A 72089-nucleotide genomic window follows, 5' to 3' on the forward strand; every position below is an offset into this window, starting at 1 on the left:
CACTCAGTTTGTGTTTGAGCTGTGACTGTCACAGCTCTGCCAGTCTCTACAGGGAAGTCTGTCTGTGCCTGGGCTGTGGCTACCACTGCCCTTCCAACCTTTTCAGGGAGGAAATCTATTTGGACAGGGGTTGTGAATGGCACAACCCCCCTACCCTTTTGTGAAAGGCCTACCATTTTAGAATGGGTGTCTTGTTCAACTCCAGCCCAAGCTGAGAGTTCTAAGTCATTCCCCAGTAAGCAGTCTACAGGCAAGGTTGGGGACACTGCTACCCTTTTAGGGCCAGTGACCCCTCCCCAGCTGAGACATACCTCTGCCATGGGATGACTGTTCTGTTTGCCATCAATGTTAGTCACCTGGTAGGAGAAACCAGGCAAAAGCTGCTCAGAGGGAACTAGCCAATGGGCCACCATTGTGATGCTAGCCCCAGTGTCTCTGTAGGCCTCAGCTTTTGTACCATTGATGTAGGGCTCCTGTCTGTACCTACCCAAAGTGTTGGGACAGGCAGTGAAGTTGGCAAACCCCATGCCACCATCACAGACAAGAGTAACCCCATGCCACCATCACAGACAAGAGTGGTTGCTGTAGGGGAATTGGCTAAGCCAGGGTCCCCCTGTGTTCCCCAAGTAAACCCACCCAGATTTCTGGGGGCACTCCCACCACCTGGGGGATTACTGCTGCCAGTAATAGGTGGTGTGACAGGAGTAATTGGAGGAACAGTTTTGTTTTTAGCCCTTGGGCAACCGCTGTCAGTTTTCCAATGCCCAGGAGTTTTACACTCATGGCAGTAGGGCTTTTTAGCTGTGGTAGAGGAGGGAGCTTGGGACCCACCACCCTGTGTGGAGTTTTGGGGCCCTGAGGAAGATTTCTCTTTTGCTTTATCCCCACCCTTCTCTTGAGGCTTGGTGGTATCTTTCTTTTGGTCACCACCCTGGTTTTTAGGCCTGATCCTGGTCCTGACCCATTTATCTGCCCTCTTTACCAATTCTTGGGGAGAGGTCAAATCTGAGTCTACCAGGTGTTGATGGAGAAGCTGGTTTTGACAATTACTTAAAATCTGCTCTCTCATCATCAAATTGTACAATCCTGTATAATCAGACACCTTACTTCCCAGCAACCAACCCTCCAAAGCCTTAGTTGCACATTCCACATATTCAGACCAGTCCTGAGTCTGTGTCTTCTGGGTGTCTCTGAACATTAACCTGTACTGTTCAGTGGTTAAGCCTAACCCATCAACTAGGACACTCTTCAGGACTCTGTAATTTCTGACATCCTCTTCTCTAACAGTGAGGAGTCTGTCTCTGCCTCTTCCTTCAAAGGAGAGCCAGAGGATTGCTGCCCACTGGTCTTCAGGAACCTGCTGCACTTTGCAGGCTCTCTCAAGAGCAGTCATCCATTTGTGGATGTCATCCCCACTTTTGTAGGGGGGCACAACCTTAGACAGGTTCCTATTATCAAAGACCCTATCTTTGTCCCTAGGGACAATGCTGCCACCAGTGGGTATAGACCCACTCTCTCTAGGTTGCCTAGCCTTGTTCAGTTTCTCTTCCATCAGGGCTACTTCTAGCTCCTGCTTCCTGATCCTCAGCTGGGCTTCCTGCATTCTGGCCTCATGCTCGATCCTCTGAGGGGTGGTCATCCTTTTCCTGGAGTGACCTTGAGAGCCTCTAGAGCCATGGGAAGCATTGGATTCACCTGAGCGATTCCTTTGCCTCCCAAGCCCTGTGTTAAGTCCACTGGGGAGATCCAATGGGGTAAACCCACTGTCAGTCCCCAATAGCCTTAGTTTAGCTGGGCCAAGTATAACACTTGGCACTGGGCTAGTTCTCCCTTCATCCTCACTACCTTCTGTGTCAGTACCCTTCTCACTTTCATCCTCTGTGGTAGGAACCTCATCTAAGGGGTTACTATTGGGAAGGGGTACCTCGGTAGCATCTTCAGAAGGGGGGCCTCCTGTTCCTGTCCCTAAGGGGGCTAACTGGGAAGCTTTCTTGAGCTCTCTTTGATTTTCATCATTTTGCAAGAGTTCTCTGAGCTCAGCAGAGGTAGGGTTCTTGGGCTGTTTAAGGCCTCTAAGAGTTGCCAAATGCCTGAGCTCATTCTGATTAAGGGTAGCAAAGATGGATGGTGCCCTCTGGGGGTCACTCTCAACAGAGATGGGTACAGTGGACCCCTCTGCCCCAGCCATTGCTCTTAAGTGAGGGTGGATGTGTTGCAATCTACCTACACTTGGGTTTACCTACTAAACCTATCTAGTAGTTGTAGTCAGGGTGTGCTACTCCCTTTGCTCTACAACAACTAAGTTCAGTAGAACTTAAGTATATCTAATCTTGTTTTATATGTACCTATAGGTACCTATGTGATCTTTCAATTGGTAACCAAGAGATTACAATGGTAAAACACAGCAAGCTCAAATCCCACCGCTGCTCACCAATGTGAGAAGTTGGCCTGGTATATGCTGTTCATTAGTTCTAGTGACCACCTTGTACCATGCCAAGCAACCCTTATGGTGTGGTTGTAAGTCAACCTTTTCGGACTAGCTGCCCTAGTGGTAGCGTAGGCTAAGCAGTCTTTGAGGCTAAACTCGTGAAACGTGTTAAGCAAGCTGTTTTACCAAATGCAACCCCCTTTTATACCAATGAAAGGACACCACACAGATATATATTCAAAATATATATGTATTTATTTCTCAAAGTAACCCCTAGTCTCTTTATGAGCACAGGAGCACAAATCGTCAAACAAGATTATCACAGAAGTTGCACTTTATATGGATAGGCCCTGGTGGCCGCTCAAACCATATACTAAAATAGTGGTATAAGTACCACGAACAGAAAAGGGAAAAGGCCTAGGGCCTCTAGAATCGCTGGGCCTACAAGGAGCTAACTTCAGTTAGTGACCAGGAGGTCCACGGGTTGCGTGTGCAGAGCAAATAGTCACACGCGTGCTCCCATAGGTTTCAATGGGTGCGTAAAAAGTACAAAGTTACTGCAAAGAGGATCTTCCGGATGGGCTAGGAACTCAAGATTTGGAACACAGGCACTAGAGATGTAATACTACACTTGGGCACAGGAGTGCCAGCTTTACCTCACCCACAGGAAGCGGGTGCATAGGCCTCGAAGTGCGTCGGGTTTCTTCTATCTGTTCCGTGGAGCCTGAAGACAAAGATGCTGCAGGCGACCGGTCCGGAGGAGATGCAGTGGATCCAAGGGTGGATCGGAGATGTTGAAGACCTGTAAGCAGAGGGGACAGTGTTCACAGTCACTAGCCAGTGACCAGCGTGGCACCAGGTGGGTACCAGGCGATGTCGGGTGCAAACAGGAAGAAAGGTGTAGCTTGTCTCTGCAGCCACGTGGTCCCTGAAGGTCGACGACGTCCAGGAGTCGAGTCACGAGCTGTCCCACGCAGGCTCTCGCTGTCGGCGGTGTCGGCGACTTGATCGAAGCAAACAAGCCTTGGCAAAAGCAATTGTAGTAGGAGTCGAAATAAGCTGATGGTTCTGACCAGCAAGGTCAGAGGGATTGCTCCTTTGGAGGGGAGCAAGGGCCAGTCTGGAGCAACCAGACCAGCGGTGTATTTTGTGAAGTTCGTCGCCAAGATGGCCACTAGCCAGCGGGCCAGCAACCGGTTAGGCGCGTCGAGTGGCAAAATGCAGAAGGGCCCCACGCAGATCGTGGAGATGCTGGAGGGCTCACCTTTGGTGCAGATGCTGCTCGGGTGTTGGGCTTCTCAGATCCCAAAGCACAACTCGGAGGGAGCCTCGGTTGTTGCGCTTGCAGCTTGTCGTGGTCGTTTCAAGATGGCTGGCTCCACGTGTCTCGGTGCCTCCACGGGTCTCCTCTTCTCAGGGACTGTGGATCGGGCGGTGAGAGGTCTGGAGGTCCAGGTCTTGTCAGTCTCTGGGCTCGGGCTCCGGCGGGAGGCGGCGGCAAAGCAGACGTTGATTCGCTGGATGGTGCTTGCGTTAGCAAGATGGTCACTCCCTGACCACAGGGGAGATTGGCTTCAGTCCTCTGTGCAGCAGAGCGTCGAAGTTCCCGTCTTCTTCTTAGTTTCAAGTTGATTCCAGGATGTCTGAAGTCTTAGGACACAGCTCCTACCTTTAAGCGGATTCTAGGGGCCGGACTACCTGCTAGGTCCCTCCCTAAGGGTGGGACCAGGAAGGGGGGTGGTTACACCCCCAATCCTTTGTCCAGCTCGCCCCAGGCCCGGGACTGGTGTGCCCCAGGACCGGTTTGAACTGGCATATGCACCGAGGCTCCTTGTGAGCCTCAGGCATGTCTGGTTTCTTTCAAGCCCTACCTGACCAATACACAAAATCCTGTCTGGGGTGGTGCACGCACCTCCCCTGGCAGGAAACCCTTTATCCACACCTCCCAAGCTGGAAGGACTCCCAGCAGCAGGAGGGCAGACTTGTGTCTGTGGTGTCAGCATCCATTTTGTGGAGCTGAGGCTATGTCTGATTTTACCCGGGTTTCAGGTACTGTACATGTCGTGTCCCTCTAGAAGGGTGGAATGCTAACCCCGTCGCCAGAATTGGCGAGGGGTTAGTATTCCAATTCGTATGACACTTTACTCGACATGTTTTGATAAAGCCAAACCAAAGTTATCATTTAACCGCGAGGTTCATAATGCACTTAAGAGTATATGGTATGACGATATCTGGAAACAGTAGAAGGAAGTTGTTCCGACCACTGCAGACAGGCTCAGCTCATGCCAGAGCACCATCTCACATGGAACCAAGCACTCTGCCTTCAGGATTGTTAAGGCCTGCCATAGGAGTGACTTATAGGTTAACATGTGTCCCATTTAAGGTTAGGTATAGGTATACTACACCTAAGTAAGAGGTGGTTACACCAACTTACCCCAGCTGAGTGATCAGCCAGTTGTGTCAGATTTGTTAGGCCAAGCCTGGGGTGGTATAATACATGCTTCAGCCCCTGGCAGGCCTTAGATACACCAATGCCCTGGGTACCTAGTGTACACTGGTACAGGGGCTCACAGGGTGATCCAACCAATTGGGTATGTACCTAGGGTACATGGAGTCCATTTTAAAGAGAGAACAGCCAGGCTGAGATCCTGAATGGCAGGATCTCAGGCCAACTAAGTCGAAAAACCAGCTAGACACTAGGCAAAAATTTGGGGGTAACCATAGTCAGATATCCACCTTCCTACAGGTGTCATCCTGGACTCCTCCCTATCGATGACCAGACAAGTCAACGCCGTATCCTCAGCCTGCTTCCACAACCTTCGCATGCTCCGTAAGATCTTCCGTTGGATCCCGACCGAGACCAGGAAGACGGTCACCCAGGCCCTCGTCACCAGCAGACTAGACTACGGAAACACCCTCTACGCCGGTACAACAGCCAAGCTTCAGAAAAGACTTCAACGTATCCAGAACGCCTCCGCCCGACTCATCCTGGATGTCCCCCGAAGCAGCCACATCTTGAGCCACCTGAGAGACCTGCACTGGCTCCCCGTCAACAAGAGGATCACGTTCAGACTCCTCACCCACGCACACAAATCCCTCCACGACCTTGGCCCAAGATACCTCAACGACCGCCTGACCTTCTACATGCCCACCCGCCAGCTACGATCTGCAAACCTCGCCCTCGCCGTCGTCCCTCGCATCCAGAGAACCACCGCCGGAGGAAGATCCTTCTCCTACCTGGCGGCTAAGACATGGAACTCCCTGCCCGTCCACCTGCGCCTGACCCGGGACCACCTCGCCTTCAGGAGACAGCTCAAGACCTGGCTGTTTGAGCAGTAGCAGACCCCCTCCCCCATGCGCCTTGAGACCCATCCGGGTGAGTAGTGCGCAATATAAATTTCATGATTGATTGATTGATTGATTGACCGCAAATTATTTACGAGGCGAACATGAAGGTCCCTTCCGGGCATGCCACGGAAAAGAGGTGTAATTAAAACCCGCGAACGCCCTTCTGCCCACGCCCGCCTATTAAACTACCCATGCCCCTGTCTTGCGCCCCCTCCGCCCGTGGCCATCCTCGCCACAGGGCCCCGTCGACTCGCAGGTTTGTTATTATGTCAGTACGTGTGTGAGTGAGTGAAAAATTGATGGATAATACTTTAGGTCAAATCAAACCTACATTAGCATTACACCTCACCACTTTTTTAACTGTGACCCTGCTGCTCCATATTAAATTCATTAGGGAGTACAGCAGGATTACTTTTAACCTTATTTCACTCACTCACACACGTCACTTACACGTACTGACATAATAACGAACCTGCTCCGCTGTAATCAGGCGTTGAAGCACACCCGGGTGGTTTTCGGCTGCCCGGGTGGACCCCGATGATGAAGCACGTCACCAACTAGGTTTGTGAGTGAGGGGTTTCATTATAAAGAAATGATTTCTCTTTTTACTTCTCTGTGAGCTCTCTAATAGATAGAAGGTTTTTACCTTCTCTCATTTAAGGATACCCCCTTCTTTTTTTATTTTGTATACCTTAGGGGACTGGGAGTACCCCTTACAACTTAGTTGTGAAATCCCTTTCTCTCTCTCTTTTGTTATATTGCAGAGATATTCTGCCCTGTCTCTGGGGAGAGAGTCACGTCTTTTCAGTTGTTGGCGGTGTTGCACAGGACACTTCAGAGGGTGGGTAGGGAGCCGGCTGACTATGGAACGCATTACTTCAGAATAGGCAGAGCTACATCTGCGGCGTGACTGGGGCGGTCATGGGATCAGATTCGCCAAATTGAACGTTGGCGCTCACGTTGTTGTGAGAGATATATGAGGAAGTAAAGGGGGGGAAGAGAGGGTAGCTATGAAGGGGGAGAAAAAAAGGGGGTGCTGAAGAAAGGTTTGGTCTCCAGAAGTTAATTCTGATTTCTTTATGTTGCAGGATGCGTGAGATGACCGGGGACCAAGACGGTCACCTGGATCATGGGACACTCATTTGTTCACTGGGCAGCCAGGTATTCGGACCAGCAGCTGTACGGACGAAATTTGGGCTTGAGGAGCAGTCATCATTAAGTTAGCTGGTGGGGTAAAGGGGGAATGCTATGGGGTGTGCTGCTGCCTTGGCTAATTAAGATGGTAACTCAGACATGCTAGTTCTTCACCTGGTGGAGAACGACTTGGTGCGAATGTCAGGCCTGGCATTGCTGGAGGACATGCAAAGGGACTTGGATGTTCTGAAGAAAAACCTGGCAGGCACATGCCTAGTGTGGACCGAACTAGTGCTAAGGAGGATTTGGAGGGGAGCTGCCAATCATGCAGCTATTGATAAGACTCGAAGGAAACTGAATAGAGCAATGAGAGTTTTCTGCCAACCAAGGAACATTAAGTTGATTGCTCATGAGGGTCTGAGACTGGAAGAGCCGGTCCTATTCAGGGATGATGGGTTGCACCTTTCGAGAATGGATAATCCGTATTATATGATGGAGGTACGGGATATGATCAGCAAGCTTTGGAATGAGACCATCTGGTGCCACAATGGTGAGTGAGGTTCGAAAGGTGCACATGGTAGAGTGAGGCAGGTAACCGTCCTACGGGGGTTCCTGTGGTAGCGGATCTTTGGAGGGATGGTGAGTCATGGACGGGCCGAGCCACCCCTCGGGGGGAAGGTTTCCAGGTGAATGAGGGCGGAGCGCAGGATGCAAGGTGCCGCAGAAGAAAGGCAAGAGAGGATGCTTAAGAGGGCTGTGGAGGTGAGAATGGATGTATGGAGAGGTTTACAGCAAGAATGGGGAGGAGTGAAAATGGTGAGACAGTTGGAGAATGGATGAGGGGTATGGGTTGTTTATTGTTGAATAATGTTATAGAGTTGAATTGCTATGTTTAATAAACGTTGGGAGTTATGATAACCCTGTCCTAATAAATGGCCTTTTACACTTCAAGCCGGCGTGGAGTGTAGTTATTGCGCGATCACTGTTTCCTCAGGCTTCTAGTCGCTTCCTTTGGCTAATGCGATGTTTGCATCTATTGATCCTAGCAAGCACTTTCTGAACACAATGCGGGCACCACTCAAATCCCTTTCACCCCTGGCACTGCCCCACTCCTAGGCAGTTACTGCCGGCACAGGTAAGAGCGGTGGGGAGGCGAGGTGGAGTGGGGGTCGAGGTTGTTGACACACGACGAAATAAGTTATATGAAATACATTTTTTTTAAAACACTTAGCTTGCGCTCACCGCATCACTGGCTCGGCGATGCGGCGAGCGCAAGGTAAGTGTTTTTTTAATTTTTATTTAATTGAACTTATCCTGTCGTATGTTGACTTCCCCGACCCCACCCTGCCCTACCCCGCCTCACCGCCCCACTGTTCTTACCTGTGCCGGCCTCCACTGGGCCAGATGTCCATGACTCGTGTCATCCAGACTGTGTGTAGAAGTGTGCAGCGGGTGCAAAACCCACTGAACTGTTCAAGAGCATAAGAACATGTATCCTGCAGGCTACAAAATGATCTGTGCACACAACACTGGAACCCGCTGTGCTGTGGAAGAGCATGAGAACATGCATCCTGCAGGTTACAAGATGATCTGCGCACACAACACTGGAGCCCGCTGTGCTGCGGAAGAGCATGAGAACATGCATCCTGCAGGTTACAAGATGATCTGCGCACACAACACTGGAGCCCGCTGTGCTGCGGAAGAGCATGAGAACATGCATCCTGCAGGTTACAAGATGATCTGCGCACACAACACTGGAGCCCGCTGTGCTGCGGAAGAGCATGAGAACATGCATCCTGCAGGTTACAAGATGATCTGCGCACACAACACTGGAGCCCGCTGTGCTGCGGAAGAGCATGAGAACATGCATCCTGCAGGTTACAAGATGATCTGCGCACACAACACTGGAGCCCGCTGTGCTGCGGAAGAGCATGAAACATGCATCCTGCAGGTTACAAGATGATCTGCGCACACAACACTGGAGCCCGCTGTGCTGTGGAAGAGCATGAAACATGCATCCTGCAGGTTACAAGATGATCTGCGCACACAACACTGGAGCCCGCTGTGCTGCGGAAGAGCATGAGAACATGCATCCTGCAGGTTACAAGATGATCTGCGCACACAACACTGGAGCCCGCTGTGCTGCGGAAGAGCATGAGAACATGCATCCTGCAGGTTACAAGATGATCTGCGCACACAACACTGGAGCCCGCTGTGCTGTGGAAGAGCATGAAACATGCATCCTGCAGGTTACAAGATGATCTGCGCACACAACACTGGAGCCCGCTGTGCTGCGGAAGAGCATGAAACATGCATCCTGCAGGTTACAAGATGATCTGCGCACACAACACTGGAGCCCGCTGTGCTGTGGAAGAGCATGAGAACATGCATCCTGCAGGTTACAAGATGATCTGCGCACACAACACTGGAACCCGCTGTGCTGTGGAAGAGCATGAGAACATGCATCCTGCAGGTTACAAGATGATCTGCGCACACAACACTGGAGCCCGCTGTGCTGCGGAAGAGCATGAGAACATGCATCCTGCAGGTTACAAGATGATCTGCGCACACAACACTGGAGCCCGCTGTGCTGCGGAAGACCATGAGAACATGCATCCTGCAGGTTACAAGATGATCTGCGCACACAACACTGGAACCCGCTGTGCTGTGGAAGAGCATGAAACATGCATCCTGCAGGTTACAAGATGATCTGCGCACACAACACTGGAGCCCGCTGTGCTGCGGAAGAGCATGAGAACATGCATCCTGCAGGTTACAAGATGATCTGCGCACACAACACTGGAGCCCGCTGTGCTGCGGAAGAGCATGAAACATGCATCCTGCAGGTTACAAGATGATCTGCGCACACAACACTGGAACCCGCTGTGCTGCGGAAGAGCATGAAACATGCATCCTGCAGGTTACAAGATGATCTGCGCACACAACACTGGAACCCGCTGTGCTGTGGAAGAGCATGAAACATGCATCCTGCAGGTTACAAGATGATCTGCGCACACAACACTGGAGCCCGCTGTGCTGCGGAAGAGCATGAGAACATGCATCCTGCAGGTTACAAGATGATCTGCGCACACAACACTGGAGCCCGCTGTGCTGCGGAAGAGCATGAAACATGCATCCTGCAGGTTACAAGATGATCTGCGCACACAACACTGGAACCCGCTGTGCTGCGGAAGAGCATGAAACATGCATCCTGCAGGTTACAAGATGATCTGCGCACACAACACTGGAACCCGCTGTGCTGCGGAAGAGCATGAGAACATGCATCCTGCAGGTTACAAGATGATCTGCGCACACAACACTGGAGCCCGCTGTGCTGCGGAAGAGCATGAGAACATGCATCCTGCAGGTTACAAGATGATCTGCGCACACAACACTGGAGCCCGCTGTGCTGTGGAAGAGCATGAGAACATGCATCCTGCAGGTTACAAGATGATCTGCGCACACAACACTGGAGCCCGCTGTGCTGCGGAAGAGCATGAGAACATGCATCCTGCAGGTTACAAGATGATCTGCGCACACAACACTGGAGCCCGCTGTGCTGCGGAAGAGCATGAAACATGCATCCTGCAGGTTACAAGATGATCTGCGCACACAACACTGGAGCCCGCTGTGCTGTGGAAGAGCATGAAACATGCATCCTGCAGGTTACAAGATGATCTGCGCACACAACACTGGAACCCGCTGTGCTGCGGAAGAGCATGAGAACATGCATCCTGCAGGTTACAAGATGATCTGCGCACACAACACTGGAGCCCGCTGTGCTGCGGAAGAGCATGAGAACATGCATCCTGCAGGTTACAAGATGATCTGCGCACACAACACTGGAGCCCGCTGTGCTGCGGAAGACCATGAGAACATGCATCCTGCAGGTTACAAGATGATCTGCGCACACAACACTGGAACCCGCTGTGCTGTGGAAGAGCATGAAACATGCATCCTGCAGGTTACAAGATGATCTGCGCACACAACACTGGAGCCCGCTGTGCTGCGGAAGAGCATGAAAACATGCATCCTGCAGGTTACAAGATGATCTGCGCACACAACACTGGAGCCCGCTTTGCTGTGGAAGAGCATGAGAACATGCATCCTGCAGGTTACAAGATGATCTGCGCACACAACACTGGAACCCGCTGTGCTGTGGAAGAGCATGAGAACATGCATCCTGCAGGTTACAAGATGATCTGCGCACACAACACTGGAGCCCGCTGTGCTGCGGAAGAGCATGAGAACATGCATCCTGCAGGTTACATGATCTTTGCAGACACCGCCAGAACCCACTGTGTTGTGTTGTTAGGATGTGCACCTGTGACCTAGAAGTAACACTTGATCCTGTGCAAAAGGCCCAGTTAACGAAGAGTATTTTGAAATGATTAAAATCTGAAACCAGCTGTTTGTCTACAAATCTCACTATCACTTCTCTCTAGAAGGATCTGTGGATTTCTAAACTGGCGGTCAAGGGCTCACATCTTGTGGCAACGCAACCTTCCGTTCTTTGAGGCTTTCGGAAGGGTCACCCCAGATTTTTATGTTTTGCCTTAACAACACGCATGCGCTGTCAGCCTGTCAGCAAACCCTATTGGTAACAAATAGCTTAAAAATGGGCTTAGAGCTTTCTCACTACTAACCAATACTCAACATTGGTTGGCTTTCACGTCACTCTCCTTTCCTTGTTTATAATTGGTCACGCCTCCCGCTTCCTCCCAGCTGCTCACCTCCTCCTGCTTTCTTCCAGGGCTACTACCCTGCAGTGGAGCATGGACTTAGCACAGCCTTCTGTTAGCAGCTGGTGTCCTTCCACTGGTTGAGAGCTCCTCCAGGTACTTTTTGTTTTACTCCTGCCATGCACTGTATCAGTGTGCATGGCACTGTATGGTCTCCGCCACCCCCATGCTGTTGTCTGTTGCTGCTCCCTCCCTCCTCCCATACACCGCCCTGGTGTTGCTTCCCCCTCACCTCCTAACCACTGTCCGTTTTTTCTATTTCCCACTCTTCCCCAACACCTCCCTTGTGTTGCTTGCCCCCTGCGCTTTTTTAGACATATTGCACAGCTGCACGGGCTCCAGTTCAACACGGCTTAAAGTAAAATAAAGCGCTATGACGCAGTCAACCCTAGGCACGTCATAGCACTTTCTGCTCTACTTTAAGCCATGTTGTACAGCAGCCCATACTGCTGTGCAACATGTCTACAAAACATTGACCAAGCCAAAGGACCTCACGTAGGTGAAACCCATTGCCTTTGCTGGTGCTTGTTGCTTTCTGCTGCTAAACCAGTTTCTTTCGGCTATAGGACTCTGTGCACTTTACCCCCGCTAAACAATGGTAAAGTGTGTGTGCTCTTCTCCTTAAACATGGTAAAATGGGCATATACATGATTGGAACATTTAATTTACTAATAAATGCCTAGTATATGGTACCACCTGTACAAAAGGCCTGTACATTAAATGCTACTAGTGGGCAGCAGCACAGTATCTCCCTAAAGCATGTCTCAGGCCTGCCAATCCATCCTGCAGGCTGTCTTAAACTGCCACGTGCTTGCCAAAATAATCCTTTTGGCAAGCATTAACATTCCTTTTAAATACTTATAAGTCATCGCTAGGCATGGTGCATGGTATTTAGAAAACAGGACATGTATCTTCAATGTTTTACTTGCTCTGGCGGTGAAAAACCTCCAAACTCATTTTTTACTGTGGCAAGAGTGACATCCTTTAGCCTAACACTGGTTTACCTAATTGCGTTTCCTAAGTGCTAAATTCAATTTGGCAACAGCTAGAGAAATATGTATTCCACTCGTTTTAATTGTAATTGAAATCCTCTTTAATGGCAACATAGAATTTTAAATTACTTTTTTGGAAATGCAACTTTTAGAACGTGGTCATTTCCCTGCCTAAACTTTCTATGGCCTTTCTGTGCGTGGCCAGTTTTCTCATTGACTGGTGATGGCTTCCCCCCCCCCCCTGGGAAATGTGTATTGGTGCCAGAGAGTGGACAAAGGGGCCTGGGTGTAGAGGGGAGTGGGTTGTCCTGACAGGACGGCTGGGGAGGAGCTGTGCCCTGACATGATTAGACTTCAGAGGGCCCTGCTGAGGCACACACAGAGGACCCTGACGCCCAGCCTGCCCCTGCCATTTGTTTCCGTAGCGAGGCTGAAGCAAACCCAGAAAAGAGGGAAGGACTGACCTGAACCTGTTTAGGGGCAGACAGAGGATCTGTCCCCCACACACAGGCTGGCACTGGGTATAAATCGGAACGTTCCTGGACCTGAGAAGATTCAGACGAGGGACTGCGCTGCTGTCTGAGGAAGGAAGACCAGACCTGCGTGCCTTGAATCCGGGACCTCCAAGGGTCAGTTGCGGGACCTCCTGTTAAAGCTACAGGGACACAACAAGCTGCGAGAGGCCTTTTCCTGCACCTGCCCAGCTGATAAGGACGGGACCCTGTGTGGGCTTTGCTGCCACCCTAGGAGTCTCTAACTGCCTCCCCCTGAGGGCCTGGGGGCCTTGGCCGTGTACTCCTGTGGTGGATTTGGACTTACAAGACTCAAGCCAGGAGATAAAATCTTTCACCAGGATAAACCTGGTTGGCGTATCTGACCTGCGCTCCCTCACGGTTGGTGGGAAATTGCGTCTTGAGCCTGTTCCACCACGCCCGTTGCCTATTATTGGCACTGTTTTTACTTACACGGGGGCATATCAACAACAACCAGCGATAATTATCGCTAAGCGCACTTAGCGCTAGGACAATTATCGCCGGCTAGCGTTGATTTTTATCGCTGAGATAGCGTGCTATTAGCAACGCTTATCTCAATAGCGAAAAAAATCCTCACGCTAAGTGGCTAACGTGAGATTATCGCTGGAAACCCAGTGATAATCTCACGTTACCTTGTTGATAGGGACAGACAAACTTAGCCATAATATCCACCTTCCATAGGATATCATGGCTAAGTCAGAAAAATACCAGACGTAAAAAAGCAGCGTTAACCGCGTTAGCGCTGCTTTTTTTTGTCTCTAACAGGGTTAGCGATATTCTTGATAATAGGAGAAATGTCGCTTAGCGACATTTCTCCTATTATTTTACTCTGGAACGCCCCCAGATGCAAGGGGCAGCGTAGAGTAAAAGGGTGCTAACATGCAAATTTGCATGTTAGCACCCTGTTGTTGATAGGGCGCTAGTTTTATCTCTGCTTTTTTGGCTTTTAAAGCCAAAAAAGCAGAGATAAAGCCCTTGTTGAGATGCCCCACTGTTTTTTTCATTCTTAACTCTGGTTGCTGTTAATGGATTTTTGTCATTTTGGTGTCTATTTTTCTAATTAATCTTGGGATTTTTATTGCTTTTCATCTCTTTTTTACTGATTAAGTGCTGCTTAGACACATTGGGGCAGACTTACAAGCCCCTCGAGCCACTTTTGCGCCACTTTTAACATGGGAAAAGTGACGCAAAAGTGGCGCAAGGGGCTTGTAAATCTGCCCCATTGTCTCTACCTTAAACCTGAGTGCGTTGCGCCAGGCTACCAGCATTTGTGGTTCACCCTGGCAAGGGTGAGATCCGTCTCTGAGGCGAGTTCTCGTCTTAGCTAATACCATCATTTCTTACAGAGAGGGCAGAGTGCTGTGCCACAGGGATGTGAGTGGAGAGAGGTCATGCTGATGTGAGTGTAGGGGGCACTACTGTGGGGGGGAATCCACATTGCTGTGAGTAAGGGGCACAGCCCACGGGATATGAGGGGGGTGAAGCCCACGTGATGTGAGGGGTGATGAAGAGGGGGTGCAGCCCAGGTGATATGAGGAGGGGTGAAGCCCACGTGATATGAGGGGGGTGGAGCCCACATGATAAGGGGGTGAAGCCCAGTGTGAAATAAACGTGGGGAGTCCACGCACATGTGAGGGGTGAGAAGAAGAGGCGGCAGCCGGCTTGATATATAATGCATAAAGATAGGGCACACCTTTCGTCAGATGACGTGGGCTCTGCCTTTCATCCCTTGAAGGTAACTCTCGTGGGACCCCATTAGAGAGCGTCGGAGGGCTTCACAGGGAGAGCGGCGGGGAGCTACCGTCCATCGCCGCGAGATGGGGGCGATCAAAAGGAACCGGGGGCATAAGTGGGTCGGGGGGGGGGGGGGTCTTTCCGAGCGGGGGACCCGTCTGTACCGTTCACTTCCCGTCCAGACCCTGACTCGGTCCCAATTACAATTCGATTTTTGGGATGCAAAATATTTACCCGCCGTTATTATTTATTGCTTAACTCTTGTACACTTTTGAATCAAAAAGAACAAGGTATTTTTGACTCAATTAAATACATGACAGAGCTCGGAGTCCAAGGCCTTAACTGGACATTTACAAAGATACCCCTCATTGCTGTCGCTGTTGGGGTTCCTTGCTTTTGTAGCGCACTGCCCTCTGTAACACGCATACCCCTGCCAGCTGCTGGCACTGCCCTCTGTGACACCCAGACCCCTACCAGCTGCTGGCACTGCCCTCTGTAACACGCAGACCCCTGCCAGCTGCTGGCACTGCCCTCTGTAACACGCAGACCCCTACCCGCTGCTGGCACTACCCTCTATAACACACAGACCCCTCCCAGGTGGGACCGCTGCCCTGTATAACACACAGACCCCTCCCAGGTGGGGGCACTGCCCTCTGTAACACGCAGACCCCTTCCAGGTGGGGGCACTGCCCTCTGTAACACGCAGACCCCTACCAGCTGCTGGCACTGCCCTCTGTAACACGCATACCCCTGCCAGCTGCTGGCACTGCCCTCTGTAACACGCAGACCCCTACCAGCTGCTGGCACTGCCCTCTGTAACACGCATACCCCTGCCAGCTGCTGGCACTGCCCTCTGTAACACGCATACCCCTGCCAGCTGCTGGCACTGCCCTCTGTAACACGCATACCCCTACCAGCTGCTGGCACTGCCCTCTGTAACACGCAGACCCCTGCCAGCTGCTGGCACTGCCCTCTGTAACACGCATACCCCTACCAGCTGCTGGCACTGCCCTCTGTAACACGCATACCCCTACCCGCTGCTGGCACTGCCCTCTGTAACACGCATACCCCTGCCAGCTGCTGGTACTGCCCTCTGTAACACGCAGACCCCTACCCGCTGCTGGCACTGCCCTCTGTGACACACATACCCCTTCCAGCTGCTGGCACTGCCCTCTGTAACACGCAGACCCCTACCCGCTGCTGGCACTGCCCTCTGTAACACGCATACCCCTTCCAGCTGCTGGCACTGCCCTCTGTAACACGCATACCCCTGCCAGCTGCTGGCACTGCCCTCTGTAACACGCAGACCCCTGCCAGCTGCTGGCACTGCCCTCTGTAACACGCATACCCCTACCAGCTGCTGGCACTGCCCTCTGTAACACGCATACCCCTACCCGCTGCTGGCACTGCCCTCTGTAACACGCATACCCCTGCCAGCTGCTGGCACTGCCCTCTGTAACACGCAGACCCCTACCCGCTGCTGGCACTGCCCTCTGTAACACACATACCCCTTCCAGCTGCTGGCACTGCCCTCTGTAACACGCAGACCCCTACCAGCTGCTGGCACTGCCCTCTGTAACACGCATACCCCTTCCAGCTGCTGGCACTGCCCTCTGTAACACGCATACCCCTGCCAGCTGCTGGCACTGCCCTCTGTAACACGCAGACCCCTACCAGCTGCTGGCACTGCCCTCTGTAACACGCATACCCCTACCCGCTGCTGGCACTGCCCTCTGTAACACGCATACCCCTACCAGCTGCTGGCACTGCCCTCTGTAACACGCAGACCCCTACCCGCTGCTGGCACTGCCCTCTGTAACACGCATACCCCTTCCAGCTGCTGGCACTGCCCTCTGTATTACGCAGACCCCTACCCGCTGCTGGCACTGCCCTCTGTAACACGCAGACCCCTACCAGCTGCTGGCACTGCCCTCTGTAACACGCAGACCCCTGCCAGCTGCTGGCACTGCCCTCTGTAACACGCAGACCCCTGCCAGCTGCTGGCACTGCCCTCTATAACACGCAGACCCCTACCAGCTGCTGGCACTGCCCTCTGTAACACGCATACCCCTACCAGCTGCTGGCACTGCCCTCTGTAACACGCAGACCCCTACCCGCTGCTGGCACTGCCCTCTGTAACACGCAGACCCCTGCCAGCTGCTGGCACTGCCCTCTGTAACACGCAGACCCCTGCCAGCTGCTGGCACTGCCCTCTGTAACACGCATACCCCTACCAGCTGCTGGCACTGCCCTCTGTAACACGCAGACCCCTACCCGCTGCTGGCACTGCCCTCTGTAACACGCATACCCCTACCCGCTGCTGGCACTGCCCTCTGTAACACGCAGACCCCTACCCGCTGCTGGCACTGCCCTCTGTAACAGGCAGACCCCTGCCAGCTGCTGGCACTGCCCTCTGTAACACGCATACCCCTACCCGCTGCTGGCACTGCCCTCTGTAACACGCATACCCCTACCCGCTGCTGGCACTGCCCTCTGTAACATGCAGACCCCTACCCGCTGCTGGCACTGCCCTCTGTAACAGGCAGACCCCTGCCAGCTGCTGGCACTGCCCTCTGTAACACGCATACCCCTACCCGCTGCTGGCACTGCCCTCTGTAACACGCATACCCCTACCCGCTGCTGGCACTGCCCTCTGTAACACGCAGACCCCTGCCAGCTGCTGGCACTGCCCTCTGTAACACGCATACCCCTACCAGCTGCTGGCACTGCCCTCTGTAACACGCATACCCCTACCCGCTGCTGGCACTGCCCTCTGTAACACGCATAGCCCTGCCAGCTGCTGGCACTGCCCTCTGTAACACGCAGACCACTGCCAGCTGCTGGCACTGCCCTCTGTAACACGCAGACCCCTACCCGCTGCTGGCACTGCCCTCTGTAACACGCATACCCCTACCCGCTGCTGGCACTGCCCTCTGTAACACGCATACCCCTACCCGCTGCTGGCACTGCCCTCTGTAACACGCATACCCCTGCCAGCTGCTGGCACTGCCCTCTGTAACACGCATTCCCCCTCCCGCTGCTGGCACTGCCCTCTGTAACAGGCAGACCCCTGCCAGCTGCTGGCACTGCCCTCTGTAACACGCATACCCCTACCCACTGCTGGCACTGCCCTCTGTAACACGCATACCCCTACCCGCTGCTGGCACTGCCCTCTGTAACACGCATACCCCTACCCGCTGCTGGCACTGCCCTCTGTAACACGCATACCCCTGCCAGCTGCTGGCACTGCCCTCTGTAACACGCATACCCCTACCCGCTGCTGGCACTGCCCTCTGTAACACGCATACCCCTGCCAGCTGCTGGCACTGCCCTCTGTAACACGCAGACCCCTACCAGGTGGGGGAACTGCCCTCTGTAACACGCACACCCCTACCAGCTGCTGGCACTGCCCTCTGTAACACGCATACCCCTGCCAGCTGCTGGCACTGCCCTCTGTAACACGCAGACCCCTGCCAGCTGCTGGCACTGCCCTCTGTAACACGCAGACCCCTACCAGCTGCTGGCACTGCCCTCTGTAACACGCAGACCCCTACCAGCTGCTGGCACTGCCCTCTGTAACACGCAGACCCCTTCCAGGTGCTGGCACTGCCCTCTGTAACACGCATACCCCTGCCAGCTGCTGGCACTGCCCTCTGTAACACGCAGACCCCTACCCGCTGCTGGCACTGCCCTCTGTAACACACAGACCCCTACCAGCTGCTGGCACTGCCCTCTGTAACACGCAGACCCCTTCCAGGTGCTGGCACTGCCCTCTGTAACACGCATACCCCTGCCAGCTGCTGGCACTGCCCTCTGTAACACGCAGACCCCTGCCAGCTGCTGGCACTGCCCTCTGTAACACGCAGACCCCTACCAGCTGCTGGCACTGCCCTCTGTAACACGCAGACCCCTTCCAGGTGGGGGCACTGCCCTCTGTAACACGCAGACCCCTTCCAGGAGGGGGCACTGCCCTCTGTAACACGCAGACCCCTACCAGCTGCTGGCACTGCCCTCTGTAACACGCATACCCCTGCCCGCTGCTGGCACTGCCCTCTGTAACACGCAGACCCCTTCCATGTGGGGCACTGCCCTCTGTAACACGCAGACCCCTTCCAGGTGGGGGCACTGCCCTCTGTAACACACAGACCCCTCCCAGGTGGGGGCACTGCCCTCTGTAACACACAGACCCCTCCCAGGTGCTGGCACTGCCCTCTGTAACACGCATACCCCTACCAGCTGCTGGCACTGCCCTCTGTAACACGCAGACCCCTTCCAGGTGGGGGCACTGCCCTCTGTAACACGCAGACCCCTTCCAGGTGGGGGCACTGCCCTCTGTAACACACAGACCCCTCCCAGGTGGGGGCACTGCCCTCTGTAACACGCAGACCCCTTCCAGGTGGGGGCACTGCCCTCTGTAACACGCAGACCCCTTCCAGGTGGGGGCACTGCCCTCTGTAACACACAGACCCCTCCCAGGTGGGGGCACTGCCCTCTGTAACACACAGACCCCTCCCAGGTGCTGGCACTGCCCTCTGTAACACGCATACCCCTACCAGCTGCTGGCACTGCCCTCTGTAACACGCAGACCCCTTCCAGGTGGGGGCACTGCCCTCTGTAACACACAGACCCCTCCCAGGTGGGGGCACTGCCCTCTGTAACACGCAGACCCCTTCCAGGTGGGGACACTGCCCTCTGTAACACGCAGACCCCTTCCAGGTGGGGGCACTGCCCTCTGTAACACACAGACCCCTCCCAGGTGGGGGCACTGCCCTCTGTAACACACAGACCCCTCCCAGGTGCTGGCACTGCCCTCTGTAACACGCATACCCCTACCAGCTGCTGGCACTGCCCTCTGTAACACGCAGACCCCTTCCAGGTGGGGGCACTGCCCTCTGTAACACGCAGACCCCTTCCAGGAGGGGGCACTGCCCTCTGTAACACGCAGACCCCTACCAGCTGCTGGCACTGCCCTCTGTAACACGCATACCCCTGCCAGCTGCTGCCACTGCCCTCTGTAACACGCATACCCCTGCCAGCTGCTGGCACGGCCCTCTGTAACACGCAGACCCCTGCCAGCTGCTGGCACGGCCCTCTGTAATACGCAGACCCCTACCAGGTGGGGGCACTGCCCTCTGTAACACGCAGACCCCTTCCAGGTGGGGCACTGCCCTCTGTAACACGCAGACCCCTTCCAGGTGGGGGCACTGCCCTCTGTAACACGCAGACCCCTACCAGCTGCTGGCACTGCCCTCTGTAACACGCAGACCCCTTCCAGGTGGGGGCACTGCCCTCTGTAACACGCAGACCCCTTCCAGGAGGGGGCACTGCCCTCTGTAACACGCAGACCCCTACCATCTGCTGCCACTGCCCTCTGTAACACGCATACCCCTGCCCGCTGCTGGCACTGCCCTCTGTAACACGCAGACCCCTTCCAGGTGGGGCACTGCCCTCTGTAACACGCAGACCCCTTCCAGGTGGGGGCACTGCCCTCTGTAACACACAGACCCCTCCCAGGTGGGGGCACTGCCCTCTGTAACACACAGACCCCTCCCAGGTGCTGGCACTGCCCTCTGTAACACGCATACCCCTGCCCGCTGCTGGCACTGCCCTCTGTAACACGCAGACCCCTTCCAGGTGGGGGCACTGCCCTCTGTAACACGCAGACCCCTTCCAGGTGGGGGCACTGCCCTCTGTAACACACAGACCCCTCCCAGGTGGGGGCACTGCCCTCTGTAACACGCAGACCCCTTCCAGGTGGGGGCACTGCCCTCTGTAACACGCAGACCCCTTCCAGGTGGGGGCACTGCCCTCTGTAACACGCAGACCTCTTCCAGGTGGGGGCACTGCCCTCTGTAACACACAGACCCCTCCCAGGTGGGGGCACTGCCCTCTGTAACACACAGACCCCTCCCAGGTGCTGGCACTGCCCTCTGTAACACGCATACCCCTACCAGCTGCTGGCACTGCCCTCTGTAACACGCAGACCCCTTCCAGGTGGGGGCACTGCCCTCTGTAACACGCAGACCCCTTCCAGGTGGGGGCACTGCCCTCTGTAACACACAGACCCCTCCCAGGTGGGGGCACTGCCCTCTGTAACACGCAGACCCCTTCCAGGTGGGGGCACTGCCCTCTGTAACACGCAGACCCCTACCAGCTGCTGGCACTGCCCTCTGTAACACGCATACCCCTGCCCGCTGCTGGCACTGCCCTCTGTAACACGCAGACCCCTTCCAGGTGGGGCACTGCCCTCTGTAACACGCAGACCCCTTCCAGGTGCTGGCACTGCCCTCTGTAACACGCATACCCCTGCCCGCTGCTGGCACTGCCCTCTGTAACACGCAGACCCCTTCCAGGTGGGGCACTGCCCTCTGTAACACGCAGACCCCTTCCAGGTGCTGGCACTGCCCTCTGTAACACGCATACCCCTGCCAGCTGCTGGCACTGCCCTCTGTAACACGCAGACCCCTGCCAGCTGCTGGCACTGCCCTCTGTAACACGCATACCCCTGCCCGCTGCTGGCACGGCCCTCTGTAACACGCAGACCCCTGCTAGCTGCTGGCACGGCCCTCTGTAACACGCAGACCCCTACCAGGTGGGGGCACTGCCCTCTGTAACACGCAGACCCCTTCCAGGTGGGGCACTGCCCTCTGTAACACGCAGACCCCTACCCGCTGCTGGCACTGCCCTCTGTAACACGCAGACCCCTTCCAGGTGGGGGCACTGCCCTCTGTAACACGCAGACCCCTTCCAGGTGGGGCACTGCCCTCTGTAACACGCATACCCCTACCAGCTGCTGGCACTGCCCTCTGTAACACGTAGACCCCTACCAGCTGCTGGCACTGCCCTCTGTAATACGCAGACCCCTACCAGGTGGGGGAACTGCCCTCTGTAACACGCAGACCCCTTCCAGGTGGGGGCACTGCCCTCTGCAACACACAGACACCTCCCAGGTGCTGGCACTGCCCTCTGTAACACGCAGCCCCCTACCAGCTGCTGGCACGGCCCTCTGTAACACGCAGACCCCTTCCAGGTGGGGCACTGCCCTCTGTAACACGCAGACCCCTTCCAGGTGCTGGCACTGCCCTCTGTAACACGCATACCCCTACCAGCTGCTGGCACTGCCCTCTGTAACACGCAGACCCCTTCCAGGTGGGGGCACTGCCCTCTGTAACACGCAGACCCCTTCCAGGAGGGGGCACTGCCCTCTGTAACACGCAGACCCCTACCAGCTGCTGGCACTGCCCTCTGTAACACGCAAACCCCTTCCAGGTGGGGGCACTGCCCTCTGTAACACACAGACCCCTGCCAGGTGCTGGCACTGCCCTGTGTAACACAAAGATCCCTCCTGGGTGGGGGCAGTGGCCTCTGTAACACAGACCCCTCCTAGGTGGGGGCACTGCCCTCTGTAACAAACAGACCCCTACCAGGTGCTGGCACTGCCATCTGTAACACACAGACCCCTACCAGGTGGGGACCCTGCCCGCTGTAACACACAGACCCCTGACCAGGAGGGGGCACTGCCCTCTGTAACGCAGAGACCCCTCCCGGGTGGGGGAACTGCCCTCGGTAACACAGAAACCCCTCTCTGGTGAGGGCACAGCCCTCTGTAACACAGACCCCTCCCAGGTAGGGGCACTGCCCAGTATAATACACACACCCCTCCCAGGTGGGGGTATTTCCCTTTGTAACACACAGACCTCTAGGTGGGGGCACTACCCTCTATAACACACAGACCCCTCCCAGGTGGGACCGCTGCCCTGTATAACACACAGACCCCTCCCAGGTGGGACCGCTGCCCTGTATAACACACAGACCCCTTCCAGGGGGGAGCACTGCCCTCTGTAACACACAGAACCCTCCCGGGTGGTGGCACTGCACACTGTAACACATAGACCCCTCCCAGGTGGGGGCGCTGCTCTGTATAACACACAGACCCCTACCAGATGAGGACACTGTCCTGTATAACTCCCAGACTCCTCCCAGGTGGGGGCACTGCCCTCTGTAACACACAAACCTCTCCCAGGTGCTGGCACTGCCCTCTGTAACTCCCAGACCCCTCCTAGGTGGGGGCACTGCCCTCTGTAACACACAAAGCCCTCCCAGGTGGGGGCACTGCCCTCTGTAACTTACAGACCCCTCCCAGGTGGTGGCACTGCCCTCTTTAACACACAAACCCCTCCCAGGTGTGGGCACTGCCCTCTGTAACTCCCAGACCCCTCCTAGGTGCTGGCACTGCCCTGTGTAACTCCCAGACCCCTGCTGGGTGCTGGCAGTGCCCTGTGTAACTCACAGACCCCTCCCAGGTGTGGGCACTGCCCTGTGTAACTCACAGACCCCTCCCAGGTGTGGGCACTGCCCTGTGTAACTCACAGACCCCTCCTAGGTGCTGGTACTGCCCTCTGTAACTGCCAGACCCCTCCTAGGTGCTGGCACTGCCCTGTGTAACTCACAGACCCCTCCTAGGTGCTGGTACTGCCCTCTGTAACTCCCAGACCCCTCCTAGGTGCTGGCACTGCCCTCTGTAACTCCCAGACACCTCCTAGGTGCTGGCAGTGCCCTGTGTAACTCACAGACCCCTCCCAGGTGTGGGCACTGCCCTCTGTAACTGCCAGACCCCTCCTAGGTGCTGGCACTGCCCTGTGTAACTCACAGACCTCTCCTAGGTGCTGGCACTGCCCTCTGTAACTCCCAGACCCCTCCTAGGTGCTGGCACTGCCCTCTGTAACTCCCAGACCCCTCCTGGGTGCTGGCACTGCCCTGTGTAACTCCCAGACCCCTCCCCGATGCTGCCAGTGCCTCACATGATCTGCGCCCATGCCCCATCTGCAGCCCCCTCTGCAGCGCACTGGCACTAAGCACCTTCCACGACTGAGCGCCTTCCTTCCAGGCCCGCACATTTATTTACTCCTTCATTGCAACGGATTTGTTCTTTTGAAAACCGCGTTGCGGCGCTTTGCAATAACTTAATATGTATACAATGATTCACGCCGAAAATAAATAAAAGTGGTAATATTAACCCATCACTCACTTGGGGCTTAGTTTACCGACCTCTGAAAGATGAAATTCTGAATTCGCCTTGCCGGATTGAAACTAAGTAGGTGCACATCACAGCAGATGTCAGAAGAGAGCATGGCACTCGCGGAGTATCTCGGTGGCACTCTCCACGGGTGCCCGTTTAAAAATACGTCATGGGTTCACCCCGTTCTTTAAACACCGCGAATGTGCTGTCACCCGATGCTGCATGTCTGTCCAGAATGCTTCAGTGCGAAGAATCCTATAAAAAAGAAACACGTTTCATCTAGAAGCATTGAATGAATTCTTCCAAGACACACAATGTGAGGCAGAAACAGGCTGGAAGGCGCATGGGAGGGGGGAGGGAGGGGGGGGGGGCGTCAGCAGATTTACCCCAGATGGGGTGAGGAGGAGCAGGTCGGGTAATCTTGGGGTGTTTGTGTGTGTTGTGTTGTCTGTGCACAGCTGTGTGTGTGCTCGTTGTGCTTGGAACAGGTCTGTTGTTCATGGAGAGTGTGTGCTGTGTTGTCTGACCACGTGTGTGGATTAAAGATGCTGAAGTGTCTGATGGTGGATTGAAGAGGTCGTTTGGGATTAGATGGCCAGAGAGTGTCTGTTTTGGATTAAAGAGGCAGGGAGTATCTAGTGGTGGATTAAAGAGTCCAGGAGTGTCTGGTTGTGGATTAGAGAGACAGGAGTGTCTGGTGGTGGATTAAAAAGGTAGGTAGTATCTGGTGGTGGATTAAAGAGTCCAAGGAGTGTCTGGTTGTGGATTAGAGCGGCAGGAGTGTCTGGTGGTGGATTAAAAAGGCAGGTAGAATCTAGTGGTGGATTAAAGAGTCCAGGAGTGTCTGGTGGTGGATTAAAGAGGCCTGGGAATGTCCAGTGGTAGAATAAAAAGGCAGGTAGGTTCTGGTGGTGGATTAAGTGAGCAGGGAGTGTCCAGTGGTAGATTAAAGGAGCCGTGGAGATTAAATAGCCAGGGAGTGTCCAGTAGGGGATTATCTAGCCAGGGAGTGTCCGGTGGGGGATTTAAGAGGCAGGGAGTGTCAGGCTGTGGATTAGAGAGGCAGGAGTGTCTGGTGGTGGATTAAAAAGGCAGGTAGTATCTAGTGGTGGATTAAAGAGTCGAGGAGTGTCTGGTTGTGGATTAGAGAGGCAGGAGTGTCTAGTGGTGGATTTAAAAGGTAGATAGTATCTGGTGGTGGATTAAAGAGTCCAGGAGTGTCTGGTGGTGGATTAAAGAGGCCTGGGAGTGTCCAGTGGTAGAATAAAAAAGCAGGTAGTTTCTGGTGGTTGATTAAGTGAGCAGGGAGTGTCCAGGGGAGATTAAAGGGGCCGTGGTGATTAAATAGCCAGGGAGTGTCCAGTAGGGGATTAACTAGCCAGGGAGTGTCCGGTGGGGGATTTAAGAGGCAGGGAGTGTCAGGCTGTGGATTAGAGAGGCAGGAGTGTCTGGTGGTGGATTAAAAAGGCAGAGAGTGTCTGGTGGTGGATTAAAGAGGCCGGGAGTGTCCAGTGGTAGATTAAAGGGGCCATGGGGATTAAATAGCCAGGGAGTGTCCGGTGGGGAATTAAAGGGGCAGGGAGTGTCTGGTGGTGGATTAGAAAGGCAGGTAGTATCTAGTGGTGGATTAAAGAGTCCAGGAGTGTCTGGTTGTGGATTATAGCGGCAGGAGTGTCTGGTGGTGGATTAAAAAGGCAGGTAGTATCTGGTGGTGGATTAAGTGAGCAGAGAGTGTCTGGTGGTGGATTAAAGAGGCCGGGAGTGTCCAGTGGTAGATTAAAGGGGCCATGGGGATTAAATAGCCAGGGAGTGTCCGGTGGGGATTAAATAGCCAGGGAGTGTCCGGTGGGGGATTCAAGGGGCAGGGAGTGTCTGGCTGTGGATTAGAGAGGCAGGGTTGTCTGGTGATGGATTAAAGAGGCAGGTAGTATCTAGTGGTGAATTAATTCAGCAGAGAGTGTCTGGGTGGTGAATTAAAGAGGCCGGGAGTGTCCAGTGGTAGATTAAAGGGGTTGAGGGGATTAAATAGCCAGGGAGTGTCCGGTGGGGGGTTAAATAGCCAGGGAGTGTCCGGTGGGGGATTAAAGGGGCAGGGAGTGTCTGGTGGTGGATTAGAAAGGCAGGTAGTATCTAGTGGTGGATTAAAGAGTCCAGGAGTGTCAGGCTGTGGATTAGAGAGGCAGGAGTGTCTGGTGGTGGATTAAAAAGGTAGGTAGTATCTGGTGGTGGATTAAATAGTCCAGGAGTGTCTGGTGGTGGATTAAAGATGCCTGGGAGTGTCCAGTGGTAGAATAAAAAGGCAGGTAGTTTCTGGTGGTGGATTAAGTGAGCAGGGAGTGTCCAGTGGTAGATTAAAGGGGCCGTGGGGATTAAATAGCCAGGGAGTGTCCAGTAGGGGATTATCTAGCCAGGGAGTGTCCGGTGGGGGATTTAAGAGGCAGGGAGTGTCAGGCTGTGGATTAGAGAGGCAGGAGTGTCTGGTGGTGGATTAAAAAGGCAGGCTGTATCTAGTGGTGGATTAAAGAGTCCAGGAGTGCCTGGTTGTGGATTAGAGAGGCAGGAGTGTCTGGTGGTGGATTAAAAAGGCAGGTAGTATCCGGTGGTGGATTAAGTGAGCAGAGAGTGTCTGATGGTGGATTAAAGAGGCCGGGAGTGTCCAGTGGTAGATTAAAGGGGCTGTGGGGATTAAATAGCCAGGGAGTGTCCGGTGGGGGATTACAGGTGCAGGGAGTGTCTGCTGGTGGATTAAAGCTGCAGGTATTGTAAGGTTCCCAGCAGGAGGGTACCGATAGGCCTGTAGCGTGACTCCTTCCCCCCTCCACCAACCCTGGTGGCTAGGGAGAGGGGTGGTCGAGGAGCTCGAGGTCAGTGTGACTGATGGGTGGGGGTTTGTGGGGGCGATGGACATGCAGACTACACCAAGGCCCACACCAGGATGCAGCGTGTGTTGTTGAAGCCCCCAACGTGGTTGAGTATGTTCGCTTGGCGGGTTGGACCTTGTCGTGCGGGTGAGTGGGGTGGAGCACGTCCAGCTTTACCCCCACTTCACAGACAGCTGGCCCTGACGGGTGCCGCTCTGGACAGTTTCCACTCATCTCACGACTCCTACAACCGATGAGGAGGGGTGGGGGTTAGGCCAGAAGCGGCGTGTGTTCGCCATCTCGTTAGCTGGTGGAAGCTCCCATGGGTCACTCGGCGAACAGGAGTCACTGAACACTCACATCTAATCAATGGGAACCGGCAGGTTGTCGATCGTGACTTTAATTCACCTTAATGTGCGAGCAGTGCTCACGCCAAGCTGTGAAACAGAGGGGATGTGACGGCCATGGTCTATCTGTGAACGGGAAGTGTGTGGGAGCGGCACGTGGTGCTGCACTCACAGGAAGAGGAGGGCCCAGCAGTGCTGAGTTTGTAAAAGAAGTGCAGGGGCCCAAAGTTTTGTTCAGGAGGCAGCAGCCGGCACTATTGAATGCTGGAATACCAAACACCAGGGGAGATTAGTCTTAATTCCACCTCATTCTTCTTTCATCCACCTCAGACAGTCTCAACCTCTTTAATCCACCACCAGGCACTCCCTGCCCCTTTAATCCACCACCAGACAATACCAGCCCCTTTAATCCACCATCAGACACTCCTGTCCCTTTAATCCAACATCAGAAACTCTTGCCCCTTTAATCCACCATTAGACACTCCCTGCCCCTTTAATCCACCACCAGACAGTACCTTCCCCTTTAATCCACCATCCGACACTCTTGCCCCTTTAATCCACCATTAGACACTCCCTGCCCCTTTAATCCACCACCAGACAGTACCTTCCCCTTTAATCCACCATCCGACACTCTTGCCCCTTTAATCCACCATTAGGCACTCCCTGCCCCTTTAATCCACCACCAGACAGTACCTTCCCCTTTAATCCACCATCCGACACTCTTGCCCCTTTAATCCACCATTAGGCACTCCCTGCCCCTTTAATCCACCACCAGACAGTACCTTCCCCTTTAATCCACCATCCGACACTCTTGCCCCTTTAATCCACCATTAGGCACTCCCTGCCCCTTTAATCCACCACCAGACAGTACCTTCCCCTTTAATCCACCATCCGACACTCTTGCCCCTTTAATCCACCATTAGGCACTCCCTGCCCCTTTCATCCACCACCAGACAGTACCTTCCCCTTTAATCCACCATCCGACACTCTTGCCCCTTTAATCCACCATTAGACACTCCCTGCCCCTTTAATCCACCACCACACACTGTCAATCAATCAATCATACAGTACTTGTAGCACGGCATATCATCCATGAGAGTATACAGGTGCTGGGCTGTGGGTTTCAGTCGAAATCCCACCAGGCCTTGACTCCCATTCCAGGACTTGGCGGCAAGGTGGGAGAAGGAGTGTCCTCCGGACAGGTGGATGTGCAGAGTCTGTGCGCTGGTGAGGTGGGAGGAGCAGAGGTTTCTGGATGGTTGGTGGAAGTTCAAGCGGTGGTTTCATCTAGGCAGGTGCTTGGTTGTGGAGGACTTTCTAGACGTGTGTCAGTAGCTTAAAATGGCATCTCTTCTGGATGGGGAGCCAGTGGTGTGGTTCCTTTTGGGCAGGTTGAAGATCAGTCAGGCTGCTGTGTTCTGTAACGTCTGGAGTCTTCTCAAGAGTTCACTGGTGGTGCCTGAATAGAGTGTGTTGCCATAGTACAGACAGCTGGTGACAAAGGTCTGCCTTACTGTTTTCCTGGTGGTGATTGGGAACCATTTGAAAATTCTGCTGAGCATGCGGAGAGTGTGGAAACAGGCTGAGGAGACAGCTTTGACCTTAATCCACCATCAGACACTGCCTCTTTAATCCACCACCACAGACAGCCTACCCATTTAATCCACCACAAGACACTCTCTACCACTAAAATCCACCATTAGACAGTGCCTGCACCTTTAATCCACCACCATACGCTGCCTGCCCCTCTAATCCTCCACCAAACACTACCTGTCCCTTTAATCCACTACCACACATTCCTTGCCCCTTTAATCCACCATCAGACTCTCCTGCCCTTTAAGTCCACCAGCAGACACTCCCTGCCCCTTCAATCTACCACAACACACTACCTACCCCTTTAATCCACCACCACACACTTCCTACCTCTTTAATTCATGGCAAGATACTGCCTGTCCCTTTAATTCACTGCCAGACATTCCCTGTCCCTTTAATCAACCACCACTCACTGGCTTCTCCTTTAATCCACCACCACAGACTGCCTACCTCTTTATTCCACCACCAGACACTCTCTGCCCCTTTGAGGCACCATTCGACACTCGTGCCCCTTTAGCCCACTTCAGACACTACCAGCCTCTTTAATCCACCAACAGACACTCCCTGCCCCTTTAATTACTCCACCACACTCTACTTGCTCCTTTAATCCACCACTAGACACTCCCTGCCCCTTTAATCCACCACTACACAATGCCTTCTCCTACAATTCATCACCAGTCACTTCCTGCCCATTTAATCTCCCACCAGACACTCCGTGCCCACTTACTCCTCCATCAGACACTGGTTTGTAAAAGGTCTTGCACTGTGTGACACTACGTGTGATGCTCTTAATACATTTTGATCCATTAGAGCACAAAATGTTTAAAAAAAAAAATCAGCAGTTGATTTGCAGTTTATGGACTATGGATTATGTGGCAAGTGCAGTAAATCCATAATTAAGAAGAAAACACAACAGCTACAAGGTCACACAATTCCAGCGGCCCTGTTCATATGTGGCCCTTTGACTGGCACTTTTATTACTAGCGGTGTGAGAAGTTGTGAAACTGAGCATCTCACAACTTCCCCAGGTTGTTTTTAAAACAATGTCAGCTTCTGCTGTGGCTCATCCACCAAGTACTTGTGCTCCTCGGCAGCCGGAAGCGGGAGAGTGCTTCTTCCACCCTGTGCCTCAAAGTGATAATGACAGGCCTAAGTCATAGGGAGTAAGGCACTCTTGGTGGCCCCCCCTGACAATGGTGGACATCCCACCTATCCTATACTCAGGACGTCTCACCTATCCCTATACTCAGGACGTCTCACCTATCCCTATACTCAGGACGTCTCACCAATCTGATATTCAGGACGTCTCACCAATCTGATACTCAGGACGTCTCACCTATCCCTATACTCAGGACGTCCCACCTATCCCGATACTCAGGACGTCTCACCTATCCCTATACTCAGGACGTCTCACCTAACCCGATACTCAGGACGTCTCACCTATCCCGATACTCAGGACGTCTCACCTATCCCTATACTCAGGACGTCCCACGTATCCCGATACTCAGGACGTCTCACCGTTCCCTTTACTCAGGACGTCTCACCTATCCCTATACTCAGGACGTCTCACCTATCCCTATACTCAGGACGTCTCACCTATCCCGATACTCAGGACGTCTCACCAATCTGATATTCAGGACGTCTCACCTATCCCTATACTCAGGACGTCCCACCTATCCCGATACTCAGGACGTCTTACCAATCTGATATTCAGGACGTCTCACCAATCTGATACTCAGGACGTCTCACCTATCCCTATACTCAGGACGTCCCACCTATCCCGATACTCAGGACGTCTCACCTATCCCTATACTCAGGACGTCTCACCTAACCCGATACTTAGGACGTCTCACCTATCCCGATACTCAGGACGTCTCACCTATCCCTATACTCAGGACGTCTCACCAATCCCTATACTCAGGACGTCTCACCAATCTGATACTCAGGACGTCTCACCTATCCCTATACTCAGGACGTCTCACCTATCCCGATACTCAGGACGTCTCACCTATCCCGATACTCCATGTTCAATTCTCTGAAGAGGATGTGATTTATCTTTAGCTCTTCATTGAGGGCTCAATTCAGCATCCGAAATTCCTGAAGCAATATTTCATTGCAATGTCAGTTGCATAGGGCCTTGTTTATGGGGAATTGGCATAGGGCAGCACCGTGAGTCGTCTTCCTGCGCTGCTCTAAAAGGCAAGAAATGCACTGTATTTATGAAATATGGTGAATTCCTGTCCTTTTCCCCTGCGCTGGTGCTCAATTATTTGTCTAGCTCCAATGCAGGCAGTCTGGCTCCATGGTGCAAGGGGGCCTCAGTTGCAGGCAGAATTGTTTTTCTGCAAGGAAGGGGCACCTTCCTGCACAAAAACAATCCTGGGAGGCATTTTCCTCTTTGTGTGCTGCAGAATGTTGCACACCTGAAAACGCATAAAAAGGAGCGATACCAAGATATCTCCGTGTTACGCCTGCTCTGGGCAGCCGTAAGGTTTTGGTGCTGTCCCCAGGTTAAAGTGATCAAGTAAATCTGGAGCAATATTTCTGGAGTTGCAATGCTGTATGCTGAAACTAGTAATGTTACATGTTAATTGGACTTGCACTGCTGTATGTTTAAACTAGTAATGTTACATGTTAACTGGACTTGCAATGCTGTATGTTTAAACTAGTAATGTTACGTGTTAACTGGACTTGCAATGCTGTATGTTTAAACTAGTAATGTTACGTGTTAACTGGACTTGCAATGCTGTATGTTTAAACTAGTAATGTTACGTGTTAACTGAACTTGCAATGCTGTATGTTTAAACTAGCAATGTTACGTGTGAACTGGACTTGCAATGCTGTATGTTTAAACTAGTAATGTTACGTGTTACCTGGACTTGCAATGCTGTATGTTTAAACTAGCAATGTTACGTGTTAACTGGACTTGCAATGCTATATGTTTAAACTAGCAATGTTACGTGTGAACTGGACTTGCAATGCTGTATGTTTAAACTAGTAATGTTACGTGTTAACTGGACTTGCAATGCTGTATGTTTAAACTAGTAATGTTACGTGTTAACTGGACTTGCAATGCTGTATGTTTAAACTAGTAATGTTACGTGTTAACTGGACTTGCAATGCTGTCTGTTTAAACTAGTAATGTTACGTGTTAACTGGACTTGCAATGCTGTATGTTTAAACTAGTAATGTTACGTGTTAACTGGACTTGCAATGCTGTATGTTTAAACTAGTAATGTTACGTGTTAACTGGACTTGCAATGCTGTATGTTTAAACTAGTAATGTTACGTGTTAACTGGACTTGCAATGCTATATGTTTCAACTAGTAATGTTACGTGTTAGTTGGACTTGCAATGCTGTATGTTTAAACTAGTAATGTTACATGTTAACTGGGCTTGCAATGCTATATGTTTCAACTAGTAATGTTACATGTTAACTGGACTTGCAATGCTGTATGTTTAAACTAGTAATGTTACATGTTAACTGGACTTGCAATGCTGTATGTTTAAACTAGTAATGTTACGTGTTAACTGGACTTGCAATGCTGTATGTTTAAACTAGTAATGTTACGTGTTAACTGGACTTGCAATGCTATATGTTTCAACTAGTAATGTTACGTGTTAGTTGGACTTGCAATGCTGTATGTTTAAACTAGTAATGTTACATATTAACTGGGCTTGCAATGCTATATGTTTCAACTAGTAATGTTACATGTTAACTGGACTTGCAATGCTGTATGTTTAAACTAGTAATGTTACGTGTTAACTGGACTTGCAATGCTATATGTTTCAACTAGTAATGTTACGTGTTAATTGGACTTGCAATGCTGTATGTTTAAACTAGTAATGTTACATGTTAACTGGGCTTGCAATGCTATATGTTTCAACTAGTAATGTTACATGTTAACTGGACTTGCAATGCTGTATGTTTAAACTAGTAATGTTACATGTTAACTGGGCTTGCAATGCTATATGTTTCAACTAGTAATGTTACATGTTAACTGGACTTGCAATGCTGTATGTTTAAACTAGCAATGTTACGTGTTAACTGGACTTGCAATGCTATATGTTTCAACTAGTAATGTTACATGTTAACTGGACTTGCAATGCTGTATGTTTAAACTAGTAATGTTACGTGTTAACTGACTTGCAATGCTGTATGTTTAAACTAGTAATGTTACATGTTAACTGGGCTTGCAATGCTATATGTTTCAATTAGTAATGTTACGTGTTAACTGGACTTGCAATGCTGTATGTTTAAACTAGTAATGTTACGTGTTAACTGGACTTGCAATGCTGTATGTTTAAACTAGTAATGTTACATGTTAACTGGGCTTGCAATGCTGTATGTTTAAACTAGTAATGTTACATGTTAACTGGGCTTGCAATGCTATATGTTTCAATTAGTAATGTTACGTGTTAACTGGACTTGCAATGCTGTATGTTTAAACTAGTAATGTTACGTGTTAACTGGACTTGCAATGCTGTATGTTTAAACTAGTAATGTTACATGTTAACTGGGCTTGCAATGCTATATGTTTCAACTAGTAATGTTACGTGTTAGTTGGACTTGAAATGCCATATTCTTAAACTAATAATATGCGTGTTTATTGGACTTGCAGTGCTATATGATAAAACTAGTAATGTTACATGTTCGTAGGACTTGAAATGCTATATGCTTAAACTAGTAATGTTGTGTGTTATTGGACTTGAAATGCTAGATGCTTAAACTAGTAATGCTACTTGTTTATTGGATTTGAAATGCTCTGGGGCCCGATTCACAGAAATAATCCGAGGCAAAATCCTAAACTTACTACTTTTGGTATTCACAGAAGGCATTTAGTAGCAGTAAAGTTAGGATTCCTAACTTTTCTACTACTAAACTGAGACAAAATCCTAACTTTATGACTTTCGGTATTCACAAAAGTCATTTAGTAGTAGTAAAGTTAGGAATCCTAACTTTACTACAACTTAATGCCTTCTGTGAATACAAAAAGTAGTACGTTTAGGATTTTGTCGAAGATTAGTTCTGTGAATCGGCCCCTACATGTTTAAACTAGTAATGTTACGTGTTGATTGGACTTGCAATGTAAAATGTTTAAACCAGTAATGTTACGTGGGAACTGGACTTGCAATGTTGTATGCTTAAACTTTGCCTTACAGATGTGTGTTGACTTACAGGCACACCTGCTTGTGCCTGTAAGTCACCATCCCCTGTCTCCCACAGATCCAGACAAAGACAGTTGTTTGTTACGTGTTAATTGGACTGGCAATGCTGTATGCTTAAACTAGTAATGTTAGGTGTTAACTGGACTTGAAATGCTGTATGCTTAATAGAGTAATGTTTCATATTTGTTGGACTAAAAGGTAAAAGTTGCACATGTGTGACATGGCTTTCAAATTGTGCTATATGAACACAGGCAACATTTGGTCAAACATAAATAGCTTCTTTGGTTGCATGTGAAGTGGTAACCCATTGAGTGTGAAAGCATTCATGACAACAAATGTTTATTTTTTAAATTTATTTATAACATTTATTGAGCGCACTGTTACCCATCGGTGTCCTAGCGCTATGTGAAATCTTACCTGAGGATCGAAACCAAGGTCATGCTAATCAGCAAACAACCAAGTTTTTAAAGCTTTTCGGAAGGCCAGAAGGCTCGACATACCTCTCAGATTCAGAGGAAGCTTATTCCAAGCTCTGGCTGCATTAACTACAAAGCTTTTCCACCCCATGTGGCCTTCTTTACAAACGGCACATAAACCAGTTTGGCGTCAGATGATCGTAATGGTCTATTTGGAGTATACCAGTACAGCTGCTCTTTTATATAGGCCGGTCCTGCTCCATAAAGTGCCTTATGAACAAGACACAGTGCTTTGAACCGGGTACGCTTCCTGACTGGCAACCAGTGCAGTTTCCGTATCTCTTTCGCTATTGGAGCGTATTTCGGAATGCCCGACACCAGTCTAGCAGCAGCATTCTGCAGGAGCTGCAGCCTCTGTATTAAGCCCTCCTGAATGTTAAAATACAGACTATTGCAGTAGTCCAGCCTCGACATGGTGAGGGCAGTGATAACTGTTTTACGGCATTCTGTGGGTAGCTGAAAAGCGACCAGCTGAGCTTTCGAGGCATCTGGCACCCTGCATCCAACGGAGCTTGTTGCGAAAAGCCTCATTTACGGGGCGCAAGCGGCACTTTTGCGTCTCTGGAGTGTCACTTTTTTGATGCTCCGGTGGCGCAATGTGCTGCAGCGTACTTACAAGGCATAGCAAAGGCACTGCGTGGATTTTCATGGTCTTGTAAATATGTGACCCTCTTATGCAGAACACGGCATGAAAGGAGCGGTACATGGGTGTTCCCACGCCACACCCATGGAATCTGAAGCATTCCCAGACTTACGAGAAACATAAACCTGGGAATGCAAAGGTGGCATTGGGGAGGCGCAGCGAGGAGAAATATCTGTATTTCTCCTTGTTTTTTTCCTTTTTCCACGTGTGCTGCACTCTGCAGTACACACAGAAGGAGAAAATCGCCTCCATTGATTGATTTTGTGCAGAAAGGTGTCCCTTCCTGCTCAAAATCAATAAATCCCCACAACGCAGGCACCCTTGTAACATAGCTCAAGGGTGCCTGTGTTGGTGCTAGGCTGCTTTTTCAGACCTGTGCAGGGGTCAGTACAGGAACGCACTGTATTCTTGTAAATATAGCGCAGTCCTGCACTCTTAGAATGATGCAGCGCGGTGCTGCAAATTTGCTTGTGGCGCCGCACTGCGCCGTTCTATCGTAAACGAGGCCATACATGTTTGCTGTTGAAATCTGAGTGGTATGCAGCAGTGTCTGCATTGTGTGCCCAGTGCAGCTCTGGGACTGCTTTGCATATCCGGCTCCTGAAACATCAGAGACTGCCTTTGCCTTCCCTTTTATTCAAGGATAAATGTCTCCAGCAAAGGGCTGTTGCTGAATCCTTGCTCTGGGACAGCGATCCATGCGGCCCCTTGGTGAACAGCAGCACTAGTCTGCTGTGTACCTTGACTCAGCAGTAAAATCCAGAATGAGAGTCCGGCACCACTTAACTTTACAAACACCTTCATCTTTTAAAGACATCTTACAACATGTGTAAAAATATGTTAAAGTCTCTTCAACATTCAAACGCGTGTATTCCATTAACATGCAGAAGCTTTTCACATTAGTACATACGATGATATCACTGCATTGAGAGGTGTTTTTTTTTTATTATACTTTTCAAACGTGAATTTTAGAAACATTCAAGCTTCCTCCGACCCTTACAACAATGCTGTGAGACCGGCCTCGTGGCGTGGCCCTCCCGACCAGTAAGCAACCCTGCAACCCCACCTGATCCCCGGCATCACAGACTTCTGGCCACCATGGCCCAACACACTCGATGGCCGGCCCGGGCCCCAGCCAAACCCAAGACACTACCAAGCATGCCCGGCCAAGGGAGAGAGAAACCCCCAAGCCAGACCGGGGGACGCCGCCTCAGTCACACCCCTGATCTCCTCCCCAAGGAGGGTTTCTATCGGCCACCAGGCCCCCGGGGCGCGGGCGCCTCGCAGGCTGGGCGTCTGGAATCCCTCCCAGACCCACCTGAACAGATCAAAGGGCCGAGCGACAGGAAATCCCGACACACCGCCCCCAGGCACGAGGACACTTCTCTGCGAGGACTCCGGACTTCAAAGAGGAGGGGGAGTATAACAAGGGGTGCTGAAGGGACAGACGGCAGAGAAGACCTGGACTGCGAGAGCCCTGCTGACCTGGTCGCGGCTCGATCGAACTCTGAACCCAAAAACGCTACCTGACCCACGGAACCATCTGAGCCCTGCTGACGCTGTCGCGGCTCCCCGAACTCTGAACCATCTGAGCCCTGCTGACGCTGTCGCGGCTCCCCAAACTCTGAACCATCTGAGCCCTGCTGACGCTGTCGCGGCTCCCCGAACTCTGAACCATCTGAGCCCTGCTGACGCTGTCGCGGCTCCCCGAACTCTGAACCATCTGAGCCCTGCTGACGCTGTCGCGGCTCCCTGAACTCTGGACCATCGGAGCCCTGCTGACGCTGTCGCGGCTCCCCGACTCTGAAACCACCTGTGCCTGCTGAGTGACTCGCGGCGCTCCACTCCCGGAGAATCGGCAGAGATTGCCGAGAGAAACCACATCCCCCAGCTCCAGGATTGGGAGCTGTGCGAAGGATACTCCGCAGAGACACTGAATTCAAAGACTGTCCCGCTACCCCAATACCCCCATCACGAACCCGCTGCCGCTTGTGGCATTGATTTAACACTGCATCTCGGATCATAAAGATCCCCTGAAACTATCGATAAAGTATACTGTCTTACGAAGAACTACTGTGTGGTGTCCCTCTGTCAGATAGTGTAAGCTCAGCGTGTACGAACCTAGGTGCGAGACCCTTCCAGGAAGGGCCTCCCCGCCTTGCTCGGCCTAACTCTGGGAGAGGTGGGTCAAAGGTTGGTCAGGAACGTATTCCGAAGCCCCCCGGAGAACGCCCCTTCCAACATTTGGTGGCAGACGACGGGATCCGAGGCGACACCTAGAGATCGCACAGTAAACGGCTGATGCAATACCGAAAAGAGATGGAAGGAGAAACCTCCCTAGGTGCCGCAGGAACCAACACAAGCCCGACATTCCGAGAGGACCAGTTGGAATATTATACGCATCGAGAACTAAAACAGTTCTGCAAAGACCTTGGAATCGCTACCACCGGATTAAGCACTAAAGAAGATTTCCAGGGAGCATTGAAGACCTGGGTCAAGCAGGAGCTTCCCTGGCCCAAACCGAAGGAGAGCCGCCAACCGAACCACGAAGCATCCCGGTAAGGAGCAGCGCCCCAGAGGGGGGCCTATCCCCGGAAGAGCTAGCGGACCGAGAGAGGGGCCGCAACCACGAACTAGAACTAGCCAAACTAAAAATAGAGGGAGAGCTAAAACTGGCCGAGAAAAAGTTAGCCGTAGAACAATTACGCCTACAAGGAGAACTCGAGGAAAAGAAACACCAGAGAGAACACGAAGAAAGAAAACTTCAACTAGAACACGAACGCAGCCTAAAAGAGATCGAACTCAAGGCCAAAAGTGAGGAGTCCAGAACCTCGGGAAATCAACCACCCTCCTCCTCCGTGGAACCAAAGGTCCACATCCCCAAGGATGTGGTGAAGGAGTACTACAAGAACGACGACATCCAGCAGTGGTTCAAGGCCTACGAAGTCGCCATGACCTCCCACCGAGTTCCACAGAAGGATTGGGGGGCTGGTTTGTGGGGCCGGTTCCTGAGCGAGGGGAGAGATACCCTGCTGGACCTGCCCTCCACGGTGCTGAACTCCTACAGCCACATGAAAGAGGCCCTATTAGCCAGATATGGACTCACCCCCAAAATGTACCGGCAACGGTTTCGAGACTGCAAAAAGATACCCGGTACTACATGGGTAGAATACGTGAACTTTTACAGCCGGGCCTTGGACGGGTGGATCAAAGGCAGCAAGGTCTCCACCTTTGAGGAACTGTTTGACCTAATAGCATGGGAACACTTGTCCGCAAATTGCTTTGTGGAGTTACGCCAGCACCTCCTGGACAGCAAGCTCACTGACCCTCGAAAACTGGCAGTCGAAGCTGACCGATGGGTGAACACCCGGGCCTCCCGGGGTCCCGTGGGAGACTACGGTCGCCACAGTCAGAGACCCCCCCGCCAGAAGGGCGGAGGGAACCAAGGCCGACCGAGAGAATCCCAGGTGGGCTCCCAGCACAGTCCCCCCCAGAGGCCAACCTCCGCACTTTCCAGCACCACCTCCAGCCAGCACCGGGCCCCCGGGGAGGTCGGGACCCCGAGTCAAGATCACCTGTTTCCGCTGCCAACAGACCGGACACTATGCCAGTGACCCTCAGTGTCCCATGTACCAACGACCCGCAACGACAGCCCCTCCAACCCGACAAATGGCCTCCGTAGCCCTAGGAGAAGAGATGGAAGACTCCGAAGAGTGAGAACCCGCAGCCATGGCCCTGGTCTCCCTAGGAGACCGAGAGATGGTTCCCGGAACACCCCTACCCGCCAACACGAAAAAGTACCGACAGCAAGTGACGGTCAACGGTCACCGAGTCGAGGGCCTCCGCGACACCGGGGCGAGTGTCACAGCGGTCCACTGCCACCTGGTCTCCGAAGACCAGATCCTGCCCGACGCCTTCTGTCCGGTCATATCCTCGGACAATTCTGAGAGCCTCTGCCGGATGGCCCTGGTACCCTTCGAATGGGGGGAAGTCACCGGTAAATTGCGAGTGGCAGTCCGAACCTCCCAACCAGTAGACTGCCTCCTGGGCAACGACCTCGAGAGCTCCCTGTGGGGACAAGTGGAACGACGGGCCCATCTGAGGATGATGGGCCTACCCGAATGGGTATGTGCCACCTCGCGCTCCATGTCTACCCGGTCGCCTTCCTCCGAGGGAGTTGGGGCCTTACCCCTGAACCCAGTCGCCGTCCCCGAGGACCGGGACGCGCTACCCGAGCCCGACGACCCCCTTCCGGAAGAAGAAACCGTTCCCGATGACGGGTCAGTGCATCCAGACCCCAAGCAACTGGCCGAGCTCGATCGAACTCTGAACCCAAGAATGCTACCTGACCCACGGAACCATCTGAGCCCTGCTGACGCTGTCGCGGCTCTCCGAACTCTGAACCATCTGAGCCCTGCTGACGCTGTCGCGGCTCCCCGAACTCTGAACCATCTGAGCCCTGCTGACGCTGTCGCGGCTCCCCAAACTCTGAACCATCTGAGCCCTGCTGACGCTGTTGCGGCTCCCCGAACTCTGAACCATCTGAGCCCTGCTGACGCTGTCGCGGCTCCCCGAACTCTGAACCATCTGAGCCCTGCTGACGCTGTCGCGGCTCCCTGAACTCTGGACCATCGGAGCCCTGCTGACGCTGTCGCGGCTCCCCGACTCTGAAACCACCTGTGCCTGCTGAGTGACTCGCGGCGCTCCCCTCCCGGAGAATCAGCAGAGATTGCCGAGAGAAACCACATCCCCCAGCTCGAGGATTGGGAGCTGTGCGAAGGATACTCCGCAGAGACACTGAATTCAAAGACGGTCCCGCTACCCCAATACCCCCATCACGAACCCGCCGCCGCTTGTGGCATTGATTTAACACTGCATCTCGGATCATAAAGATCCCCTGAAACTATCGATAAAGTATACTGTCTTACGAACAGCTACTGTGTGGTGTCCCTCTGTCAGATAGTGTAACCTCAGCGTGTGCGAACCTAGGTGCGAGACCCTTCCAGGAAGGGCCTCCCCGCCTTGCTCGGCCTAACTCTGGGAGAGGTGGGTCAAAGGTTGGTCAGGAACGTATTCCGAAGCCCCCCGGAGAACGCCCCTTCCAACATTTGGTGGCAGACGACGGGATCCGAGCCGACACCTAGAGATCGCACAGTAAACGGCTGATGCAATACCGAAAAGAGATGGAAGGAGAAACCGCCCTACGTGCCGCAGGAACCAACACAAGCCCGACATTCCGAGAGGACCAGTTGGAATATTATACGCATCGAGAACTAAAACAGTTCTGCAAAGACCTTGGAATCGCTACCACCGGATTAAGCACTAAAGAAGATTTCCAGGGAGCATTGAAGACCTGGGTCAAGCAGGAGCTTCCCTGGCCCAAACCGAAGGAGAGCCGCCAACCGAACCACGAAGCATCCCGGTAAGGAGCAGCGCCCCAGAGGCGGGCCTATCCCCGGAAGAGCTAGCGGACCGAGAGAGGGGCCGCAACCACGAACTAGAACTAGCCAAACTAAAAATAGAGGGAGAGCTAAAACCGGCCGAGAAAAAGTTAGCCGTAGAACAATTACGCCTACAAGGAGAACTCGAGGAAAAGAAACGCCAGAGAGAACACGAAGAAAGAAAACTTCAACTAGAACACGAACGCAGCCTAAAAGAGATCGAACTCAAGGCCAAAAGTGAGGAGTCCAGAACCTCGGGAAATCAACCACCCTCCTCCGCCATGGAACCAAAGGTCCACATCCCCAAGGATGTGGTGAAGGAGTACTACAAGAACGACGACATCCAGCAGTGGTTCAAGGCCTACGAAGTCGCCATGACCTCCCACCGAGTTCCACAGAAGGATTGGGGGGCTGGTTTGTGGGGCCGGTTCCTGAGCGAGGGGAGAGATACCCTGCTGGACCTGCCCTCCACGGTGCTGAACTCCTACAGCCACATGAAAGAGGCCCTATTAGCCAGATATGGACTCACCCCCAAAATGTACCGGCAACGGTTTCGAGACTGCAAAAAGATACCCGGTACTACATGGGTAGAATACGTGAACTTTTACAGCCGGGCCTTGGACGGGTGGATCAAAGGCAGCAAGGTCTCCACCTTTGAGGAACTGTTTGACCTGATAGCATGGGAACACTTGTCCGCAAATTGCTTTGTGGAGTTACGCCAGCACCTCCTGGACAGCAAGCTCACTGACCCTCGAAAACTGGCAGTCGAAGCTGACCGATGGGTGAACACCCGGGCCTCCCGGGGTCCCGTGGGAGACTACGGTCGCCACAGTCAGAGACCCCCCCGCCAGAAGGGCGGAGGGAACCAAGGCCGACCGAGAGAATCCCAGGTGGGCTCCCAGCACAGTCCCCCCAGAGGCCAACCTCCGCACTTTCCAGCACCACCTCCAGCCAGCACCGGGCCCCCGGGGAGGTCGGGACCCCGAGTCAAGATCACCTGTTTCCGCTGCCAACAGACCGGACACTATGCCAGTGACCCTCAGTGTCCCATGCACCAACGACCCGCAACGACAGCCCCTCCAACCCGACAAATGGCCTCCGTAGCCCTAGGAGAAGAGATGGAAGACTCCGAAGAGTGAGAACCCGCAGCCATGGCCCTGGTCTCCCTAGGAGACCGAGAGATGGTTCCCGGAACACCCCTACCCGCCAACACGAAAAAGTACCGACAGCAAGTGACGGTCAACGGTCACCGAGTAGAGGGCCTCCGCGACACCGGGGCGAGTGTCACAGCGGTCCACTGCCACCTGGTCTCCGAAGACCAGATCCTGCCCGACGCCTTCTGTCCGGTCATATCCTCGGACAATTCTGAGAGCCTCTGCCCGATGGCCCTGGTACCCTTCGAATGGGGGGGAGTCACCGGTAAATTGCGAGTGGCAGTCCGAACCTCCCAACCAGTAGACTGCCTCCTGGGCAACGACCTCGAGAGCTCCCTGTGGGGACAAGTGGAACGAAGAGCCCATCTGGAGATGATGGGCCTACCCGAATGGGTATGTGCCACCACGCGCTCCATGTCTACCCGGTCGCCTTCCTCCGAGGGAGTTGGGGCCTTACCCCTGAACCCAGTCGCCGTCCCCGAGGACCGGGACGTGCTACCCGAGCCCAACGACCCCCTTCCGGAAGAAGAAACCGTTCCAGATGACGGATCAGTGCATCCAGACCCCGAGCAACTGGCCGAGCTCGGGGACCTGCCCTAGATGGCCCATTGGCACTGCGAGGGAGGTCCCTCCCGAGAAGAATTCTGCAGGGAACAAGCCACCTGCCCTTCCCTCATTGGACCCCGACAGCAGGCCGAAGCCCAGGCCGCAGGCGACCAGTCCGGAACCCACTGGGTATATTGGGAAAACGGCCTCCTGTACAGCGAACAGAAGTCGGCCGAGCTGGGATCGGCCCGGGTACTGGTGGTACCCCTGCGCTTCCGAAGTTTCCTCCTGGGCCTGGCCCATGATGTACCCCTGGCAGGACACTTAGGCCAAGACAAAACCTATCATCGACTAGTTACGCACTTCTATTGGCCCAAAATGCGAGCGAATGTAGAGGCCCACTGTAAGTCATGTCTCACGTGCCAGGCCAGCGGAAAAAGTGGTGGGAAGCGCAAGGCTCCGCTACAACCCTTCCCCGTTGTCAGTACCCCTTTTGAGCAGGTGGGAATCGACATCGTGGGACCCCTGGACCCCAGGACCGCCCAGGGCCACCGATTCATCCTCGTCCTGGTGAACCATGCCACCCGCTACCCAGAGGCCATTCCCCTCCGCACCGTGACGGCCCCCGTGGTAGGCCGGGCCTTGATGGGGATCTTCTCCCGCGTGGGGTTCCCCCGCGAAGTCGTGAGTGATGGTGGCACGAACTTTATCTCCAAGTACATGAGGTCCCTATGGCAACAATGCGGGGTATCGTACAAATTCACCACCCCATACCACCCCCAAGGCAATGGCCTAGTCGAGCGATTTAACCGGACCCTGAAAGGGATGAACCCCTACACCGGAAATGGGACGTCCTCCTCCCTTGCCTCCTGTTCGCCTACCGGGAGGTTCCCCAAAAATCTCTGGGGTTCAGCCCGTTCGAATTACTCTATGGACACCCCGTCCGGGGACCCCTGAGCCTGGTCAAAGAGGGCTGGGAAACGGCTCTCCGAGGAACCCCTCCTGATGTATTCCGCTATATCCTGGCGCTCCGCAACCTGACCCGGAAGTTCCGGGAGCTCGCCGAGGCAAACCTCGAGGCTAGCCAAGAAGAGATGAAGCGCTGGTATGACCAGAATGCCACGCTGGTCGAGTTTCAGCCGGGCCAACAGGTCTGGGTAATGGCCCCGGTGAAACCCTGCGCCCTCCAAGACAAATGGACTGGTCCCTTCAAAGTGGTCGAGCGGAAGAGTCAAGTCACGTATCTAGTTGATGTTCAGTCTCCTCGGAACCCCCTCCGGGTCTTCCACGTGAACCGCCTCAAACCCTACTTTGTGAGGACGGAGTTGAGTTTGCTCCTGGCCACCGATGATGGGACTGAAGAAGACACAGAGCCCCTTCCGGACCCCCTGTGTGCTAAAGAAAAAGATGGCTCCGTAGAGGGGGTGAGACTGTCGTCCACCCTCACCCCCCAGCAGTCCGACGACTGCCGCCAGCTATTGAGACAATTCACAGACCTTTTCTCCCTCACCCCTATGGTCACCGACTGGTGTGTCCACGACGTAGACACCGGAGACAGCCCACCGATAAGACACCGAGCCTACCGAGTCCCTGACCGGGTCCGGACCTGCATCCAGACCGAAGTCGCCAAGATGTTAGCCCTCGGGGTGATCGAACCCTCCGACAGTCCATGGGCCAGCCCGGTAGTATTGGTCCCGAAGGCAGCAGCCCCTGGTGTCGCCCCCGAGCTGAGATTCTGTGTGGACTACCGGGGACTCAATGCGGTCACCCGAGCGGACGCTCACCCTATTCCCCGCGCAGACGAGCTCATCGATCGCCTCGGGGCCGCTCGCTACCTCAGCACCTTCGACCTAACCTGCGGATACTGGTAAATTGCGCTCACTGAGGGAGCAAAGCAGCGGTCCGCCTTCTCCACCCCGGATGGGCACTACCGCTTCAGAGTCATGCCTTTTGGGATGAAAAATGCCCTGGCCACCTTCCAGCGACTGGTGAACAGGGTCCTGGCCGGGCTAGAGGGGTTCAGCGCAGCGTACCTAGACGACATAGCGGTATTCAGCTCCCAATGGACAGAACACCTCCAGCACCTCCGCCAAGTACTGATGGCCCTGCGCCAGGCAGGCCTAACCATCAAAGCCAGCAAATGTCAAATTTGACAAGGCTCAGTGATCTATCTGGGACACCAGGTGGGGAGTGGGCAAGTCGCCCCCCTCCAGCCGAAGATCGATGCCATCTTGTCCTGGGAACCCCCCACGACCCAAACGGAAGTCCGGGCCTTCCTGGGCCTCACCGGTTACTACCGGAGGTTTATTAAAAACTATGGCAGCATCGCAGGCCCCCTCACAGAGTTAACCTCCAAAAAGCACCCGAAGAATGTACAGTGGACTCCCCCGTGCCAAAAAGCGTTCGACGCCTTGAAAGCCGCTATATGTACTGCTCCGGTACTCAAAGCCCCCGACTACTCTCAGGAGTTTGTGGTCCAGACGGACGCTTCGGAGCACGGCATCGGGGGAGTCCTCTCACAGTTCAACGACCAAGGCATAGATCAGCCCATAGCCCTCATCAGCCGAAGGTTACTACCTCGGGAGCAACGGTGGAGCACCATTGAAAGAGAGACCTTCGCAGTAGTCTGGGCCCTCAAAAAGCTGCGGCCCTACTTGTTCGGAACACACTTCCGAGTTCAAACGGATCATCGACCCTTGCGGTGGCTGATGCAAATGAGAGGAGAGAACCCCAAGCTGTTACGATGGTCAATCTCCCTCCAGGGGATGGACTTCTCTGTGGAGCATCGCCCTGGGACTGACCACGCCAACGCTGACGGCCTGTCCCGATTCTTCCGCTTCAGCAAGGAGAACCCCCAAGTGGATGGGTAGTTCTCCCCGCCTTTCAGCTGGGGGGGGCACGTGTGAGACCGGCCTCGTGGCGTGGGCCCTCCCGACCAGTAAGCAACCCTGCAACCCCACCTGATCCCCGGCATCACAGACTTCCGGCCACCATGGCCCAACACACTCGATGGCCGGCCGGGGCCCCAGCCAAACCCAAGACACTACCACGCATGCCCGGCCGAGGGAGAGAGAAACCCCCAAGCCAGACCGGGGGAAGCCGCCTCGGTCACACCCCTGATCTCCTCCCCAAGGAGGGTTTCGATCGGCCACCAGGCCCCCGGGGCGCGGGCGCCTCGCATGCTGGGCGTCTGGAGTCCCTCCCAGACCCACATGAACAGATCAAAGGGCCGAGCGACAGGAAATCCCGACACACCGCCCCCAGGCACGAGGACCCCTCTCTGCGAGGACTATGGACTTCAAAGAGGAGGGGGAGTATAACAAGGGGTGCTGAAGGGACAGACGGCAGAGAAGACCTGGACCTACGAGAGCCCTGCTGACCTGGTCGCGGCTCGATCGAACTCTGAACCCAAGAACGCTACCCGAACTCTGAACCATCTGAGCCCTGCTGACTCTGTCACGGCTCCCCGAACTCTGAACCATCCGAGCCCTGCAGACGCTGTCGCGGCTCCCCGACTCCGAAACCACCTGTGCCTGCTGAGTGCTTCCCTCCAGGAGAATCGGCAGAGATTGCCGAGAGAAACAACATCCCCCAGCTCGAGGATTGGGAGCTGTGCGAAGGATACTCCGCAGAGACACTGAATTCGAAGACTGTCCCGCTACCCCAATACCCCCATCACGAACCCGCCACCGCTTGTTGCATTGATTTAACACTGCATCTCGGATCATAAAGATCCCCTGAAACTATCGATAAAGTATACTGTCTTACGAAGAACTACTGTGTGGTGTCCCTCTGTCAGATAGTGTAAGCTCAGCGTGTGCGAACCTAGGTGCGAGACCCTTCCAGGAAGGGCCTCTCCGCCTTGCTCGGCCTAACTCTGGGAGAGGTGGGTCAAAGGATGGTCAGGAACGTATTCCGAAGCCCCCCGGAGAATGCCCCTTCCAACAAATGCCAATAGTGAACGAGGAGGCAAGTCAGTTGTCATGTGCCCCCTCTGGGTGGCATGGATTGCTATTATAACTGGTCAACATCATAGTTTATTAAATCAAACACAGGGGAAAGAAAAGGAGGAAAAGTGGAAAAAAAACATTTGCCTAGGATCACACAATTTGGTCAAATGGGGAAGCTGGGATTAATCCCTGGTTGTCTGGTTTCGCATTGTGCAAGTCAGCAACTACAGGTACATGCTTCACTTTCCCTATACCCACCTTACAAACCCCATACTGTCCGACCGCCACTCTACTAGCATCAGTGTGGCCCTCGGTCACACCAAAAGACCATACTCTGTGGCCCCTGAGAAATGTCTGTGAGTACCCATGCTGTAGAATGTCTTTGGGGCAGCATCTCCACAGAGCGGGCAGGACAGCGCCCCTTGCAGCGGAGGAGATGCCCCAACGCGACAAAAGGAGAGTGTGGACCCGCTAAGAGTTTCTGGGACCGGTCAGGTGCCGCCGACCTCCCAAAACACATGAATAGATTTTTCAGCATTCAGAGGCGTGCTGCAGCGTCTCACATGTCAAACAAGATGGCGCATTTTTGGACTTGTGTGTAGTCTGTAGAAAATATCTTTCCAGCTCTTTCAGGATAGAAATCCTCACTGCGGTGACTCAGAATCAGTTCATTTGCTTCATCATCCAGCCAAGTATTCATTCACCCATCAACTATTCTTGCATCTGGTAACTCACTTTCATCCTACATGTACTCAGTCATCCATACAAAGTTTTACCCATGTTTCCATTCCAACAAGCGAACAAACGTGCCATTCAATAAAGGAGCCCTTTCATGTACAATTGAAGCCTGGCCGATTGGTGCTGCCAATGCTTGTTTACGTCTGGCTTGATAGCGCAGAGGTATGCTGGATATACTGTTAGTAATTTTCTAAAATATACAGAGAAGACTTCACCTGGAAATATATATACACTTTCTCACCTCATGTTATTGGCTATTAAGTGTATCATTCCGCCTTCCAGGGTGCGCTTCCATTGGAATATAGGAGGGACTATTTTACATCCAAAAAGTACACTCAAACATCTTGCTGATTGGCACAGTCATTTTATTTCCTATATGAATTCTATACAAAGAGCATGCTTGTTTTGCTACTTTTATCCCAGCATTGGCAAACCCACTAGGGAAAACGTTAATATGGCAGACAGGGTTTGTGATTGCAACACATTTCAACAGCACTTGCCTGTGTTTACATGAGTTGACTCATTAAAGTCAGTCATATTTACTTTTCCAGGAATTTATTTTAGGCACAGCCCTCTTTAGGTCTGGCCTAGAAACTCTCTAGCCTCATGGCCCCCACCCCCACAAAATAAAACGAATGCTAAAAAACGCACATACAGATAGAGAGACTTCCTTTCAGCTCTCTTCAGCCACTGGTCTGTTCTAATGTCACTCACAGTTTGCTTCAGCCAATGCAGCGTGGTTTCGCCCACTTAAGCCACTGGACCTCTTCTCTGTCAGTCATGGCATTTTGTTCTTGCACGTGTGCATAACCACCTAAAAAGTAGTCCTCCTCAGTGCCGCACGTGGTAGGTCGAAGTCTGGTTTCATTATATGTGTATATTTATTTTTTATTATTGCGAGAAGTTATTTTTTTGCAACCATTTATTTCCACGACACTTTTGGATGTCGGCAGTTTTACTTTTTCTTACTTTTACACCTTTAATGTTGATTGCATATGCTTGCAAAAATGGGGAAAAAAACACCAGAAGCTTGTTTGCTATTCGTGTTTATCTTGGCAGACATTAGTTACTTCCGGTTGGATTTGGGGAAAACTATTTGTATTGTGTAATGTCATTTTTTCGTGTGATATTTCATAGGATTTTGGGACTCTGCCTTTGAGACCACAGCTTTACTCCATTGGAGAGATACAGTTTAGCACTTTACCGATCCCCATTTTGGGCATAATTGAGCGACCCCCTCCTCCAGGCAGGTAGCGCCTCGATGCGAAGCAGTTGAAGGAGTTGTGCTATGTAAGTCCATCATTCATTCAACAGAGTCAGGCATACAAGGCGTTAGTGGGGCTGAGGCCTGCTGGCCGCGTCTATCCTGGCCTCGGATCCCGGCTCACCTCCCGCGGAGACTGGGCTGTTTTGTGATTTATGGCTCCGGAAGTGCTTGAGCGCAGATTGGCGGATCTCTGACCCGGCTCCCACCGATCTGTGCTCTGTGACTGTGGAGTGGCCGCCCGGGGCCCCTGCAGGCGGGGCCCGGGGTACTTAAGAGAGAGATGGATAGCCTGGCCAGCCGCCAGGGATGGGAGCTGGCCTGATGGCCTGATGGCCTGATGTCCTGTCCACAGCTGGTCGCAGGCAGCAGGCCATGTGATGACAGCTCGCTGCTGCTTAAGGGGCCTGCGGCTGGTCGAGGGAAGCTCGTCTGTGGAAGGAAGGCCAGTGCGGCTGGGGTGGGCTCAGTCACGTAACAGGCTCTGTGGGGAAACCAGCAGGGCTAAGACAGTCCTGTCAGGCGCTGTCTCCTAGAGTCAGACAGCTGGGGCTGCCAACCCCATGCCGCACACTGAAATGTCCGGTTACTTACCGGTAATATTCATTACTCCGAGGGGTAGACCTCCCCGTCACAGTCCTTAACGCATGATCAGTAGCTCCTCCCACAGAACGTTCAAGCAAGAAACTCCCTTAGCCCATCCCTACCCTCCAGGCCACTCCCACATCCTGTGGCTCATAACCCCTGACCTACTGTAGCACATCCAGTACCACCAAGCACAAGAAGCCGAACAGGGTGGGAGGGATGGGAACTAAGACCGTGACGGGGGTCTACAACTCGGAGTAATGAATATCACCGGTAAGTAACCGGTCATTACCTCCTCGTCAGAGATCCCCGTCACAGTCCTCAACGCATGAGCAGATACCAAAGGATCGGCTTCACCATAGAGCAGGAAACAGACTTTAGTAGCACAAGCAGAAAGTCATCCCACCTGAACAGAACGCAACACAGCGTCCCCAAAACCAGCAGACCCGGCCTTACCCACCACCAATGATAATGGGACAGAAGGGCATGCAGAGAACTGCAAGCAGCAGCCCGCAGGATTCAGACAGAGACGCCCCCTAAAAACAAGCCCAGGAAGAAGTCCTCGCACCGACCCAGGCACCAGCACCCAACGAGCCACACACGTTGCCCCCAGAGCCCACCACAGCCACCGACTGAGAGTCGCACCAGAACCCCCAAAAGAGGATTAGGAGAGAACACAGGCAGAACCAGACCCTCCGATCAGACACATGAGGAGGGACCCTGGGAACAAAGGAAGGATCAGACCAGAGGAAGACCCGATCCGAAAAGAAATGCCAAAAAAGGCTCAGAACAAGCAAGGAGCCCAACACCCTAACCCACCGGGTTGAGGCAATAGCTACCAGAAAAACCACCTAGATTGGCAGAAAACGCAGAGGTCCCGCCGCCAGAGGCCCACTGAGAGCAGACCGTAAAGGCCACAGCCCCAGAGGAAGACCCCAATCAGGCGCAAAGGATGTAACCCGGGGACTCAAAGAGGAAACAACACCTCAACAACTGGGACCCCCAAGGAACAACAGGCTCACAGGCAAGACCCTGTAAGGCCCACACCGACGCACATAGAGCCCTGAAGGATGCCACAGAGAGACCCAAGCAGAAGCCAACCCTCAGGAATTGAAGATACGCACAGGATCCACCACCACAGCAGACCAGCCCTGATCCATACCCCAACCCTGAAAGACACACAATGCTGAGCACAGGACACCAGAGTCAAAGGGCGCTGGGACTACTGGAGAACACACCCAGCCACGAGGTTCATCCTCCCAACAGCCAACCTGCCAGATGCAAGGGGACAAGACAATCCCTGTACAGAGGAGGGCATGACAGGGGACCAGGAACTACTGGCAATGGGCAGTCAGCCCCCCCCCCCCCGCCAACCTCAACAACAGAGGTGACCAAGGCCTCTAGCTCCAAGCAAGCGCCACCAGGAAATCAGAAGCCCGGCCCAACGAGACCTCCAGCGGGACCCACGGAACCAAGGCAATCGTGGAAAGGCACACAGCAAGCCCCCTGAAACCGAAAGGATAGCGCATCCACTCACAAAGCCGAGTCTGACCGAACCAGAGAAGCACATGACCGACAGGAAGGGAAAAAAAACCAGCACAGGCGACCCGCCGCCGACACCAAAACCTCCGGCAGACGCAACGGCCACAGAGACAACAAGTCCAACTCCACCCACTGGCAAAACAGACGCCCCAGCAAGACAAGGGAGGCCATGTTCGCACTCCCCAGTGGTCGACTTAACACGCAACCACCGGCACGACGACCACACCAGCATATCCCGCTGTGGGACCCAAGGTAGAAAGAGTCCAGGACAACAGAACCGCCAACAATCCCCTCCAAGCGGAACACAACCCTGCCTTCCGGACCGACCAGATCCCTCGAAAAGACTCCTGGACCAATACAGGCCCCCAGCACGCTGGCACCTGTAGAAAGCACCAACTGCTCCTGGGACCCAAAGGGAGAGCTCTGCAAGAGGCACCGAACCTCCAGCCACCACGACAAGTCCCAGGAAATCTCCACCCCCCCCCCACCCCCCCGGAAACAACAGGGCGTATGACAGACCCAGGACACCAAAGCCCCAGAACACGAGACAACAGAGGGCACAAGCATAACAGTTTAATAAAAACCATAGCCTACATCTTGAACTGAAGAAACAGCACCATCGAAACACAAGGAGTTGACGAATGAACCTTGAGAATAAGAGAGTAAGACCCTAACCACTAGGCCACAGGGAATCTCTCCGGAACCACTGCTGAGCCATGGAAGAAGGGGAGACCAACACGACCCCCCCACATCTCATGCACCAGGGACAGACAGCGAGGTTCCAACAGGAAACCAACCCAATCCAAAATTGTCCCGGACATGCTGATGATGAACCATACTGTGAAGGGAAGTCCCCAAAACGACCTTACACCACCCTCGACATCATCAGGGTCTGCTGGGGCATACAACAATTTTCCTGTTAGGCCATCGGATGCCCAGCCAGAGAAGCCGCATCCACTGCGGCTACAAACATTAGCAGCACAACAGACAAGGCAGGCACAATGAAAAGCCCAGCAACTAGCCCCCCCTCCTCCAGGGTCTTACCCACCCTGGCCTGCTCCCACCCACGAGGAGCCATGGCCAAAGGAGCACCGACCACCCAAATATACATATAGTGCCGCCGAGACCCCACTCAGCTCCGACCGCTTCCCATCCACGATGAATAACGGCCAGAGGAGCACACACAGACAGATATATATGCTGACACAGGAGCCAACCAAACATGGACACCCAACACATAGAACAAGCATTGGCATAGCCAATAGGTCTCACTTTTGGGACCTTATAAGTGTTTAGCCATGCAACACTTGTTGTTGCACCAAGGATATTGTTCTGTATAACTAAATACTTATAAGGTCCCAAAAGCGAGACCTATTGGCTATGCCAATGAAAATATGGTCCTTCAATATAAAATTGCATGATACAGGTAATGAGGCAGTATGCTGATTGGTCTGCAATTCTCTACCGTCCAGGGCAACTTACTAGTGTAATTAAGAGAACACCACAATAATCAGACACCTAAACACAAAAACCTTACAGCAGCTTACATACCCACTGGGAATGGAAACACACTGGATACTACAGTAAGAAAAGTGGCCTGCACATCTTAATGCATTAAGGGTGATAAAATCACGCAAACTGGGTGGTTTTATACAAATGTATACATATTTAATATAAAGGAATGGCATTTTGTAGTAGAGACTGTGAATGCGTCAAATTGTGGTAAGTCACAGATATTTTTCGAAGGGGTCTATGATACTGGTAGAGAGCAGAAGGGCTGAGGTTGTGGGCACTATGACCGAAGCATGACTATCGATGGATATGACTAGGCCCAATATGGGACGCAACAACAAATGAATACGGACGTCTGTAGCGGCAAACGATTCTCTGCTTCAACCATGGAGACTGCTGCACCCTTAGAGTAGGGCACATGCATTGTTCATAGGTCTACAGCACCTGCACAACAACTAACCACTGCGAACTAAAACGATAACATGATACTTTAAAAGGGGCATTTATGATATCTCCTGACAAAATGTTCGATGCTGAAATAGAAACTCGGTATACAAAGTGAAACCCATAGAAAAATGCAGGAGTACACATTGGTGGTAAAAACGTTTGGTGGAGTCAAAAAGATATTTGCAGTGGTAAAACAGAATAGAAAACGTGCTGACTCTCAGAACCGGAAATGCGTATACCTGAGACATTGCCTAGGAGGTGAGGTACACTGCTTCACATAGGGGAGGATAAATCAAAGCTTCTCATCTTTTAGGCTTATGGGGAGACCATGAGAACTTGTTGCATTTTTTTTGGGACCTTACGACAATGTACTGTAGATCTATTCTCGGTACAGACCTCTGTAGCTCAGCATAACAAAAGGCGAAATAAAATCCTGGAGAAACCTGGAATCACAGCCCGATGACTCCTGGCAAGTGCCTCAGGGAAGCAGGACTGGAGTACAGTTTCTTCAAAATGCAACTAAATCGGCAATGCACCCGTCAGCGCCTTTATAAGGCAAAACAGCACAGACACTCTAAGCAGTAGTAACGTAGTCATGATGACAGAGATGTTGCCGATTGTAGGAGAGTGGCATCGACTGCATAGTTGCCCCCAACTTTTTCCTGATGTTTTGACAGTTTTATGAGTCTAGCCAGGCTGTGGCCCTGCTATCCAGGACCCCAGCCTACTAAGGATACCCTGTCAGCCCTTGTAGATGGTACCCTAGGTACACAGGGCATGGTTTCCCTCAGAGGCCTACCAGGGATGCAGCACTTATTGTGCCACCCTGGGACAGCCACACCAAATGACACCACCAGACCACTACTGTAGTCTGGGTAAGGTGGTGCTTGCACCCCCTTACAGGGATACAGGTACCCTGTATCCCACCTATGTACAACACATGTATTCTCATTGGTCACCCCTCAAGCAGGCCTTGCTAATCCTACAAGGCAGGGTGCTGGGATATGTGTGAGGGGGGACCCCTACCTGAGTAGGGCCCCTCTGCAACCCTCATAAAAACCATTGCTGGGTTGTTTGTAGTGTAACCATACCATATACTCTTAACCGAATTATAAGTATATCGCGATAGCGTGATAACTTGAGAATGGCTACACAGAACCATATTGTGTTTTGTGTCAAACATGTAGGAATCATACCCCAGTCCAGCCATTGGCATGAGGGCATAATTCCCCCCTGCTAGAGGGGCGATATGGGAAAAGCGGCAGAATTTAGACACCAATTTAAAAGTGCACACGTATCACAAAATCGATGCTACCCGCCACCCACACGACTCTGGCTGCCTGTTGCTGGGCAAAACCCCAGCCACGGCAGCTGGACAATAGGGATCCTGTTGCAGGGAGGTGCCAGCACCTTCCCAGACAGGCTATGTGGATTGGAACTGGGTGGGTGCACCATAGGATGCCTTTCAGAGTTGCACGTAGGCTTCTCCAGCGCCTACATTCTGCATACACCGCCTGGAACCGGTTCAGGGGCATCCTGCCCCTCGCCCAGGAGGGAAACACACAAAGGGGAGAGGGTGTAGCCACCCTTTCCCACCTCAACTCCCATTGGTGGACACTGATCTGGACACTTGTGGATAAAGGTGAATAACGTGTCCCCAGAGATTCAGATTAATCTTGGACTTCACAGACTTGACCTTCGACGAGCTGCTGCCCAGCTGACTGAAGAAATCTCCCTTGGGGTAAAGGAGTTACCCCCCTAATTGGCAGGCACCTGAAACACTGCAAGTGACCCGGTTGGAACTTCGCTGCACCTTCGGACATCGACGACTCCTCTCAACCTTGAGGGGGGTTTCCTAGCATCCCAGAGGCCAGTGAGCGTGCCCAGCAAGTATGAGCACCGTGGACTGCGTGGGTGCCGAGATCCCCAATACCCCAGGACACCAGCCACCTCTTGCGTAGCACACGACCCTGACCAGTGGGGAAGTTGAGCTTTGACCCAATATTGAGCCAACCTCTCAGCAGCAACTGTGCCAAAGATCAGCGCCCTAGCTTACTCCGGTGGCCCGTGGGCACCCTTTTACGCACTCCGAATTGCTGCCTTCCGCGGTCCCTTGTCTCTCGACTTGTGGGCCCTGGCGGAGGACAATCCTTACTTTTAAGAGTTCCCCTGGTTGCTCCAGGCCTGCTCTACAGTCTCTCCAAAGGAGACCTCTCACAGACCTCGTGGGTCTGCACCAGTAGCTGATTTCTTTATCTTGCGTGGGTTACGCTTGCCATGGCTTAGTAGATCCAATCCGGACACTAATACTGCAGCGACCCTCATCCTTTGTGGGACAGTTGCCCTCCAGAAGCTGGCCTTCCTTGAAGCCTCCCGGAGCCCGTGGCTGCAGATCCAAGCTACACCTTTTCCACTTGAAGCACCTGACATTGAAGGGCTCTTTTCCTTGAGCTCCCTGGTCACTGTGCCGTGACCCAGACTCTGTCCCCTCTGCTTTCAGGTTCTCCTCTACAAGATCTACAACTTCATTCTTCACGGCATCATCGACACTTTTGGCTAGCAGCAGTTTTGTACATTTTCCCATTGAAAATCAGCCTGCGACCCGACATCGAAAACGACCTATGCACCCAGCTTCCCTGGGGCAGGTAACAGTGGTACCTCGGTACTCTCGTGGTAGTGGGCTCCTCAAAAGCTTAACTCTAAGTTTTTAACTTTGAACTCCTGCTTGAAGTGTCTTTAATCTGTTTAAATCAAACCGCGACATTCTCCATAGGCTGTAATAGAGATCCCGATAGCAGCTATTTCCACTGCACGCGCCTCCCGTGGGTCCCCTTCCTCCTCACCTGGGGTGGATTCTCAAGGGGCCAGCGATCCTAAATGCCCTAGGCATTGTCTGTAGAATTGTCGTGGTTCTTATACCTTTTTTTTAATATATGGTTTGGTCCCCCCCTGGGGCCCTGTGATTCCAGTGCTATTTATTGTAACTATCAATGCTTGTTTGAATTGTAACTTTACCTCTAGCCTCATAAAGAGACTTGTGGGATTCTGTTTAGAATAAATACATATATTTTATATACATACCTGTGTGGGCTACTCTTTCATTTGGTCATTCAAGAGGTTATCTATGGTAAAACAATAAGCTTAACACTCCTTCAAGACTTAGCCTGAAGGCTGCTCTCCACAGCTACCACTAGGATAGCTTTCTTTAAAGGTTGTCTTTTAAACCTATCACCTTAAGAGTCGAATTGGACTGGTACAAGGTGGCCACTATAACTAGTGACCAGCATATGCCAGGCCAACTTCTCACACCGATGTATTTTGGTCTTGCAAAAAATAAAAGAAATCATCACATATCTAGGATATAATGAACTCAAATTCTGTCTGAAAGTTAAAGAGTGCTCCAGGCTGGCAATACTGCACAAATCCTGGAAATAACAAGCAGGATGGAGCACGCCACGGCGTGCATAAGAAGAGAAAGGCGGCGCATGCTTTATGCCGCTACCGCAAGCCGGGAGTTGTGTGTGCGCCCGTACGCAAAAAAAAAAATTGGAGGGAGGACGCGGCTTCTGAAGCGGGGGAGGGATTCCCCCAGTAGGTGGATTGCAGGTCATAGCTCTAACCTGTCTAGTGGTTTCATACAGTTTCTCAAACCAGCTAAAGACATAACATGAAGTTTACATTGAATACATAGGATGGAAGGAGTGAACGTCACTCCGTAGAAAGGGTAAGAAGCGATTATTTTCTAGGAACAATTCTCCCGAAGCTTTCTAAAACAGGGCATTGTTTACAGCACACTCTACTGTGTTGTATTCGCATTTAAATAGCGGCTCGGGTTTTTGCTCTGTGGTGGCCGCTGAGGTGGGTCCTGAACTATCGAAAAAACTAGTCAATTATGTAAAGTCTTTAAAATATATCTGTCAGCAGAATAATCCAAAATCAAACCTGTGCCATGTAAAGCCATTCATCCCTTTGTATGAAAACTGCTGGCGAAAAGAACGAAAGGCTGCATTGGGAGCCGCTTGTGAGTGAAAAGGTGTAACAAGCATTGGCCGCGGAAAATTGCTGGCAAGAAGAACGAAAGGCTGCATTGGGAGCCGCTTGTGAGTGAAAAGGTCTAACAAGCATTGGCCACGGAAAACTGCTGGTGAGAAGAACGAAAGGCTGCATTGGGAGCTGCTTCTGAGTGAAAAGGTCTAACAAGCATTGGCCACGGAAAACTGCTGGCGAGAAGGACGAAAGGCTGAATTGGGAGCTGCTTGTGAGTGAAAAGTTCTAACAAGCATTGGCCACGGAAAACTGCTGGTGAGAAGAATGAAAGGCTGCATTGGGAGCTGCTTGTGAGTGAAAAGGTCTAACAAGCATTGGCCGCGGAAAACTGCTGGCTAGAAGAACGAAAGGCTGCATTGGGAGCTGCTTGTGAGTGAAAAGGTCTAACAAGCATTGGCCGCGAAAAACTGCTGGCGAGAAGGACGAAAGGCTGCATTGGGAGCCGCTTGTGAGTGAAAAGTTCTAACAAGCATTGGCCACGGAAAACTGCTGGCGAGAAGGACGAAAGGCTGCATTGGGAGCCGCTTGTGAGTGAAAAGGTGTAACAAGCATTGGCCGCGGAAAATTGCTGGCAAGAAGAACGAAAGGCTGCATTGGGAGCCGCTTGTGAGTGAAAAGGTCTAACAAGCATTGGCCGCGGAAAACTGCTGGCGAGAAGAACGAAAGGCTGCATTGGGAGCTGCTTCTGAGTGAAAAGGTCTAACAAGCATTGGCCACAGAAAACTGCTGGCGAGAAGGACGAAAGGCTGCATTGGGAGCTGCTTGTGAGTGAAAAGTTCTAACAAGCATTGGCCACGGAAAACTGCTGGCGAGAAGAATGAAAGGCTGCATTGGGAGCTGCTTGTGAGTGAAAAGGTCTAACAAGCATTGGCCGCGGAAAACTGCTGGCGAGAAGGACGAAAGGCTGCATTGGGAGCCGCTTGTGAGTGAAAAGTTCTAACAAGCATTGGCCACGGAAAACTGCTGGCTAGAAGAACGAAAGGCTGCATTGGGAGCCGCTTGTGAGTGAAAAGCAGTAGGTGAAGAGAAGTACAGGGAATGATTGGAAAGAGAAAACAAGAGCTGACGCAGAAGCCGGAATTAAAGGAAGAACAGTGGTGGAAGAAACGCAAGAGAAGCCCGGGAGTTGTGTGTGAAAGTGATCGCGATCGCAATGCACTTAATGAGGCCAGCAGAGTGACGAGATCTGTGGTGGGGGAGGGGGAGGGAATTGAAGTGCAGAGAGAGAGGCACGCAAAGCGCGCGTCCGCGCACATGCACTCAAGCTCTAGGCCGGCCATGGCAGCATTTTGTGAAGCCCCTTACTAAAAGTCTCACCAGACCAGTGCTTGCGCTGGGTCAGGCGAGAACTAAAAACCCAAGACCTAACAAGGCCCAGGTTAAAATGGCCCAAGGCTAGAGCACCAGACGGCCCCCATGCCAAACAACCACCGAGGGATGAAACAGGAAATAACAGAACATGGGACGCCAAATCAAATGGCCAGCCGCTGTACCTGAAAAGGCGAGATAGCGTAGAAACGTCCATAAGCCAAACAAAAATCAGGACCCACAGTGAAACACCAGGTACGAACACATAATCAATGGGGAAAGAGTCCGACCATAACCCAGAGGCCAGAGAGACTCACCAGACACCTCAAATGAATGAGGCAGAGTCCCCAAACACCAGGCCACAGGGACCCAGCCCAAGTCAAAGCACACCCACTACCCAGGACAGTGGAAATGCCGAAAGCCCCATCATGTACTCCCAGCAAGTACCACCATCCCGCGGACCGGCTTAGCACCCGGCCGCAGTAAAGGAGCCATTGGCAACACGCCTGCACCGTGCTTCGCAGGTGCCCGCTGCAAACCAGCTCCGAAAAGCACAGAGCTAACGTGTACCCGCTTCAGCCCGCGCTCCGAAACCAGAGCCCGCCCTCCCAGAGGAGGGGGCTGTCTCGCCGCATACCAGAAAGCACCGCAATGTGCACCACAAAACCCTCACACCTCCCAGGAGGTCCCCGTTACGGCAGGGGATTGAACCCGGAAAAGGGGAACATAAATACCATGAAACCCCAGAAAACCAAAAAGAGCTACAAGGGCAAGAGGCAGCAAGCCGCAAACGACAGCACAGTCCCGCTAAAGCAGAGACTTGACCCCTGAAACCCACACAACAGCCGCTAGAGCAGCCCGCCGCACACTCACCTGGAAACAGAATAGAGTCTTGCAAGGAGTAGTTTGCAGAAAAAAACAAGCATTGGCATAGCCACTAGGTCTCGCCTTTGGGACCTTACAAGTGTTTTGCCAGAGCTATTGGCGTTGCCAATGGGTTTAAGCTATGTTGTAGAGTAGTGCTGCTGCTGTACAGCATGTTGAAAAGTTATAATAAAGTGCTGCAGGTAAGGGCACGACGTGGCTACTAATAAAAGCAGACACAAAATAACCTATATTATAACAAATATTAAGCAGGGGTAGTGTGGGCTGATTGTAAGGGGAAATACTGGAATCTGTATGGAGGCAAAGGGGGAGGAGGGGCTGAGGGTGAGGGGAAATACTGGAGTCTTGTATGGAGGCAAAGGGGGAGAAGCAGGAAAGAGAGCAAGAAGAAAAATAAAGTGAGGTTCTTTTTTTACTAAGCGTTGCGCTGCACAATATTGTGTTGCACCTCTGGCTATAAAAGTGGTGCATGAATCAACGTAAGTGCTTTGTGTTGTTTTGTACAAGAGCTCGTACAAAAAATATTAATAAATAACCCCGTATTTGTTCATAAACTGAAAAGAACTGTCCCATTAATAGTGTGAAATATATGCAAAGTGCTGGTACTGCCCCGTTGAAAGTGTGGAATATAATTGGAGACGTGCTGGCGCTGTCCCACTAAAAGTGCGGACTACATGCATTGTGCTGGAACTGTCCCATTAGAAGTGTGAAATATATGCAAAGTTCTAGTACTGCCCCGTTAAAAGTGTAGAATATAATCGGAGACGTGCTGGCGCCGTCCCAGTAGAAGCATAGAACACACAATGAGAAACGCTGGGTCAGAACACTTTAGCAGACCTCCAGGAGAGGTTCATTGAAAGAACAGCAGCTCTGCTCTCTCTGCACAGAACATGTGACCTTCCCTCCCGCTCTCCATAGGGATCATCTCGAACCGGCACCTACCAGGGGTCACTGGTGGAAGGTCACAGAGAACGAGTTCGGAGCACAGCAGTTTGACCCTATGTGAAGACATATTGGCCTTTGGGGATGGGAGGCACACAGGGAGTGGCTGCCGTCCTCCGGGTAGAGAAAGCAGGGTGACCTCGGCGAAGTGGGGCTGTGTGTCCGTTTCCTGTTCCGAGGGAGGAGGTGGAAAGGGCTGGTGCTGCTTCAAGTACAGCAGCTGTGATCAGACGTGTGTGTACCGGCGCATGACATGACAGTAGCCTTCCTCCGAAGTACGGAGCCGTTGAACAGCAGGAAGGTAAAGGGTGACGTTAGGTTCTGTGCCCATCTGATCCTTGCCCTCGATGCTGATCCTACCAACACGGTTTCACGGCCTCTGTGACAGGCTCTTAAATAACTATACCAACACTCTGCTTCTCACACCCCTTCAGCTGACTTTGAAGCTGGGAAACCAGGTTCGAGCTTGGCTGGAGGCTCTAAAACATCCTGTGACTCTGGGCAAATCACTTAATGTTCTGGTGTCTAAAAAAAACAAGCGCAGCCACGCGGCCACGAAAGTAAAAGCGACCATGATACTGAACAGATGCCCTGCGCGCCCCTGCTCGCTCCCACAAGCTGCAGGCTGCCACACGCACGAGTGAAGGTCTGCAGTGATTGCAAGAGGCCCTCTCCTAGAGCAACGCATGTGCGCTGCGCTAGGCCAGACCTAACAACAGGATGTGCTAAAGTAGGTCAGGGGTTATGAGCCACAGGATGTGGGAGCGCCTTGAGGGTAGGAATGGCCTAAGGGAGTTTTTTGCTTGGAAGTTCTGTGGGAGGAGCTACTGCTCATGTGTTAAGGACTGTGACGGAGAGGTCTGACGAGGATGTAATGTAGGTGGGGCTAGGTCAGAGTGCGTCATGTGGCGCACTCGCCTCTGAAAGACCAGGAGTGTGGCTTAGGGTCACTCACACTCACTAGCTTGCCTCTGAAAGGACATGCAGGGATGGATATCACCAGACGATAGGCTCCATCTCTTAAGGGTCGAAGGGCTCTAGTTGTTAGTCTATGACAGATTCATTTTACCCTGGCAGATTGGAAGGGCTGGGACAGAGTCAGTTAGTTGTCAGACTCGCCTCTAAAAAGTCAGATTCTGACCATCAGATTAAGCATGTTTACTAATTCATAGCATGGTATTGTGATGGGAGCAGTGTTGATTGAATGTGAGTGACACTTGTGAGTAATTATAAACACAACGTAAGAGAGATTATGAGAATGAAACACATGTGTTCATTCTGTAACCGACTTTACAACAGATTTGAATTGTCTTTCTATAGGTTGGACACAGCGTTTTAAACTGTTGAATGTTTTATTATGCAATAAACAAGAGGGTGTCATCTGAGACCCCAGTTGGGTTGGGGTGGGGCAGGCACCTGGCAGGCCCCAGCTGCCATGAGACCTCAGTTACTCTGGGAAAGTCAGTCTTGTCTCCGGGCCTCTGACAGCCTCAAGTTTTGGTAACAGAAGAAGAATGTACCCCCCCCCCAGAAGTGAAGTGGTGTGTGACGTCATTCAGCAGGATTCGAAACAGTGGAAATAAAGGGGGGGGGGGTGACAGGGCAAGATGCATGAAAAGCCAAACATGGACTGTTGGACTTGGCCCTTTTTGCAGGGTCATCCCTGAACTTTTTGACTTCCTCCTGTATTTTGTCTGACCTGTTTTTGTTGGTTTTATGACTCTGGGCACTTCACCACTGGTGATCAGTGCTTAAGTGCATATGCTCTCCCTATTATAAATTGAAGTATGGATTAGTGACTCCATGATTGGCTTATGTGGTTTACTTGTCAGACCCTAGTACCGTGCACTGCATGTGCCCAGGGCTTGTAAATCAAATGCTGCTGGTGGGCTTGCAGCACTGGTTGTGCACACCCACAGAAAAAACCTGTAAAATGTATCTAAGGCCTGCCATTACAGAGCCTGTGTGCAGTCTGGTACTGCCATGTTGACTGGCCAAGTGCACCCACTGGCCAGCCACTAAGCCTTCCCTTTTCTTCATATCAGACACCTCTATGGGAGGCCCAAGAACAGGGTGCATTATAAGTATAAGGTAGGACATGCCCTGGTGTGTGGCATGTCCTGATAGTGAATTGCAGCCATTTTTGTTTTTCACTATTGCAAGGCTACTGTTCCCCATAGGCCAAAATGGGCAGTTTGATTATTACATCTTATAATCCTAACTGACTCTGAACTAGGTAAAAATCCGAGTTTAGTATGCCTGAACTCAGAATGATAGAATACATATTTTAGTGAAGTTGGTTTTAACATTCTGTGTTTGAAAATACCACTTTTAGAAAATAGGTATTTTCTTTCCTAAATAGCCAAGCCTGCCTCTGCTAGGTTGTGTATTCCTTGTCTGGAGTTTGAGTGACAGGGGCTGGGGGATTCCAGGAGACAGGGTGAGTCAGCACAGGGCTGAACAGAGAGATCTGTATGTAGATGGGTGGGAGGAGTTGCACCTGGGACCTGAATAGGGCTGTGCCTTCCGTCCACAATGCTGCCTCCACCTCCTGTGGTGCGTCTGATGTCCCTGGCCTACACTGTGAAAGGAAAGGAGGAGTCTTGTCAACAAAGTGCTCCAGGACTGACCAGAACTGGTTTAGACTAGGCAAAGGCCTCTCTGCCTTCAGAGAACAAAGAGAAAATGAGTATAAAAGGGGGGACCCAGACCCCAGAACTTTAGATCACTTTGGGAACCAAGAAGAACCTTTGCTGAGGAGAGGAACCAGAGAAACTGAGGAAGAGACTATCCCTAGCTGAGTGCTGTTTGGGGGATTGGCCTGCAGTGGTTGCCTGACTGCCAAAGAAAGGAGAATGGAACTTTGTGCTACTTTCAAATCAACTTGTGAAGGATCTCCAAGGGCTTGAGATAGAGCTTGCCTCCTGCTGAAGTCTCAGGGACAACCAGCTCCCCAAGAGTTCTTTTGAAATGTCCTGTTGTTGTGCGGGGCCTTCTGAGGGACTGCGTGTCGCAAGGAGCTGGAAGCGTGACTCACGGAGAAGAAGCGTGTCGCCGCCGCGGCCGCTGTCGTCACATCACTGGAGAAGGGTGTTGCCGCTGCCGCTGTCGCTTCACCTTGCAGAAGCGCCTCGCATCGCAGGAGAAGAGTGTCGCCGTCGCATCAGATGCTGTTGCATCATCGGAGAAGCGTGTCACCCCCGCAGCCACTGTTGTCGCATCACTGAAGAAGGGTGTCGCCGGTGCAGCTGTCGCATCGCATCGCCGATGCATCTCGCATCACCGGAGAAGAGTGTCACCGTCGCATAAGATGCTGTCGCATCACCAGAGAAGCGTGTCGCAGAACCTGTCGTGGCTCAGAAGAATCGTTGTGTCGCTGCACGACCACCGGGCGTGCACGCATTGTGTCGCAACAAGCAGAAGAAGCCATTTATGTTTCATTGCACCGAATCTTCATCGCATCACGGCGCTTCTGGTCGCATCGCCACGGAGGCGCAGTAAGAAACCGACGCATCACCTCCCCACGCCGAGAAGAACCGACGCATCCCCTACGGATCAATAGGGACCCGACGCATCACCGTTCTTGCGTGTAAGGAACCGACGCATCACCTCCCCTACAACACTTTCGTTGTATAGCGTTACGCATCCAAAGGTACATTGAACTTAAAGTGTTGCATTTACCATCTTAAGAGAACTAAGCTATTTCTACCATTTTTGAAGTAGAGTGTTGTGGATTTTTGTCATTTGTGGTCTTGTGATAAGTCTATATAAAGAATACTTATTTTTGATATAAAACCTGTGTGGTGTCCATCTGTAGTGTTGTCACTGTATTACTGTATGTGTTCACAAATGCTTTACACACTGCCTCTGAGATAAGCCTGTCTGCTCATGCCAAGCTACCAAGGGGGTGAGCAGGGGTTATTTTAGGAGTGTACCCCCTTACCCTGACTAGAAGCAAGGGTCCCTATTTGGTCAAAGGTACCTACCTCTGCCAACTAGAGACCCCCAGTTCTAACATGGACGAATTGGAGAGATTTGAAAAGAAGAATGAGTGAAGGAAGAGACAGAAGCCGTGGAAGGCGCGGCTGGAGTGAGACATTAACATTGTCACAATGACACAGACAAGAGACGTAGAAGGTCCTATGCAGAGGGTGAGAAGGGCCAACCCTGCTGCATCTAACGCGGGTCAGAGGTCACGGCACTCCATCTCTCTCCATGTCTTGGTCATTTCTCCCTCACGCTAGACATCTGCCTCAACTTCACCATCTTTGGTCTTCTCGCTCGGTTTCCATTGTCTCTCCCTTTTCTTGTAGTCATTCCATCATCTCTCACTCTCAGCATCCCCCACTCTCTTCTCTCTCTTTTCCGTCATCTGTCACTCACTCTCTCCATCATGTTTCCCTCATTGTCTCCCTCTCATAATCGCCCCCTTTTCTGTATCGTTCTCATCTCACCCTCAGAGACACCTCTCCCTTTCTCTCTCGGCCACCTTTCAGTTCTCTCACCCCACCTCTTCCTGTTATTCTACCCTCTTCCCTCCCCCTCCTCTACCAGTCTCAATAGACACGTGAGTGACTACCACCCAGTCAGTGGAGTGAGGGAGCCTGTGACCGTCAGTTCATGTCCACCTATGAGCTGCCCTAGGCAGAGGAGGAGAAAGACACGTGCCTTTCTTTAATCAGTGATGCGCCTAAAATGGACTTCGAGGCACATTATATCATTCACCTGCTACAATTGCATTCACGCGCTAAATTGCAAACAAATTGGAGCTATCGGGCGGCTGCATGCAGATCCTCTAGAAGCGACTGTCGAACCCACAGAAATGTTATAAAAAGAAAACATACAAACGGGCCTTCACAGGCATTGCCCCGAGAACCTGGAACTCCCTGCCCCCTGAAATAAGACTGAACCCCTCAAGCGCTTCATTCAGAAAAGTCGCTGAATGAAGTGCTATTGTCGGAAACGTTTCTGCTCTGGAAGCCACAAGCTCTCCTTCCTGCCGCGATGTGGCGCAGTGTCCTCACCCATGTTTATTTCTCACCTGCTATGATCTTGTTTGTTGATTTGTTGGCTTGGACCTTCTTTACCCTTCTTAATTATGTTGTTGTTTTGCCCTCCCAGTTTCTTCTCTCCGGGCCCTTTGCAAAGCGCTCTGATACCTGCCAGGGTCATGTTTGCGTTATATAAAACTTTATAAATAAATAAAAGATATAAAACACCCAACGTTCTCGAGACCCTTCAAAGCCTGATGTCCCTTCACTGCCTAGATCTTAAATTGCCTAAAACTGCCCGCTACCTCCACCCAACCCCCTGTCCCGTTTCAAATACGGCTGCGCTCATAGTGTCAAGGGTAACCCTTCTGTTGTGGTGCCATGAACCCCTCCCCAGGACCAGGGTTCGGTTCAGATGCTGCACGGGCAAGGCCTGTCACATCCGCTGCCACACTGTGGGTACTGGGCGAGTGCACCCACTCTAGGGGGCTGAGAGGGGTGGCTCACCCCCTACCCCAAGGCATTCTTAAAAACATAAGGGAACATGGTGCGTTTTAATCATCTGGTGCTAAAATGCTGTAACATTTAAAGCACGGCCGACGATATTACTGCATACCATGAAATCCAGTGATGTTTGAAAGACAGCCATAATTGGGGTGCAGTGGGCCCTCACATTCAAGGGCCCTAGGGCATTTGCATCTGCTGGCCCTGTGAGAGCTACAAACTGCCCCCTGGTTCTTCACATACCCTCTTCACCTTATGTCCCCTCTTCCCTCACATGTCCCCTCTATTTATCTTATGCCCCCTCTGCCTTCACATGCCACCCCATTCACATTGAACCCCCTCTTCCCTCACATGCCACCTCCCTTTACCGAATTCCCTTTCTTCCCTCACATGCTGCCTACCTTTACCTTATACCCTGTTCTTACAGCCATGTCGACCTGGCAAGTGCACCCATTTGCCAGTCCCTAATCATCCCTTTTCTTACATGTAAGACACCCCTAAGGTAGGCCCAAGATAACCCTGTGGGCAGGGTGGAGTGTATGTGAAAGGTAGGACATCTACTGGTGTGTGTCACACGTCCTGAAATACTGTACTGAAATAAAAACTTCAACATCTTCTGGGTACCGGGTTCTGGAACTGGATGTTTTAGCTAACACAGAGGAGAAAAGGTAACCTGACGCCGTTGATGACACATCTGTCAGCTCTGTGTCTGAAGGCACCACAGAGGGCAGCGCCGCACTTCACACTGCAACCCTAGTCTCAACGACGCCACCGTCTGACGCCGCCACCGCGCCGCTGCGTGCAATGTGACCTGTGGACACAGCATTCCGCACCGCCTCGCTTCACACTGCCACGCTGGTACCCCGCCGCCGACGAAGGGTTTTGCAGCTGCATCATGTGAGCTTGCAAAGGTCTACGGTTTGCTAATGGATGGTTCCCTATTATTATTTGCCGTTTCCACCTCAAGAAGCCAATGTGTTGCCGTACAAGTTTTCAGTTCTGAGGTTCTGGGGACAGCAGAGCTGGCCCTCTCCTTCTCAAACGTAGTACATTGTCCAGTACTATCCTGGGATCTTCCTTTGGTTTTTCAAGGGCTCCAAGGTTCCCCTTTGAGCCCTTAGACATGGTGGATTTGAAGGTTTTTACCACCAAAGTGTTGTTTTTAGTGGCTATAAATTCCAGGAAATGTGCGCTTTTCTGCCATTTTGGTAGACTGAATGCTCTTCGGTCTTTTCCCCCTTTTGGTGTTTCCTCCTTTACGGACACAACCCCCCTCCCCCCCCCCCATCCTACAGACCCACTGAGCCAACAGCAGAGGACGCTCCTTCTCTCACCTTGCGGCCAAATCCTGGAACAACCTTCCCCTGCACCTCAGGAACGCCGCATCGCTCCAGGAATCCAAGACCTGGCTGTTCGAATGAGCAGAGCCCCGCGAAGCAGCTAGCAACTCCAGCGCCTTGAAACCCTCACTTGTGATTAGCTCTGCTTTATAAATCCTGATTGACTGATAAGGTGGTGCTTAGACATCAAAAAACCAAGACTGGACGTGCACAGAGCAGGGGTGGAGTTATCAGAGATTCTTCCGACCCCCTCCTTAAGACGTCTCTCAGCATCCTTGGCGGCTTTCAAAGGCGTCCACTAGAGGTTCATTATCCTCTGAATGTCTTAGCACAAGTGTTGTCGTCTGTGAAACTGGTTTTACAGTAATGTTTACATCTATCTTTTGGGACAGCCAATCAGCCTGGGTCTAAGGACTGGGACAAAGAAGGAGGACCTGGACGTCATGACCCAGATAGATGTCAGTTATCTTCATTACTCTAAGTCCTAGTCATCGCCGTCATAGTCCAAGACAGCCTAATCCAGAGCGTTTACAATTTGGTGTCCTAAAAGTTTACATTTGTTAGTAAGGAAAAGACTGCTGCTCAGCTTTGCTCTGTATTGTTAGGAGGAAGGGGTGGGACTTCTTTGCAAGTTCTCACAAACTGTAGTGTTTCTTAAAATGTTTCTTTTGGTTGTTCTCAGGCTGGCAAAGTAGTTCTGTCTGAGAGTCAGAAGCCTCTAGTTGTAAGGACTGCGATGAGGAAGGCTTGGACTCGGAGTAATGAAGATTATTGGTAAGTAATAAACACATACGCGTACAAAACATGCCAACCAAATGTGAGGCATATGACAAGCAGGGGGCAGAGAGTGAAGAAGAGACTACAATTCAAAGGTTGCCCATATCAGGCCCCAGGTAAGGGTACCTGAGTCAATATCTAATAGCAGCCAGAGAGGGAGATACAGAGCTACTGAAATGGCGGCCGCCCATCCCCCACACCACCATCCTAGCCCTGGACATATACAGGGGCACAAGATCGCTAGAATGACAAAAGGTGCTTCGATTATTGGTTAAGTAGATGATTGATTCTTTGAAAGATATCTGAGAGGGTCACGTGGTGCCTGTAATTGCCTCCCTGAGGAGCACTGGAGATGCGAATGGCGCAGGTGAAGCCGCTGTGCTCTCCGGCTGGACCCACTACAGATATATTTTTTATTTTCTGTCTTCATCCGTGCCTTTAGTGCATTTTACTCTATTTTGTGCACTTCTTTCCTAGAGGCCCTGCATCTTATGAACTACGAGTGAATCACTGGTGCTTTTAGAGAGTGCGGGTAAGTTCAGAAAAGAATGAACTCAGCACAGGGTAAGGAAGACAGAGATGTAGTTTATAGGAAAGCGAAAAAATGTGTCAAAAAAGAAATCATGTGGGTCCAGACGTACGAAGGTAAACGTTTGCGATACCAAATAAGGGAGTTTTTGTGATTCGATATTTGGTCATCGCAGACAGTAAAGTACAAATGTGTGTTTTACACATTTTGTGATTCCAGGTGGGTCACAAACAGACCTACTCATGAATATTAATGAGGTAGGTTTCGTTTTGCGACCCATTGGGAATGGCAAAAATCACAGGGGCGGTGCCCTTCTGGGGTCGGCAAACCACCCTGTCTGTGATTGCTTTTGAATAAATCAATCTTTCTTGTAAATGCAGCCCGTTTTCCTCAAAGTAAAACAGGATGCGTTTCCAAAAGAAAAATGAAAAGTTTTCTTTAAACTGTGGGGCCACTACCTGCTCTTAAAAATGGTTAAACATACATTCACAATGGGAAGGCTTCCCTCAGGAACCCCTTCCCATTTGTGAACGGGTTACCACCTACTTGAAGTCAGCTGTATAATGCTAATGGTTTGCGGCCGCATTTTGGTTGCAAAACAGTGACACATACCACTGCAATTCAGTTTTAGGAAAGGACACACTAAACACGCCCCTTTCCTAATACCGAACACAAACCCGATTTGCAATTCAGTAATTGGTTACCGAATCGCAAATAGGGTTTTGTACGTTTCAAAAAGACATTTTGGCAGCGAATCGGCCCGTTTGGGGACACAAAAACCATTTGTACATCTGGCCCGATAAATCTTAGAATTATGAAATTGGGCAGAATCCTTTCCCAAACACACTAGTGTTTGAGCCGGTGCTGGGACTCAAGGTTTGCAGAGGTGCAGCAGCGAGGCTGAGATTGCACAATGCACAGTGCATAGGTTGTCACCTGTGTCTGACTTGAACATAGTCACTCAGGGGCAGCTGTTCTGCCCCTTCTAGTGTTGGCGCCTCAGGTCACAGAGATAGTGCTCAATACCCGGGAGCCACAGAATCTACTCAAAGTCCAACGCTTTGTTAATCGCCCCAAACCTTTACTTTGTTCCTTTTTCTTAACTAAATATCTGATGACCCTGGTTCCAAGATGGAGGACTCCGGGTGCTATTTATTGCACCTCACAATTACAATACGGCACGGTTTGTTATTTATCGAATGCAATAGATAACACCTATCAAATGTTTTGGGGGAATAATATGGATTTTGGTGTTTACTGCATCAAAACACACATGGTACAGTACAGAGTGTATCTTTTCCCCTGTTGAATCATGGCAGGTTTGCCCAACCAAAATTTAACGAAGGGTGACCGCACCGAGGGGCATATTTGCAAGCTGGCGATAAAATATTATCGCCGCTTTTGCCGCCGTTTTCGGCCGAAAAGCGGCGATAATTTTATCGCCTAATTAGCAAGGCCACGCTAACGCGTGAAACCTTGCTTTAGCGTGGGGATGTCTAACGCCCAGCTTTGCATCTCTAATGAGATGCAAAGTGGGCGTTCCTGACCTAACATGACAGGAGAAATGTCGCTAAGCGACATTTCTCCTATCATCAAGCCCCACACTATGAAGCATAGCGGCAAGAAAAGTAGCGATAACCCCTGTTATCACTACTTTCCTTACGCCTGCTTCAGGACTGACTTAGCCATGATATCCTATGGAAGGTGGATATCATGGCTAAGTTTGTGAGTCCCTATCAGCAAGCTAACGCCACATTGCGTGAGATTATCGTTGGGTTTCCAGCGATAATCTCACGTTAGGCAGTCAAAGAAGGTTGGGAGATGGCCCCCCTAAAGACCCCTCCAGACGTCTTCAAGTACCTCCTGGCCCTACGCAATCAGACCCGGCGCTTCAGGGAGATGGCCAAGGCGAACCTCGAGGCCAGCCAGGAAGACATGAAGAGGTGGTATGACCACAATGCCTCCTCCGTCGAGTTCGAACCTGGTCAACAAGTGTGGGTGATGTCCCCCACCGAACCATGTGCCTTGCAAGATAAGTGGACGGGGCCCTTCAAAGTGGTCGAGCGCAAAAGCCCCGTCACTTACCTCATCGACATGGGGACCCCCCGGAACCCCCTTCGGGTCCTCCACACCAACAGACTCAAACCACACTTTGTGCGCTCAGAACTTAGCCTCCTGATGGCTACAGACAGTGGGGCAGAGGAGGACTCCGAACCCCTCCCAGATCTCCTGAAGACTCAGGAGAACGACGGTTCCGTGGACGGGGTCCGGCTCTCCGATGCCCTCACCCCAGAGCAACGCCAGGGCTGCCGGGACCTCCTGCTGCGGTTCGCTACACTGTTCTCCCTCACCCCCGGGGTCACCCCTTGGTGCTTGCACGACGTGGACACCGGGGACAGTCCCCCTATCCGACACCGGGCCTATCGCGTACCAGATCGGGTACGGGCCTGCATACAAGAAGAAGTAGCCAGAATGCTCACGATCGGGGTCATCGAGCCCTCGGACAGTCCCTGGGCCAGCCCGGTTGTATTGGTACCCAAAGCCGCTGCCCCCGGCACCACACCTGAACTGAGATTCTGCGTCGACTACCGGGGCTTGAACGCTGTCACCCGGACCGACGCTCATCCTATCCCCCGGGCGGACGAACTGATCGACCGGCTGGGGGCCGCCCGCTACCTCAGTATCTTCGACCTAACAGCGGGCTACTGGCAGATCGGCCTCACACCCCGGGCTCAGGAACGATCCGCCTTCTCTACCCCCGATGGCCACTACCACTTCAAGGTCATGCCCTTCGGCATGAAGAACGCCCCCGCCACGTTTCAACATCTTGTGAACCAGGTCTTGGCGGGGCTCGAAGAGTTCAGCGCGGCCTACCTGGACGATATCGCTGTATACAGCCGCCACTGGTCCGACCACCTCCTCCACCTCCAAGAGGTCCTACAGGCCCTCCAGCGGGCCGGCCTCACGATTAAGGCCGGCAAATGCCAAATTGGTCAAGGGTCCGTGACCTACCTTGGGCACCAGGTGGGAAGCGGGCTGGTGGCCCCGCTGCAACTTAAAATTGCTGCCATCCAGTCCTGGCAGCCCCCCGTCACCCAGACCGAGGTCCGAGCCTTCTTGGGGCTCACCGGCTACTACCGGCGGTTCGTGAGGGACTACGGCAGCATTGTGGGGCCCCTCACGGGTCTCACGTCCAAAAACCAACCGAAGCGGATTAACTGGACCCCCGATTGTCAAGCGGCCTTCGAAAAGCTGAAGGCCGCCCTGTGCACCGCCCCTGTGCTCCAGGCCCCCGATTACAGTCGGGAATTCGTGGTACAGACAGACGCCTCCGACCACGGCATCGGGGCGGTTCTTTCCCAAGTGAACCCCGAAGGTCATGACCAGCCGGTGGCCTTCATCAGCCGACGTCTCCTGGCCCGAGAACAGCGCTGGAGCACAATTGAGAGGGAGGCCTTCGCAGTGGTGTGGGCCCTCAAAAAGCTCCGGCCCTATCTCTTCGGTACCCACTTCCGGGTACAAACCGACCATCGACCCCTGCAGTGGCTGATGCAGATGCGGGGGGAGAACCCAAAACTATTGCGCTGGTCCATCTCCCTGCAGGGAATGGACTTCACCGTGGAGCACCGACCGGGCCAAGACCACGCCAACGCGGATGGCCTGTCACGCTTTTTCCGCCTCGACGAGGAGAGTCCCCAAGAAGATGGGTGACTCTCCCCGCCTTCAGCTGGAGGGGACGCATGTTGGACAGGCCACACGAAGGGCTGGCTCCCTCCCCGCATGACAGGGCCCCAGCCCCGGCCCACCAGGCGTGACCCACGAGAATCACCCGCACCCCGTCTCCCGACGGAATTCCTGCCCTCGGACCTCCATGTATCATGGACCCAAGCCACCACCGGCTCCCCCGGCCGGGTCAAGCCGCCATCTTGGGCCCTGCGCCACGAGGCCGCGTGGCCTCCATCCGACCCTAACCCTGGGCCTGGCCGGCCCCGACATCCCGGCACCACCATCCACCCAGGAGGTGAGCGGACCACTTGGCAGGTCAATGGGAGAACGAAGCGCCAAGGACTCTCCCCCGCCAGGTGCCGATCGCCTCCAGCTCCCCCAGGCCCCGGCTCCACCCCCTGCTGGGTGTCTGGACACCTTCATCCCGGACCCCCCGACCTCCAAGTGCGAGGGTCCGGACATCAAAGGGCGCCTGCCTTATAACTGGAGCAGCTCCGGAGCAGGAAGGCAGTTGTATCCTGGAGTCGAGAGACACCGAGAGAACTCAGCCTTGACGGACTACTGGCGCTGCCGTAGCCCTATCTTGCGAACTATCGTCCTGCCTGCTGGCGCTGCCGCGGCCTTCTGCAACATCCATCCTCGTCGGGACCTGCTGGCGCTGCCGCGGCCCGTTGTAACGACCACCTTCACCGGGACCTGCTGGCGCTGCCGCAGACCGTACCTCGACCATCTTCACCGGGACCTGCTGGCGCTGCCGCGGACCGTGTATCGACCATCTCCACCGGGACCTACTGGCGCTGCCGCGGCCCGTACCAGCTAAACCACCAAGCTCGAGGATTGTG

Source organism: Triturus cristatus, chromosome 2_1 (assembly GCF_964204655.1).
Source record: "Triturus cristatus chromosome 2_1, aTriCri1.1, whole genome shotgun sequence".
In the NCBI taxonomy this organism is placed as follows: Eukaryota; Metazoa; Chordata; class Amphibia; order Caudata; family Salamandridae; genus Triturus; species Triturus cristatus.